At 43.6% G+C, this 70434-nt stretch overlaps 5 protein-coding genes across 20 annotated transcripts; 4 read left to right on the top strand and 1 right to left on the bottom strand.

The window, feature by feature from the left end:
- Positions 1 to 14675: 14675 nt before the first annotated feature.
- On the top strand, positions 14676 to 19095 carry LOC109774249 (probable sulfate transporter 3.5). Of its 3 annotated transcripts, none has more exons than XM_045234910.2 (12): positions 14676 to 15341; positions 15463 to 15670; positions 15766 to 15937; positions 16640 to 16693; positions 16809 to 16922; positions 17042 to 17158; positions 17256 to 17382; positions 17523 to 17809; positions 17935 to 18125; positions 18203 to 18285; positions 18374 to 18450; positions 18549 to 19095. In XM_045234910.2, exons 1-12 carry the CDS (start codon positions 15005 to 15007, stop codon positions 18717 to 18719), a joined length of 1938 nt encoding a protein of 645 aa, XP_045090845.1. In that variant the 5' UTR covers positions 14676 to 15004; the 3' UTR covers positions 18720 to 19095. The 3 variants fall into 3 exon arrangements, with proteins under 3 accessions (XP_045090845.1, XP_020188549.1, XP_020188552.1); XM_020332960.4 differs by having other exon boundaries at positions 16628 to 16693; XM_020332963.4 differs by lacking the exon at positions 16640 to 16693.
- Positions 19096 to 22857: 3762 nt separating this feature from the next.
- LOC109774261 (uncharacterized) lies at positions 22858 to 26932 on the bottom strand. Of its 3 annotated transcripts, none has more exons than XM_073510694.1 (4): positions 26628 to 26932; positions 26291 to 26485; positions 24746 to 24886; positions 22858 to 24520 (listed from the first exon to the last, which is right to left on the bottom strand). In XM_073510694.1, exons 1-2 carry the CDS (start codon positions 26863 to 26865, stop codon positions 26343 to 26345), a joined length of 381 nt encoding a protein of 126 aa, XP_073366795.1. In that variant the 5' UTR covers positions 26866 to 26932; the 3' UTR covers positions 22858 to 24520; positions 24746 to 24886; positions 26291 to 26342. The 3 variants fall into 3 exon arrangements, with proteins under 3 accessions (XP_073366795.1, XP_040260144.1, XP_073366794.1); XM_073510693.1 differs by having other exon boundaries at positions 23111 to 24520; positions 25561 to 26485; XM_040404210.3 differs by lacking the exon at positions 24746 to 24886.
- A 2199-nt stretch (positions 26933 to 29131) lies between these two features.
- On the top strand, positions 29132 to 43160 carry LOC120975874 (uncharacterized). 2 transcript variants are annotated; one of them, XM_073510692.1, is made up of 13 exons: positions 29132 to 29320; positions 30064 to 30288; positions 30411 to 30846; positions 39696 to 39737; positions 39866 to 40159; positions 40303 to 41062; positions 41142 to 41391; positions 41506 to 41683; positions 41807 to 41905; positions 42016 to 42138; positions 42342 to 42448; positions 42558 to 42630; positions 42727 to 43160. In XM_073510692.1, exons 1-13 carry the CDS (start codon positions 29211 to 29213, stop codon positions 42829 to 42831), a joined length of 2802 nt encoding a protein of 933 aa, XP_073366793.1. In that variant the 5' UTR covers positions 29132 to 29210; the 3' UTR covers positions 42832 to 43160. The 2 variants fall into 2 exon arrangements, with proteins under 2 accessions (XP_073366793.1, XP_045090844.1); XM_045234909.2 differs by lacking the exon at positions 39696 to 39737.
- Positions 43161 to 56403: 13243 nt separating this feature from the next.
- On the top strand, positions 56404 to 63508 carry LOC109774247 (uncharacterized). Of its 11 annotated transcripts, none has more exons than XR_005773199.3 (13): positions 56405 to 57080; positions 57555 to 57657; positions 57737 to 57844; positions 57924 to 58031; positions 58109 to 58485; positions 58568 to 59229; positions 59884 to 60001; positions 60847 to 60942; positions 61839 to 61891; positions 62033 to 62069; positions 62156 to 62188; positions 62856 to 62929; positions 63187 to 63508. XR_005773199.3 is itself a non-coding variant. In XM_040404207.3 (13 exons), exons 1-11 carry the CDS (start codon positions 56566 to 56568, stop codon positions 62181 to 62183), a joined length of 2205 nt encoding a protein of 734 aa, XP_040260141.1. In that variant the 5' UTR covers positions 56405 to 56565; the 3' UTR covers positions 62184 to 62188; positions 62856 to 62869; positions 63187 to 63508. The 11 variants fall into 11 exon arrangements, 5 of the variants coding, with proteins under 5 accessions (XP_040260143.1, XP_040260141.1, XP_040260142.1 ...); XR_005773198.3 differs by having other exon boundaries at positions 62856 to 62934; XR_005773197.3 differs by having other exon boundaries at positions 62156 to 62378.
- A 227-nt stretch (positions 63509 to 63735) lies between these two features.
- Positions 63736 to 67715, top strand: LOC109774246 (protein SODIUM POTASSIUM ROOT DEFECTIVE 2). The gene is made up of 3 exons (XM_020332955.4): positions 63736 to 66055; positions 66165 to 66240; positions 67488 to 67715. Exons 1-3 carry the CDS (start codon positions 65849 to 65851, stop codon positions 67634 to 67636), a joined length of 432 nt encoding a protein of 143 aa, XP_020188544.1. The 5' UTR covers positions 63736 to 65848; the 3' UTR covers positions 67637 to 67715.
- The last annotated feature ends 2719 nt before the right edge of the window (positions 67716 to 70434 follow it).

Below are 70434 nucleotides of genomic sequence, written 5' to 3'. Positions count from 1 at the left end.
CTCCTAAGCCAACTCCGAAGAAAAGGGGTATTCTATTTCTCAGTCCCGAAGATATGCAAGAGGCAAAGAAATCTATGAAAGAAAAAGGTATTAAAGCTGAAGATGTTAAGAATTTACCACCTATTGAAGAAATGCATGGTCTTGATAACCCGACACGGGTAGTAAAGGTATAATTCTCTCTATAGATATGATAAAGCTGAAATCCCATCTACTAAGTTTGCTAGCCAATGCTTGGATGAGTTTGATGACTTTATGGTTAAACAAGAAAACTTCAATGCTTATGTTGGTAGACAATTGAAATGTAATGCTTATATGATTGAACACTTGAGTGATTATATGTCTAGAATTAAAGGTGAACTCAAACTTATTAGTAAACATGCTTCTATGGTTCCCACTCAAGTAGAACAAGTGCTTAAAGCTCAAAATGATTTTCTCAATGAATTAAATAATAAGAAAAATGATAATGTTGTTAGAGTTATGGCTAGAGGGGGTAAAATGACTCAGGAACCTTTGTATCCTGAGGGCCACCCTAAGAGAATTGAGCAAGATTCTCAGAGAACTAATGTTGATGCACCTAGTCCTTCTAAGAAGAAGAAGAAGAAAAATGATAGGACTTTGCATGCTTCTAGTGAACCTGTTGTGGACACACCTGAGAATCCCAATGATATTTCTATTTCTGATGCTGAAACACAATCTGGTGATGAACATGAACCTAGTGATAATGTTAATGATGATGTTCATGTTGATGCTCAACCTAGCAATAACAATGATGTAGAGATTGAACCTGCTGTTGATCTTGATAACCCACAATCAAAAAATCAATGTTATGATAAGAGAGACTTTGTTGCTAGGAAGCACGTTAAAGAAAGAGAACCATGGGTTCAGAAACCCATGCCTTTTCCTCCTAAACCATCCAAGAAAAAGGATAATGAGGATTTTGAGCGCTTTGCTGAAATGATTACACCTATCTTTTTGCGTATGCGTTTGACTGATATGCTTAAAATGAATCCTTATGCTAAGTATATGAAGGATATTGTTACAAATAAAAGAAAGATACCGGAAGCTGAAATTTCCACCATGCTTGCTAATTATACTTTTAAGGGTGGAATACCAAAGAAACTTAGAGATCCAGGCGTACCAACTATACCATGCTCCATTAAAAGAAACTATGTTAAAACTGCTTTATGTGATCTTGGAGCCGGTGTTAGTGTTATGTCTCTCTCTTTATATAGTAGACTTGATTTGAATAAGTTGACACCTACTGAAATATCTTTGCAAATGGCCGATAAATCAACTGCTATACCTGTCGATATTTGTGAGGATGTGCCTGTTGTGGTTGCAAATGTTACTATCTTAACAGACTTTGTTTATTCTTGATATTCCTGAGGGCGATGGTATGTCGATTATTCTTGGTAGGCCCTTTTTGAATACTGCAGGGGCTGTTATTGATTGCAACAAAGGCAATGTCACTTTTCATGTTAATGGTAATGAGCATACGGTACACTTTCCGATGAAACAACCTCAAGTCCACAGTATCAATTCTATTGTAAAAATTCCATCGATTATTATTGGAGGTTTTGAATTTCCTCTTCCTACTGTCAAGAAGAAACCTAGTGCTATTGGGGACGTGCATATCCCCGTTGAGGTAACCTAGTGCTATTCGAAAATTCTCCGATTTCATGCGATTCGGAATGAGTTTGTTAACAAGACTTGATCAACCTTGTTAGTGGATTCCTTTTGATGAGCATGAGATGGATGAAGTTAGAAAGCACAACTCTCTGTACCCTCCTTTTACTTTCTATTATTTAGATTAAATAAAGCAAAAATAGTATTTTCTGTCTGTTTTCTGAATTACCCGTGCAATAAAAAGTACCCCGAAAATAAAAAGTTCTCCAAATGCCCTGAAATTGAAATGTGATTTTTTTTGTAGAATATTTTAGAATATCTGGCACTGAGAACACACGAGAGGGAGCCACCACCTGGCCACGAGGGTCCAGGGCGCGCCCACCCCCTGGGCGCGCCCCCTGCCTCATGGGCCCCACGTGGCCCCCCTCCACCTATTCCAGCACCCACACACTTCGTCTTCCTCCAGAAAAAAAATCCACACACAACTCAAACTCGTGTTCTAGCTCATTTTGCTGCGATTTTCGATCTCCTTGCTCCAAGCTCCACTCACAAAACTGCTTTGGGGGATTGTTCTTCGGTATGTGAATCCTCCAATGGTCCAAGTAGTTTTTGTTCTAGTGTTTTATTAATTGCAAATTTTTGCTGCTTAGGTGACCCTGTTCTTGAGCTTGCATGTCAATTTTATTTGGTCCCAAGTAGTTCTAATGCATGATATAGTCTCTAGGCACTTGTGGGAGTAGTTGCTATCAATTTTATTGAGTTTGGTTCACTTTTATTTTGAGTCACTAAAAATTTCAGAAATTTTCAGAGAAAGAAAATGATGAAGAGATTGTTGAGAGGCTCTTCGAGTTGAAGCTCGAAGGATAAGCAAAGTGAAGAGAATAAGAAGCCCAAATATAATCTTCCTCGCACCACGGAAGTTCGTTCGTGTGAATGGCCTTGTGATGAGTTCTTGAGAGCAGCCGGGGTTCACTATGACTTTTATTATTTGGTTGAGAATGCAGGCCTCACCGACTTCCTCCGCGACCAACGCGAACAGTATCTCCTCCTCACTAATATTTTTGTGCAAAATTTTCATTTCCATGCTAGGAGTATTTATATGATGAGTTTAAGGAGATGTCACTTTATGATTTTTGTGCGGTTTGCAAGTTACCCTTTGAGGGCAGCAAAGAGGAACCGCATCGTAATGATGTGGAAGGATTTATTGATATGATTGCTGTAGGGGAAATGAGGAAAGTCTCCGATGCATGAATCACTAGCATACATTTTCCTGTTCTACGTTACTTTGCAATATTTGCTAGTAGATGCTTAATTGGTCGTGGGAACAGTGGAAATCATTGTGCTCCTTATATTGTTATGTTGCGCCATGCCTTGTTTCGTGATACTACTTTCAGTTTAGGCGCTATTGTTGCTAAACGGTTAAATCTGAACCGTACAAAGGGTCCCATCTTTGGAGGCATCTTTGCTTCGCGCCTCGCTGCACATTTTAACATACCTATTAGGCATTATGAGAAGGAGGAAAACTTGCTGCCCTCTATTTTCCTAGATTATAAGAGTATGGTAGCACATGATTTTATTGTTAAAGATAAGAAGAAGATGCTTAAGTATAAGTTGATATTTGATAAAAATTACTGTGAGATTATTACCTTGCCTGCACCCTCTCTTTTTAACATACTTTCAAGCACGTACCTCATCTTGCCGGAGGCCATTTATGCGTACTGGAACCTGACACAAGTTCCAGAGCCTGAGCCACCACTTGACCCTTATCGGCAGTCAGTTTATCAGTGGGGTCTGGAGGAGATCGCCAAACAGTGGCACCCAGAGGACACTCCTCCGCACACCGGAGAAAGCAGCTTTGATCCATGGGCATAGACCAACTTAGGCCAAAAGCCTAAGCTTGGGGGAGTATGTATTTCTCACCGACATTACTTTCATGTTCACACACTCATTCTAGTTGTCGGTGCTCATACTTTTCATTGTTCTATCCATGCTAGTTTATTTTCTTTTTCTTGCTTTCTTCTTGTGTGTTTGAAAAACCTTAAGAAAAACCCAAAAAATTAGTTGTAGCTTTTAGCTAGTTTACTTTCCATGCTTGTAGTAGTAATAATTAAAAGAAAACCCCAAAAGATTTCTCGTTCTTCTTTTTTGTTTGTTGGGAGATTCCCCGTGTAAATAGTTTTATTTCTTTTCTTTGGGAGTCGAGAGGAGAAGACCATAATGAAAATGTTGAAGTGGCTCTTATATGCATTATTGTTGATTTAACCAAGAGCCCATATTACCTTGTCTTCTCCTTTGTATTAAATGCTTGCAGATTCCAGCTTAGTCCAATTGCACGTGCACTATTATTATTATCCACACCGTTCGGTCGTGCAAGTGAAAGGCAATAATGATGATATATGATGGACTTATTGAGATGAGAGAAGCTGGTATGAACTCGACCTCTCTTGTTTTTGTAAATATGATTAGTTCATCGTTCTTGATTTAGCCTATTATGAATGAAACATGTTTGCAATGAAAATTAGAGATTATAGTTGCTTATGCCATGCTTAATTAGCTAGGAGTTTATAATAGTTTACCTTGCGTGCCAACATGCTATTAAAATGGTTGTGATGTAGTATGATAGGGTGGTATCCTCCTCTGAATGATTCAAGTGGCTTGACTTGGCACATGTTCACACATGTAGTTGAAACAAAATCAACATAGCCTCCACGATATTTATGTTCATGGTGGATTATATCCTACTCATGCTTGCACTCAATGTTTATTAATTTTTAATGCATGTTCATGACTGTTGTCGCTCTCTAGTTGGTCGCTTCCCAGTCTTTTTCTAGCCTTCACTTGTACTAAGCGGGAATACTGCTTGTGCATCCACTTCCATAAACCCCAAAGTTATTCCATATGAGTCCACCATACCTTCCTATATGCGGTATCTACCTGCTGTTCCAAGTAAATTTGTATGTGCCAAACTCTAAACCTTCAAATGAAATTTTGTTTTGTATGCTCGAATAGCTCATGTATCAACTAGGGCTGTCTGTATCTTCCATGCTAGGCGGGTTATTCTCAAGAGAAGTGGACTCCGCTCCTCACTCACGAGAAAATGGCTGGTCACCGGGATGCCCAGTCCCATGCTCAAACCAAATCAAAATAATTGCAAACAAAACTCCCCCAGGATTGTTGTTAGTTGGAGGCACCCGTTGTTTCGGGCAAGCCATGGATTGATGCTTGTTGGTGGTGGGGGAGAATAAACTTTACCATTCTACTTGGGAACCGCCTATAATGTGTGTAGCATGGAAGATATCGAGGTCTCTCGGTTGTTATGTTGACAATGAAAGTATGCCACTCAAAATATTATTTATCTCTATTTCAAAAATCGAGCTCTGGCACCTCTACAAATCCCTGCTTCCCTCTGCGAAGGGCCTATCTATTTACTTTTATGTTGAGTCGTCCTCCTCTTATTAAAAGGCACCACCTGGAGAGCACCGCTGTCATTTGCATCCATTACTATTAATTTATATTGAGTATGACTAGATCTATTTTACCATGAATTACAATGTTTAGTCAGTCCTTGATCTTCAGAGGTGCTCTGCATTTATGTTTTGCGGTCTCAGAAAGGGCTAGCGAGATACCATCTTGCTATATCATATTATGATTGTTTTGAGAAAGTGTTGTCATCCGAGATTTATTATTATTGCTCGCTAGTTGATTACGCCATTGATATGAGTAAACATGAGACCTAAATGTTATTGTGAATATGGTTAGTTCATAATCTTTGCTGAAAACTTGAATGCTGGCTTTACATATCTACAACAACAAGAGCAAACAGAGTTTGTAAAAGTTTTTCTTTATCACTTTCAGTTTATCAACTGAATTGCTTGAGGACAAGCAAAGATTTAAGCTTGGGGGAGTTGATACGTCTCCATCATATCTACTTTTCCAAACACTTTTGCCCTTGTTTTGGACTCTAACTTGTATCATTTGAATGGAACTAACCGGACTGGCGTTGTTTTCAGCAGAAATGCCATGGTGTTACTTTTGTGCAGAAATAAAAGTTCTCAGAATGACCTGAAACTTCACGGAGAATATTTTTGGAATTTATAAAAAATACTGGCGAATGAATCAAGACCAAAGGGGCCACACCCTGTCCACGAGGGTGGGGGTGCGCCTGCCCCCTGGGCGCGCCCCCTGCCTCGTGGGCCCCCTGGTGCTCCACCGACCCCAACTCCAACTCTATATATTCACGTTCGGGGAGAAAAAAATCAGAGATAAGGATTCATCGTGTTTTACGATACGGAGCCGCCGCCAAGCCCTAAACTCTCTCGGGAGGGCTGATCTGGAGTCTGTTCGGGGCTCTGGAGAGGGGAATCCATCGCCGTCGTCATCATCAACCTTCCTCCATCACCAATTTCATGATGCTCACTACCGTGCGTGAGTAATTCCATCGTAGGCTTGCTGGACGGTGATGGGTTGGATGAGATTTACCATGTAATCGAGTTTGTTTTGTTAGGGTTTGATCCCTAGTATCCACTATGTTCTGAGATTGATGTTGCTATGACTTTGCTATGCTTAATGCTTGTCACTAGGGCCCGAGTGCCATGATTTCAGATCTGAACCTATTATGTTTTCATGAATATATGTAAGTTCTTGATCCTATCTTGCAAGTCAATAGTCACCTACTATGTGTTATGATCCGGTAACCCCGAAGTGACAATAATCGGGACCACTCCCGGTGATGACCGTAGTTTGAGGAGTTCATGTATTCACTAAGTGTTAATGCTTTGGCCCGGTACTCTATTAATAGGAGGCCTTAATATCCCTTAGTTTCCAATAGGACCCCGCTGCCACGGGAGGGTAGGACAAAAGATGGCATGCAAGTTCTTTTTCCATAAGCACGTATGACTATATTCGGAATACATGCCTACATTATATTGATGAACTAGAGCTAGTTTTGTGTCACCCTATGTTATAACTGTTGCATGAAGAATCGCATCCGACATAATTATCCATCACTGATCCAATGCCTACGAGCTTTTCACATATTGATATTCGCTTAGTTACTTTTCTGTTGCCACTGTTACAATCACTACAAAACTGCTACTGTTACTTTTGCCACCGTTATCGTTACTTTCATACTACTTTGCTACTAAATATTTTGCTGCAGATATTAAGTTATCCATGTGTGGTTGAATTGACAACTCAACTGCTAATACTTGAGAATATTCTTTGGCTCCCCTTGTGTCGAATCAATAAATTTGGGTTGAATACTCTACCCTCGAAAACTGTTGCGATCCCCTATACTTGTGGGTTATCAGTTTAGTAAGTGTTCAATCATCGACATTTCTCAATATATTTTCCAATAATTCTTGAGCCTGTTCAATAGTTCGTTCCCTGAAAATACAGCCAACACAACTATCTAGGTAGTCCCTGGAAGCATTGATTAGTCCATTATAAAAGATATCAAGTATTTCATTTTTCTCAGGAGGATGATTAGTTAAAGCATTAAGTAATTGGAGAATCCTCCCCAAGCTTGAGGGAGATGCTCTTTCTCAAATTGCACAAAGTTGTATATTTCTTATAAGGCAGCTTGTTTTTTATGAGCTGGAAAATATTTTCTAGTAAAGTAATATATCATATCCTGGGGACTACGCACACAACCAGGAGCAAGAGTATTGAACCATTCTTTAGCATCACCCTTTAATGAGAAAGGAAACAACTTAAGAATATAGTAATACCGGATTCTTTCCTCTTGAGCAAATAGGGTGGCAATGTCGTTTAATTTAGTGAGATGTGCCACAATAGTTTCAGATTCATAACCATGAAAAGTATCAGATTCTACCAAAGTTATAAGTTCAGGGTCAATAGAGAATTCATAATCCTTATCAGTAACAAAGATAGGAGAAGTAGCAAACTTAGGATCACATTTCATTCTTTCTATCATAGCCTTTTATTTAAGATTATTCAATAATTTCTTAAGGTCTTCTGTATCATTACAAGCAAAAATTTCTCTAGCAATCTCCCCATCCATAACGGTACCTTAGGCATTTCAAATCTAGTAGGAGATCTAGGCATAATAGGTGAATCATAATTTTCATCACTTTCAGCATTCTCAAGTTCTTTAGCTTTAGCAACTTGTTCATCAATAAATTCTCCTAGTGGCACGGTTTCATCAAGCAAAGTACTAGCATCATCACGAGTATCATTTATAACATAAGCATTATCATCAATTACTTGCGACATATCAGATTGAATAGCAGGTGGTGGTGTCGCAAGTCGACTTAAAACTGAAGGTTAATCAAGTGAAGAGTGAGATGGTAGTTCCTTACCACTCCTCATCTTAGAGGGTACGATCTTGGTTTTAGAGTCCTTCAGATTCTTCATAGTGATCAACAGATATTTAACCCCCAAGTGAACTTACTAAATAGAGCTATTCTCCCCAGCAATGGCGCCAGCAAAGGGTCTTGACAACCCACAAGTATAGGGGATCGCGATAGTCTTTGAGGGTAGTATTTCATCGAAATTTATTGATTCGACACATGGGGAGCAAAATAATATTTATACGCCTTAGCAGATGAGTTGTCAATTCAACCACACCTGGAAAGTTGTTTCTCTGCAGCAAAGTGTTTAATAGCAGAGTAGTTTGATAGTAATAGTAACAGTAGCAGTTTTGTAGTGATTGCAACAGCAGCAACAACAACAATAGTAACTTAGCAAAGACAATATGAGAAAACCGTAGGCATTGGATCAGCGATGGATATTTGTGTTGGATGACATTCAGCATGTAATAGTCACGGCCTAGAGCGATACACAATAGCTCCAATTCATCAATTCAATGTAGGCATGTATTCCGTATATAGCCATACATACTTATAATAAGAACTTGCATGACATATTTTGTCCTACCCTCCTATGGCAGCGGGGTCCATAAGGAAATCTAAGGGATATTAAGGCCTCCTTTAATAGAGAACCGGAACAAAGCATTAACACATAGTGAATACATGTACTCCTCGAATTACAGTCATCCCTGGAGAGTATCCCAATTATTTTCACCTTGGGGTCTACAGATCAGAACAATAACAAGTGCATATATAGCAGATAAGATCAAGAACTCAAATATATTGATGAGAACATAGAGGGTTCACATATGAAATCATGGCACTTGGGCCCTAGTGACAAGCATTAAGCATAACAAAGTCATAGCAACATCAATCTCAGAACATAGTGGATACTAGGGATCAAGCCCTAATAAATTGACTCGATTACATGACAAACCTCATCCAACTCTATCACCGTCCAGCAAGCCTACAAAGGAATTACTCACTCCCGGTGGTGAGCATCATGGAATTGTTGATGAAGAAGAGTTGATGATTACAACGGTGATGATTCCCCCTCTCTGGAGCCCTAAACGGACTCCAGATCAGCCCTCTCGGTGAAGAACAGGAGGTGGTGGCGGCTCCGTATCATAAAACTTGATGAGAATTTCTCTTTGATTTTTTTCTTCGCGAGATGGTACTTATGGACTTGGAAGTAGGGCAAACGGAGCACCGAGGGCCCCACAAGCTCAGGTGCTTCTAGCTCTTTGGTGGCCCCTTCTAGTAGATTTTTTTGCCCGTATTTTTTATATATTTCAGAAAAATTCTCCTTAAATTTTCAGCCCAATCCAAGAACTTTTATTTCTGCACAAAAATAACACATGGTAGTTTTGCTTAAAACAGCGTTAGTCTGGGTTAGTTTCATTGAAAGCATGCAAATTAGAGTCCAAAACAAGAGCAAAAGTGTTTGGAAATGTAGATACGTTTGGGACGTATCACTTATCTTGTTAGACTATTGACTCCTACTGCTTCAATTAAACCTTGGTTCTTAACTGAGGGAAATACTTTCTATTGTTGCGACATCATCCTTCCTCTTTGGGGAAATCCAACAACTCCTACGGGAGTAGCAGAAGAATTTCTGGCACCATTGTCGAGGAGTCTGCATCTACCAAATAAGGTGACTTCACACAAACCCTTTATTTGCTTGTTTTATTTTCTTCTCTAGTTGCCTTTTGCTTTTTATTTGCTTTCTTCTTTGCTTCCCAAAGATTTCTAAAATACCAAAAAATCTTGTGTTTATATTTGTGCTTTTGTTTCCACTATGTCTACTCCTAAAAATACCAAGCTTTGAGATTTTTCTAGCACTAATAGCAATGATTTTATTAGTACCACTATTGCTCCTCCTGCCACTAGTGCAGAGTCTTATGAGATTAAAGTTGCCTTGTTAAATCTTGTGATGGAAGATCAATTTTCTAGAAATTATAATGAAGATGTTGCTTCCCATCTTAATACTTTTGTTGAATTATGTGATATGCGAAAAACTAAAGATGTGGACAATGATATTATAAAATCAAAGTTATTTCCATTTTCTTTGAGAGATAGAGCCAAAGAGTGGTTAGTTTCTTTGCTGAAAAATAGTACTAATTCTTGGTCTAAATGCAAAGATGTTTTTATTGGTAAATTTCCTGCCACAAAAATTAAGGAACCAAATTATGAATTTTAAACAACTTAATCAAGAACATGTTGCACAATCATGGAAAAGAATGAAACTTATTCTTAGAAATTGTCCCATGCACGGATTAAGTCTTTGGATGGTAGTGCAAAATTTCTTTGCAGGACTAAACTTTGTTTCCAGAAACCTTCTATATGTTGGAGGTGGTACATTCATGGGGATTACACTGGTGAAGTCACCAAGCTTCTCGGCAACATGACAACAAATTATTCCCAATGGCACACCGAGCGCGCTCCAAGTGGTAAGAAGGTAAATTCTGTCGAGGAAATTTCCTCTCTTAATGATAAAGTTGATGTTATTATGTCCATGCTTGCTACTAAGAGTGCTACTATTGATCCAAATTATGTGCCTTTATCTACTTTTATTGAGCAAAATAAGGATAATATTTATGAGAATTTTATTTCAAGGAGCAATTTTAATAATAATGCTTATAGAGATAACTTTAATAATAATCCTAGACCGTATCCCAATAATCCCTCAAATAATTATGACAATTCCAATGGTAATTCTAATAATAATAATAATAGTAATAATAATAATAATAATAATAATAATAATAGGATACCCACGGAGCTTGAGAAAACTATTAAAGATTTTATTAATTCTCAAAAGGCTTTCAATACCATGGTAGAAGAGAAATTGAGTAACTTTGATGCTATGTCTAGAAATATGGATAGACTTGTATGTGATGTGGTTATACTTAAAATTAAATTTTTTCCACCAAATAAGGATGAAATGCATGAATCATTGAAAGCTAGTAAAGTCTCCATTGATTATAATAGAAGAATGATTGATATGCTTAGAGCTAGACGAGAACGAGAGGAATAGAGGCTGAATTGCGTTATCTTGCTAATAATGATGAGTATATTAATACTATTGGTGTATCTACTATCGAATCATTATTTAGAAACATTAAAGTTGATAATGATGGGGCTAGAGAAGAGTCAACTTTAGTTAGAAGGTGTCCATATTGTTAGGAGGGTGATAATCTTGATGCTAAAGATGATTAATTCACCCAACGCTTATGATCAGAACAAGGCTTTTATTAAACATACCATAGAAGCCCTTATTAAAGCTAATGAGGCAAAACTTGAGCTTGAGGTTTCTATCCCTAGAAACTTGCATGATGAGTGGGAACCCACTATTAAAGTTAAAATTAATAATTTTGAATGCAATGCTTTATGTGACTTAGGAGCTAGCGTATCAACTATGCCCAAAGCATTATATGATGTTCTAGGTTTTGATAATATGAATGAATGTTCTTTAAATTTGCACCTTGCGGATTTCACGGTTAAAAATTCTATGGGTAGAATAAATGATGTTCTTATAATTTCTATTAGAAATAATGTGCTCGTAGATTTTATTATTCTGGATATTGAATGTAATCCCACATTTCCTATTATACTTGGGAGACCCTTTAATTTCTAAAGAAAGGTATGAAACATTTTCCTAGAAAGAAAATCAAACCTACTTATGAATCTATCATGAGAGCCACATATGATCCATCTCTAAAAGAAGATAAAACTTGATAGATTGCATTATGCCTAGCTAGAGGGCATTAAACAATAGCGTTTGTTGGGAGGCAATCTAATATTTATCTTATTTAAAAAAAGTGTGTGTCAACATGATTATTGCTACCATAGTAATTGTTTTGTATCTTTTCTTTTATTTTTGTGTCAAGTTAGACATTTCGGATGTTGCAAATGCTTGTTTATTAGGTTCTGTGCAAAAACAGGAACTTTTGCTTCCAGTGTTTGAATTTTCATTCTATACTGAAGTGTGATCAATTGCTGAATTTTTTTCGCATTACTGATTTGTTAATTGTCTGCATTTTCCTACTTTTCAGATTTTTTTCGGAGTTACGAAAGTATGCTAATTAATTAGATCTTTACGTATTGTTCTGTTTTTTGACGGATTCTGTTTTCTTTTTCCTTGTTTGCTTGTTTTAAAGTTTCCATGGCTTATATTGGGGGATATAAATTTTAGAAATGGTAGGATACATTAGACATCATTTGGGAATAATTACGAATCTTGCCTTGACAATACATGAGTAGATGATTTATTTTTATTATACTAACTTATCTCACGAGTTCTGTTAAGTTTTATGTGAATGAAGTTTTCAAGTTTTGGATGATTGTTTAAAGGTTGTATCTCCTTCAAATCCTGCAGTTCCTTAGTAAATTCAGCCTTGTTCTTCAAAACATGTCCTCGAAAATCCCCACCCCCACCCCATCCTATGAGATATCTGCTTAGTTTTAAGCTTAAACTGGAACACCGAAGCAATCCCTTGCCTTCACAGGTTTAGAGTAGATTTTTAAATACTTTGCCAAGGAAATCATCTCCCTTCAGCCAGTTGAGTTCAAATCCAAAGGACTTTGGCTTAGGTTCCATATGTTTCATAACATCTAGAGTTAATGGGTTATGGTAAATAAAAATCTGGTTAAGTTATGAACAGTGCATAAGGGTAGGCATTACTTGATTATCACATCATTCGCCACATTTGGTTAACCCACAAACAAAAAAAGGTTTGTGCATCCATCGTAAACCTAGTACATGCGCGCGCGCATGCGGTAACCCTCGGTCGCTTTTGTTCAACAAGTAGCTATATTGAACAGAAAATGTGAAACTGTATCACCTTGCCTCACACCCTTTAAACTCCAGAAATTCCTTCCGAGTGTATCGTTGATCTTAACATTCAATTTCAGGGTCCTACCCATCACGACTGCTTAAAACCATTTCATCGAGGCTTCATTAAATTCTCCGTACTCCAAGCTATGAAATAGGAACCGCGGGTTCACTTTATCATATGCCTTCTCAAAATTCAATTTTAATACAACCTCCTGTTGTTTCTTCCTCCTAGACTCATGCAAAATTTTATGCAAATACATCACACCATCGATGGTGTTTACCCCTTTTATGAAGGCATTTTGACAAGGAGATGTCAGCTTATTCATATAAGGAGAGACCCTCATAATCATAGCTTTGGGAAAGATTAAAAAGAAACAAGCAGTAGAAATATGGGTCTAAATTGGTGGATAGTATCAGCATCGTCCCCCTAAGACATCAGCGTTATCACACCAAAAAAAATTCTACTGAAGTCCAGCTTCCCTTCGTCGAATTCAAAAAAGCAAGCTATAACATCCTTCTTGATAAAAGGCAAACATGATCGATAGAACTATAGTAAATCCATCAAGACCAACTGCCTTTTTTTCTACATGCTATCAATGCCATATTATATTTCCTCCTCCTTAAAAGGTATACAGAGGTCTCTCATATCATTCTCAGAAAGTTTTTCCACGTCGCACCACACATCACTCCCCGGCTTGCATTAAAAACCTTTTGCAGGACTAAATAGTGTTTTATAATAAGTTGTGGCGTGTTGCAATAGATCAGTAGTCCCCTGGATGACACCATCACCCTCCTTCAAAGAGAACATGTAGTTTTCCTTTTTTTTCCCACCATTAACAATCTAGTGAGAGGAACTATATAATTATCACCTTTCAACATCTACTTCTCACTGAATCTCTTGTGCCAATATCCATCCTCTTCTTCTTCCAAAGCTTGACACAAAGCACTCTGGATAAAGCTAATTCTGGCCATTTGTTCATTGTTTAAAGGTTGTATCTCCTACAAATCCTTCATCAGTGAAGCCGCCTTGTTCTTCTTCAAAACATGTCTGCTTATCTCCGCCTCCCCCCCCCCCCCCCCACACCCCATCCTATTATATATCTGCTTATCTTTTTAGCTTGATCTGGACAACAGCTAGGCAATCCCTGGCTTTCCCAGACCAGACCATAAACCCTTTGGCAAAGAAATCATCTCTCTTAAGCCAGATGAGCTCAAATCAAAATGATCTAGGCCCTTTTCAATACAGTATAATTGAACATGCTCTCATACACGCTTAGGTTTTTAATACAGTATATCTTACTCCCTCCGTTCCGAATTACTTGTCGCAGGTATGGATGTATCTAGATGTATTTTAGTTCTAGATACATCCATTTCTGCGACGAGTAATTTGAAATGGATGAAGTATTTGTTTTGGGTTAACTAAAATGTGCATCCATTTTGGTTAACCCAAAACGAATAAGATCCGTGCATCCATGGTAAACCTGGTACGTGCGCACATGCGGAAACATCCGGGTCGCTTTTGCACAGTTACTTGTACAATTTGATCCTAATTGCATGCGAGAGAGTAAACTCTTTTCCGGCCACAACTTTCCAGTGCCGTCGCTAACGCATCAGGATTTCGCCTAATCCTCGTCCAAGTCGCAAAGTTAACTCGCGCACGTACGCTCAGATCCTGTGGTGCATGCAGGCGGGCGCCACAGTAACCTCCCGTCAGCAAGCGGGCAGTTGAGCATCAGCAGTCGCGTCACACATGCATATCGATCCACGGCACCACCTCCAAAACCGCCGCGCGCGCCCCACGTCGTTGATCGGTTCCCTCCTCCCCCTCCCCGTCGTCGAGCGCCTCGAACCGTCTATATAAACCGCCATGCGCGCGCCCGATCGGAGCACAACTGACCCGGCGCACGTACAAACAGGGCAGGGGCGCGCGCACACGCACCCGCCCCCTCCGCATAACCCACACACACTCGCTCCGTCTTCGTCTTGGCCTGCTCTGCCCCGCCGCTAACACAACCCATAATTAGGCGAGAGAGGAGATCAGCCACACACCGAGCAGGAACAGTTCCGACTGGACCGCGCCCACCCTCTGGTTTACCTCTCTCTCTCCACCGCCGTCCCATTGGCGACTCACTCTGCTTCGCTCCCAAGGCCGTCCGGATCCGCCGTCCGACGCGATCTGGGTCTGGGCGCGTAGTGACAACACAGTCGTGACATGGGGACGGCGTCCGGCGACGACGACCGGCACGTGATGCACCAGGGCGGCGGCGTGAACCTGTCGGCGCGGCGCCCCTTCTCGGAGGCGCTGCGGTCGGGCCTCGCCGAGACCTTCTTCCCGGACGACCCGTTCCGCGGGTTCGGCGCGCTGCCGCCCAAGGAGCGGGCGTGGGGCGCGCTCAAGTACTTCGTGCCGGCGCTGGAGTGGGTGCCCCAGTACGGCATCGACAAGTTCAAGTTCGACCTCCTCGCCGGCATCACCATCGCCAGCCTCGCCATCCCGCAGGGCATCAGCTACGCGCGCCTCGCCAACCTCCCGCCCATCATCGGCCTCTGTACGTTCTTCTCCGATCGCTTCGCTCGTCACGCACGGTTGAGATTTGGACGTACGTATACGGTTGCGTTGCATGCGCGCCGACTAATATAATTTGTACTCGACGGATGGGTGTGTTCCAGATTCGAGCTTCGTGCCGCCGCTGCTGTACGCGGTGTTCGGGAGCTCCAACAACCTGGCGGTGGGCACGGTGGCGGCGGCGTCCCTGCTGCTGGCGTCCATCATCGAGGACGAGGTGTCGCCCGAGGACAACCCGGAGCTCTACCTGCACCTCTTCTACACCGCCGCCTTCTTCACCGGCATCTTCCAGACGGCCCTAGGCGTCTTCAGGTATACCCCTATATGCGCTACCAAATCATCAGTCATTCCGTCCGTTATGACGATCGTCTTTAACTAACTGACTGTGGAGAGTTTGGGTGGTGAAGATTAGGGCTGATAGTGGATTTCCTGTCGCGGTCGACGATCACGGGGTTCATGGGCGGCACGGCGATGATCATCATAATGCAGCAGCTCAAGGGGCTTCTGGGGATGAAGCACTTCACCTCCAAGACCGACCTCATCTCCGTCGTAGGCTCCATCTTCAAATACAGACACGAGGTGATCTCCCTTTCAATTCGCTCATCATCCCACGTAGACGTAGCACCACTGCGCACTTCTCCCTCTGCCGCCGGCCGGCACTGCACAACGAGGACTGGTTCTTCGCCACTCCTCTATTTTCCAGGTTTTTTCTGGTCCGGTAGTTTCTGTTCCATTTTTAGCGCCCCCGTCTCGTGAATGTGCCAACTACCACAAGTAGCATGCAGCCGCGCCCTAGGAACTAGAAAGGCGTGACTGCGCTAGCATATCGCAAGGAAGTTGCTGTAACCGCCCCTGGAACTTCTCCGAGGAATAACCCTGTATAGCAAGAAAAAGGAACTTCTCCCATGTAGGAATAATAACCGTGAACGTATGAATTTCTTTTTTAGAAAAGAAGGATCACCGTCGGCCCCTGCACACACACCCATATACTGTATTTATTCAAGTGTAAGTAACGTACGAACAGGCAAACAAATTTGATTTTTTTTAGGGAAACAAACAAGCATATTAGCTTCTGCCTAGGAAGCGGCGTCTCGTTTTGGACAGACCTATGACCATGTTCTACGCCCATTTGTGCACATGAGAAGTCGACGTGTAGCAGTGCCACGTTGTTGCTTTTGAAACAAACGATCTCTGATGGCAACTGCACCAGCCATGGGATTCTCAACTGGACCATCTGTCTCCTCTTTTTTTTTTTTTTTTTTTTGCTAGTGGAGATGGCAGAGTGCAATTCTCGGCGTATGCTTCATCTTGTTCTTGTTCTCCAGTAAGCATCTGGTAAGTGGGGATTTTACTTGGACGATACTCGAATCTAGTCAAAAGCAGTATATGCTACCCTAATCCACTGCTGATTTCCTCCTTTTTTTTTTCCTTCTGACTTGCAAAAATTCAGAAAAAGAAAATGCCACATTTATTCTGGGTGTCGGCCATTGCGCCGTTCATGGTTGTCGTCATCGGAGGCGTCTTTGATTTCCTTGTCCACGGTGATGAGCACGGCATCCCAATCGTAAGTCGTCGCCCTCCATTTACCTACTTTCATATGTGCTGTTAAGACCTGAAAGCCAAGATCTATTTCAGTTTCTGCCTGCCTAACTACACCATGTCTTTGTTCGCTGTGTGCAACAGGTTGGTGACCTCAAGAAAGGGATTAATCCCATCTCCATTTCACAGTTGAGGTTCAACGGCAAGCACGTAGGGGTAGTTGTGAAAGCAGGGCTCTTGTCTGGGATCCTAGCTCTCGCAGTACGTCTAGCCATGACGAATTCTCCAATCTTTCCGCCGAGCCAAGCGTTTATCATCGACTTATATATATATGTATATACACGTTGATCATTTTCAGGAAGGAATAGCCGTGGGACGAAGTTTGGCCATGATCAAGAACGAACAGATCGACGGTAACAAGGAGATGATCGCGTTCGGCATGATGAACATCGTCGGTTCTTTCACCTCCTGTTACCTCACCACAGGTACGTACTACTGCTTAGGATTAAACCTGCCAGCAGCCTCTGCACTGCAGATTCTCTTCAGAGACAAGAGAGCGACATGTCTTGCCTGATGAATCTGTGACTCTTGGCAATGACAAGGCTGCGTTTGTTGTGCGTTCCAGGGCCCTTCTCCAAGTCGGCGGTCAACTTCGACGCCGGGGGCAAGACGCCCATGTCCAACGTGGTGATGTCGGTGTGCATATTGCTGGTGCTGCTGTTCCTGGCCCCTCTGTTCAAGTACACCCCGCTGGTGGCCCTCTCCTCCATCATCGTGGTCGCCATGATCGGGCTGATCAAGGTCAAGGAGTTCATCCGCCTCTACAGGGTCGACAAGTTCGACTTCTGCATCTGCATGGTCGCTTTCGTGGGCGTCGTCTTCTTCACCATGGTCATAGGCCTTAGCGCATCAGTAAGAACCTCATGCTGCTTTCTACCCTGATCATCATCGCCATTTTTTTCAGCCAGTGCCGTGGTGACCGTGTTTCCCAGCATAACGTCGATCGATTGATTGATGTGCAAACGTCGCATTTGCAGGTCGGCTTGTCTGTGCTCAGGGCACTGCTGTACGTGGCTAGGCCGGCAACAGTCAAGCTCGGAAACATAACGGGGACCGAGGTCTTCCGGGACGTAAAGCAGTACCCGCATGCCAAGAGCGTCCCCAACATCCTCGTCTTGCAGCTGGGCTCTCCCATATATTTCGTCAACGCGGGCTACTTGCGAGAGAGGTGAGCAGAGCACGACGACGCCTTCTCTTAGGTTTATGATCATATCGCGTAATTGAGATGTTATACTTGCAATGTAGGATTTTGAGATGGGTTGAAGATGAGGAGCACATTTGCAAGGGGCACGGGCAAGACTTGCAATGCCTGGTTCTTGATCTTGGTGGTAATTAACATTTAACCCTGCCATTTCATCTAGTAGTATTTTCTTGGGGCGTCGATCATTAACTTTTTGACTTAACTGAACATGGCAGGCGTGACTTCAATCGACAACACGGGGATCGGGATGCTAGGAGAAGTTCACAAGGGCCTGGACCGGAAGGGGATCATGGTAACTAAACAAAAAACCCAACACTACAAGTTACTGCTAAGTAGCAACTCTGAATAGTTTCAGAATTTTGCTGATGTCGTGCTCTTGGCGGTCTTCAGATAGCTCTGGCGAATCCCAGACTGCAGGTGACGGAGAAGCTGGTGGTGTCAGGGTACATCAAGGACACCATAGGGGAGGAGAGCGTGTTCCTGACCATCACGGACGCCATCGCGTCGTGCCGGTACGGGCTGCGGAGGTTCAGAGGCAAGGAGGGATGCAGCGAAGTATAGCGGCGTTTAGACAGTGTGGATGTAGATATTGTGGCGTGGCACAAGCGCAAGAAGAAGAAGAAGATGCATAAGTAGATTGGGCGCCTGGATGGACTCTGGATGTGCTGAAAGCTGTATCTCGAAAGGATTCAGGGGAGGTTCATGGTCATTGTAAGGGCTTGGGCCTCGGGGGAGAAGATAGCGAGGCGGGCGAAAGAAGTGCTCTCTTCTTGTGTATAGACCAATTTAGATTTCTCGGAGGTTACCGCGAACCTCGCATATTTGCTCGTATCGGGTTTACGTTGTAGAATTTGTAAGGAAAGACTGTTCCATTGCTAGATGATGAATAAATCATACTTCCTCTGCTACAAAGTGATGGGGGAAGTCATGCATCTAAGTAGTATCGTGGTGTCAAAAATGTCTTATATTTCGATACGAAGGGAGTACCATGTAATAGACGGGTTCATGTTTTACTGCAAGACCGTAACAACGTCAACAAGTGAACTAGTGCCCAGTGCCGGCGAGCCATCGATGGTGTTATGCTGCTGCTGTTATTTTCTCGTCAGCTTATTTGGATCTCTTGTGTGTCCAGACGTATCTCCATCCCCGTTTCGAAAAAGAAAGGAAAAAGGTATCTCCAGCAATCGTATGGACGTGCGCGCGGGATAAAATAGGGCCTGAGTAAAGCAAATTACGTGAACTGACACAAGAGATGAACAGACTAAGAAGCCAAGTCTTTCCCGTTGACTGATCTATCATCGTCATATATAAAACGACAGGCACATGCTCAACTTCAAGTTGAGATATATATATAACCAGGACCGCAAACGTTCTCAGTGGCAGGGCATTCAGGACCGCAAGTTGATCAGTATGAACTATGAAGGAAGGATGAAGTAGACGCGTAACTGAAGAACAGCACAGGAACGATCAGTTTTAGATCAGTGCACATTTTAGCAGTATTCCACAGACAGACGTATCCTAAGAGCAGCTTCACGGACAAAATGTCTTGGACGCATCGATGGGTACGTACGTGATAATGTTCTGCTTCATACTACTTATAATCTAGCCTGCGCGTTGCATGGGATTTCCGGTTTCAGTATGGCATTATCACTGATGCCTTGCGTGTGGTTCATTGAAATGAGCTGAGCGACGGCGTTAAACCCCTGCGGACAAGGTCGCTATCGGCCAATTTTGTACTGCTCCAACATTACACCGTACTGGTAGGTGCAAGCTCGTTCTTGTCTTTGCTGAGGTCTTCTTTGAAATCCAGTTGATAATTGAGACCATCTCTTGTGCAAGGTCTTCTCATTTTTTTACTGGATGGAAAAGGAGAATGCGCCAAGTTATTGCAGCCGGAATTGAGTTGATCTTCTTCTTTTTTGCGGGAAGAATCGAGTTTGATTGACGTTTGGTGTTTTCTGAATTTGCTCAACCAAAAAATTGCATGACCAAAGTCTTTAAAAATACGAGTAACACTGGAATGTCATAGGTGTAAAGAACTTATGCCTTGGTGTAACAACGGTGCAACATGCTGGCCACATGCATGATCACATGCACGCGCGCTTATTTTCTCTCTCTTTTGATATGTTTGAAATGTCCGTCCTCCTCATTTTCTGCCATTTCTTAAAAGCCACTCTAAATAAATTGGGCAAAATAATTTTATTTTATTGATTTTATAAAAATATTTATTGTTATTTCAAAAAATATTTTAAAAATCCTATGTTAAAAATATTTATTGTTTATTTAAAAAATATTCAGATTGTGTTTAAAAATGTTTATCATGTATAAAAAAATTATTGTGTATTTCAAAAAAATTGTGACAGTAAACAAACATATGCATCATGTGCTTAAAATGTGTTCATCGTATGTTCCAAAAACTAGATAACGCCCCACGCGTTGTTACTAAAGTTTATAGCAATTAAATGACTAAAAATAGTATAAGAATATAACAGAATAATACCGCACCACATTCTCATCATGTGATGGTAGAAAACCTAGAGGTAAATGGAGGGTGGATGCATGATATATTGCCTTGTGACATTCAAATACAATTATTTATAGCTGAAACAATAAAACAAAAAATACGTAATGTAGATGACTTGCATGTAGTGTAAAGTGGAACGTGAAATGGTTGCATGCTCGCTTGGTGATGTGGAGGTTTGCATGCGGTGAATTGTTGCATGTGCATTTAAATGAGATCACTTACTTAGATATAGGATGTTCATTGCGGATTTCTAAAAAATGTTCATTTTGTGTAGTATAATGTTCATCATGCATGTTAAAAGTGTAAATCATGTTTTTCAAAATGTCATCGTGTGTTTTAAGTGTTCATACTGTTTGAAAAAATGTTTATCATGCATTTGGAAAATTTTGTCACCGTAAACAAAAAAGTCCATCGTGTATTTAAAAAATGGCCATGGTATGTTTCAAAAATGTTTTTAGGTATTTTAAAAAGGTTTACCATGTAGTTAATAAATAAAGATGTGTATTTCAAAATTTTAGTCGTATATTACAAAAAATATTCAACATGCATTTCTGGTTTTCAAAAAAATGCTCACATGTATCAAAAAAATGTTCAACAAGTATTTTTGTATTTATATTTTAATGTACACTATAAAATATTTTATAAAATAAACCAAAAAGAAAAAAATGTGAAATGAAGCATAAAAGAATGGAAGGAAAATAAAATAATATATTATGTGTTAAAAAATGTTCATGGTTTTTTAAATCAAGTATTAAAAAGATGTTCAGATAAAAAACGAACTAAAAATAGTAATATAAATAGAAAATAGAAAAATAAATAGAAAAAGTGTAAAGAGAAACGAAAATGGAAATTGGGGAAAGAAAAAAAGAATCAGTCAACATAAAGAAAACATGTTAATCATTCTTTAAACAAGGCAAACATTTTTGCAAACACTATGAAGAAAAAGGAACCAGAAGATTGTAAAAAAAGAAGAAGCAAAAATGGAAAAGGGGGGTTGACATTGTAGAACTCTTACGAGCGGAGAGGGTTAGATTGCTAGATGAATAATTTGTACTTCCTCTGCAAGTGATGGAAGAAGCCATATAGATGGGTTAATCATTTACTGCAACAACGTTCTTCAAAATATCTTTTAAACTTCGAAAGTAGTAGTTAGAGAACTAATCCAACAGATTGCCTCGAAAAAGAAAAAGAACAATCTAAAAGCAAAGACCATAACTCATCATAGAAACAAACGTCTCCCCTTGTGATCTTCCACCAAAAATTTCTTTTGGACAAGACTGCAAACGAAGCTGTAGTATTAACGGAACTAGTGCGCATTGATAATTTTTTGGTTTTGCTTATACCTTACCCAACACCCCTACCGAAATGTGGGAACGAACGACGTGCAGCTTGACCAGATATCAGCACATATATTACAAGGAAAACACGAGCAAACCAATTCATAGTAGTATAAAACCTCTTGAGTGAGTTTTGTCCAAGCAGCATATGCAACATCAGTTCAGCATGTTTTGAACATCCCGGCGTACAGCAAAATGACAAGCATATACTAGTACGTAATTATGTTTATTTATTGCCAGAGCCAGAGATCTTGTACAGTGCATGACAGACAGACTTTCACTACGAGAAGGCTTTTATTCTAACTAGCTGCAACGCACGTCTCAACCAAAGAACACATTATTCATGTGTATTGAATTCTGTAGTGCTAATAATCCCTGCCTCTCTAAAGGTGAAATTCAATACAAACCCCACATTTATCTTCTGAGGATGTATGCGAAGTTGGAGCAGACAAAAAAGAAGTCATAATCCAAGATGAAACCGCAATCGTAAAGTAAAGATTTCAGAAGTATGTCTAATTTATTCTATGAACTTGGAAGGACTTGTAATACATATATGCATTGTCCAAGTGAACATGGCAGAGATGCAAACTGTCAACAAGATATACAAAAAAGAACGCGTCTTGGAACAACTGGATTTGTTCCCTCTTGGATTCAGGCTACATGTTATCTTCAGAATTTGAATTGATGGGCTCGACTACAGCGCCACAGTGGGAGTTACAGCACGCACCACGAGCTTGAAGAGTTCTCCGGTAGCCAGGACCATTATGCACCCATTCCGAGTCTCACCTCCAGGAGTGCAACATTCATGAACAAAAAATGAAGAACGAAAATTTAATAATTTGTGTATGACATGGCATGCAAGCCACACTTTCTCCAGGCTAATCTTAGTCCTGGTAAGATAAGCAATGAAAACTTGTCCTATCAACATCTCAACAATGGAGAAAGGTCTACTATTTCAAAATGGAAAACTGTACAATAAGGAAATTTCCATGATTAGATCTTGTGCTAGGATAGTCATTGTTTCACAAACCTAAAAAGAAAAGAAAAAATCACAGAAAATTTTAGGAAGACCAAAGCCACACAACAAGGCCTTCCTAATGAGATGAATATACCATCAGGAAAATAAATCATACCAACAAGGCCTCCTATACAAATCACAAACTTCTATATGCTCCTCTTATCTTCCTCTCGCCTTTCCAATGATTGTTTACACAGTGTACATGCCGAAGACTTCATTTCTCTTATACAGAAGACATCAAGCTCAAAAAGGCCATAAACTCATGGTCATATCATCTCTTTGGGAAACAACCAGTCCTAGCACTGCAGCTAGATAACACAAAAGTTGAGCTTGAAACCACAGTAACCCATGCAGCTAACTGCTATTTACTCACATATCACATAAAAGAAAAATAAGCTAACTGCATATTCATATTCAGTTATAAAGTAACAGAAAGCAAACAAAAAAATACCGAAGAAACTATCAGTTCTAGAAAACAATTTTGCTGTCCTCGAAAAATAGAGATTGTGCTTTCAGCTTTGTTATTAATCGGAAACCGCTGTAATATGACTTCCTATTGTGTCCTAAACTTTCAAAGAGCTTAGAAGCCATATACAGTATGCTATAATACCTGGCATGCAGATCAAGGAGGCATTTCATCAAACAAATAAGGGCATCTGAAATTCATGTTCTGCTATGCACCCAATGCACATTAAGCGCAGAGCACAATACAGACTATAGATGACAATAGAGTAAGTAGATGTCAGGGTCGAGAGCATGCACCTCACTAACTCAGGAACCAAAGATCCTAAAGTATGAACATCTCCACCAACAGTCATACACGCATAGGGGACATACCATTTCTAGATATGCACATTGCCCATCTTGGGAAGAAAGAGTTTCTAGATCTGCACATATGCAGTCCTCGAATCATTGGAACCCCTTGGTAAAAATATAGACATATTCTGCATGAACTAATGTGAGAACTTTCACACAGAGACAAATAGTAACCTGAACTCTTGCCAAATGAGGGTGCACAAAATACAACACTATATTCCCGTATAAGATTGCTCTCTCAGGAATAAAATATAGTTATATATTTCTAATGGAACAAAATACACTTGTCGGCATGAAATAAGAGGCCGTCAAAGCTGCACTGTCTGTTTGAAATAGAAATCAGAAGTGAAGATGTTTAAGATCCATTGACAACATAAGAAATTGGATTATCCACACAAAAAAGGGAAGAAGAAATAAAAAAGAGCAAATGACAACTAAAGGACATACATATGTGTGAACATTTGATGATTCCCGTGTAAGAGGGATGCAATGTGATGAACAAGAGTAAGCTCATCAAGCAATAACTGTCAGTTTGTCACCTTAGCAATTCAATAATAGTAACTATCACTACAATTAACAACAAAGAGTGTATACTCAGCCTTAGAGAAGTAGCATAGTCCAATCTTCTCAACTGATTCTTCTTGCAAGACGGTCCAAATTCCTGTAGCTAAAAAATTACAGGCGGCGTTAGATGGCAGGACTGTATTTGGGCTCAAGATGCTACTATGGTCACCCTCGAGGACATGTAAAAAGGATAGATAAAAAAATTACTAACCATTAATACATTCATTTGTCTCAAGTATACACATGTGATTCATTCAGCACGTTAATCTGATGCATCCAATAATTAGATAATTGCATGTGGACCCCTTTGTGTGTTCATTGTATATACCTTGAGCGTCTCCGAGGATTTGGATGGCACTGCCGGTAGTGTAGTTCCGGCGATTAGCACTGCCGAGCCTTCCGGTGGCGGCACCGATTACCCTTCCGGTTCATGCTATCTTCTGCAAATCGATTGGTTCTACCATACACACTGCATGCACATATAGTATACACAACAATTTCAGATTTAAGCCTGGAAACACACTCTCATACAATTCACTCCCCTATACAGAACAACTTCAGATTTATGCTTGGGAGGCTGGGACCAAGTACGAACCACAAGCTAATGAATGTTCAACTATAGTATTGAGAATAATAATGTAAAAAATATAATTTTATCTTTTACGCGTATGTCAGAGAGCTCTACATCCAGAGAAGTATCTCACTGATTGTTTTCACCCTTTTATAGGTCACTGTACACCGAAGCAATAAGCATAAGATGGAGATATTCCTGAGCAATTTTCCATATGCTCCAATTTCCTTTGTACTCTTTCTCAGATTGTTTTGAAGAAAAGAGCTGGGAAGCAACCACAAGTCCATCCTCTATTGTAGTAGCTCCTCCATTATTTGTGTTGTAGATTCCTGTGTGGATCCTAACCAGATATGATTGTTCTCCACAAAATTGTTTTGGCTGGGTAACAGAAGAAGAAAAAGAAAGGAGAAGTGCTTGGCTCGGCGGTGGATCTCGGGCTGGTCACGTACTACTGGCTGGGGAGGATCTCCACGCTGTCGAGCTCTTCCTGGGCTGGTGCTTCTGGTTCGCCACGATCGGAGACCCTATATGAAAGCCTGCAGAGCGCGTAAGTGGGGCAAGTGGAGGCGTACCTAGGTCGCCGCCGCGGCGGGCGGAGGAGCAGCCGGAGTGCTGTGCGGCGAGGTCGGGAAAGAGGCGCAACCGGCGAGGATCTGGTCGCGGAGCTCGCCAAGGCGCGCGGCGACATCGGTGCGCGTGGTGGCGGAGAAGACCCAGCCCTCGGGCTCCTTCCAGGACGCCTCGTGCCGCTCCTCCTCGTGCTTGATCCGGATGTAGGACGCCCGCCCCATCTTTTTCCCCGCCATCGCAGACGCCATCTCTCCATTCCTCCGCCGCTTTGCCGCTCCGGTTGCTTCGGGAGGTTGGTTCCTCGCGCCTGGGGTAGCAGAGGAGAGGAGAAGCGGCGGGCGGCGGCGATGGGAACAGGGAGGAGTTCTGTGGCGGCTGGGGGAGAGGGGAGAGCTATGGTTGGGGTTGGAGACGTGATATTTTTTTCGCAACTGAGACGTGATGTTGGTTCGGGGTTATGAGGTCTTGAGCGAATTAGTGGGCATGCGTGGAGACCGTACGTTGGTGGCAGACCGGCAAAACATTTAATCTCGTCCATTCGTTTTGATGGCAGACCACCGAAGTAATACAGACTCTTAGATACAATTAAGTGGGTTAGATCCAAGGGTACTGGTTAATTTGTGTACACTAAGTTTGGTGGGTGTAGGGTATTTCATGTTTGCTCTTTTAATAGTAGTATAGATTCATGTTTGCTCTTTTAATAGTAGTATAGAAGAGTTTCTCGGCCTATACCGCGGCCAAACTGTGTCTGTCCTCCAAGTCTCCAGCCAGCCTCTCCCAGCCCTCACGGAGCTGCATCCTCTTCTGCAGTGTTGAAGTCGCCGTGATCGGCACCCCCGGCAGGAGCAGCCATGCTGCCCTCAGTGATGTTGAACTCGCCATGATCGGCACCCCCGGCAGGAACGGCCATGCTGCCCTCGTCTGTAACTGTAAGCATTCAGCAGCAAACCATGGTAAACGTGACAGGTCAGACAAACAAACTTGCGGAGAACACACGAACTACACATACACTAACATACATGATCAGGCAGCTGACACTGAGCTCTAACGCGGGAACGATATAACTCACCGGGGTTGACAGCATCGGCCAGTGGCATCACGGAAGGAGGCTTCTTGGAGCACGTCCAGCCGGTACAGTCTTCGAGGCTTTTCTTCATGCAGTACACCGGCTTGCGTGGCCATTGTTTCGTGCACACTTTGTTGTGGTGGCAGTAGCACGCGGCGAAATCGGACCCCAGCGTTCCCTGGACCGCGAGGAAGGAGATCAGCATGGCCAGCACCAGGGCCTTCCCGCCGCGAGCCGCCATTGCGCGATCGGTCGAGCTCGCGAGTCACACTGGAACTGGGAAAGTGCTACTGGTAGGCAGTGGGGGTGTGGATGTGTAGGGGTGTGCAGCGGGCGCCTGAATTTATAGCCGAGCGGCGCCGCACTGTTCATCCACTTAGTTTCGCGGACTGATCGATCGGTGCGCGTCGGATTCCCGATCAACGGCAGATGGCAGCGATGAACCGCACTAGCTTTGTTACCGCTTGCTATGATATATGCAGGATTAGTGTTCAAGTTGGATTCGATGCCCTTTTACTTGTTAGCACGACAGAGTAGGCGAGACGTCCATTCATCCTGCTCTTCTTGGCAAGGGCTGGGCGTCCCAGATTACTAGATTTGGCACCGCCAGACAGGCATGCAACCTCTGAACATCACAAGCGAACGCATGAAGTGGACGCGTAACTGAAGAACAGCTCAGGAACGGCCACTTTCAGATCAGTGCACTAGCAGTGTCCCACGGACAGACGTATCCTAGGAGCAGGTGAACCGTGAACGGACAAAATGTCTTGGACGCATCGATGGGTACGAACGTGATAATGTTCTGCCTAATCTAATCTAATCTAATCCAACTTATGCGTCAGTACAAGAGATTTCCGGTTTCAGTATGGCAGTGAGCTGGTGATCACTGATGCCTTGCGTGTGGTTCATTGAAACGCCTGCAGACAAGGTCGCGGTCGGACAATTTTGTACTACTCCAACATTACACCGCACTGGTTGGTGCAAGGCTTTTGAGGAAACGCTGGTTCTCTTTGTCTTGGCCGAGTGGTGTCTTCTTTGAAATCCAGTTGGTAACTAAGACCATCTCCTGTGCAAGGTCTTCTTTTTCGTTTACTGGACAGGGAGAATGCGTCAAGTTACTGCAGCCGGAACCGATTTGATATTCTTCTTTTTCGCGCGATGAATCGGTTTTGATTGACTTTTGGTGTTTCCTGAATTTCTTCAACCAGAAAATCGCATGGCGAAATACTTATCATCCAAGCGTGTGATCGCTGTTGTACTAAATCAAAGACGCTTAATGACTATTTTTTTTAAGAAAAGGCATAGCGTCCGACTTTATAAATAAAGTCAAACCAACGAGTCATCCAACAAACGACATAGAGTATCAGTTAAGTCACCGGCATACAAGCCAAGAACAAACCACAAGGGTCGGGTAAACAGGCACATAGGCCACGCAAAGTCTCAACAAAAAAAAGAATGGAAAGTTACATCTCGGAGGAGCAGACGAAGCAGGTGCTAGACGGACAACACTACACCTGCGTAAAATATTTCCTTACGAAGGATCTTAGCTGGAAAGATTTTATTGGTTAAGAAAAGTGAGGCGGGCCCACCCCCCGAAAATGGAGCGGGGGTGTATTAGTTAGGGATGGAAGGTTTAGTAGCTTTTAGTAAAAATTATGTGGGCATAGCATTTTTGGGTGCTAGACATAGGTCAACGGCAGAGTCACGGGACTTGGCGATGTATGCCTATGCCATGGCTATCTTGTTAAAAAAGAAAGCTCCGCCGAAAAAATGCTCCTTTCCCGCGTCGTTCCCCATGGGCGACACGGGCGGTGACCTAAACCTACCTTCACTGCCAACTCTCCCTCCTCCTCACATCTTGTCGTCGCCAAAGAGAGCATGTTCGGTATCTTACTGAAAGAACCAAATCAAAGAAGGTTTTACTAAGAGATCTACGCAGGCTTTAAAAATGGTAATGCAAGAAGCAAGCGAGAAAGCACAAAATGGATGAGAGAATTCTAGATTTGATACAATGCCTTTTGATTCTGAGAATGTCCGCTTGTTTTTTTCTCGAGAATTTCTGTTTGTTGCCTTACTTTCAATCATACTTGTGTTGTGTGCACGTTTTTAATTTCTTTAAATGCACTCCATTTGTAAGTAGTACTCCAAAATTTCTTTCTATAATTTATTCATTTTCAACATTGTATGTCCAACACTCTTGCCCCATATAGATCGCTAAATTAATACAGTATGATTCAAGAACATACTAAAAAACATAAGATCTTCCTTATGTCGTTTTTGCTTTTTCTATGTCAAGAATGGGGCAATTTAACACGCACAGGGAGCAGTATTCACTTGGAAAACACTCATTCTCATCCGGATGCACGCAGCCGTCCAAGCGACCGTCTCGCGCGCCGTCGGATCGCGGCGCATCGTACGGTCAGGATGCTTTCTGACGGGGGTGTGGACGCGCGTGCCCTAGGTGTTTTTTTTGCTCCCACCCTCGTGAGCTCGGTCGTCCCATCTGCTTTCATCCCCATCCCTCTCTAGCTTTGGCAACAACGCAGGCGACTGCGAGATCCAGAATCATGGCGGGGGGTGGGAGAGATGGATGTTGCCGGGACGACAAGGGAACCGGAGGTTCGGGCGGTAGTGAGCACCGTCGGCCACGGCGCCGAGCTACACGACCCCCCTGTAGTTGCAGCGGCGGACGAGAGGTATGGTGCCCTGCAGTTCGCAGCATTTTTCTCCTCCGCCTGCATGATTTCCTTTTAGCGGTTCATTTCGCAGTTAATCCCAGCAGTTTCCGGCGTTGGATGAGTACATCCGGGTCGAATGCATAGTATAGATCTGTTGTTTGTTCAGGGGTTTCAGTTGAGCCGCTACTCCCTTCATGCCGCCAAATTCATCCCCCATTTAATCTAGGGTTTGTTGTGTAGATCGGATTAATTTGGTTCCATGTTGTAGCTAGGTTTTATAGTTGAGATTTTAGAGGTAGGGGACGAGATTTTTATAGGTAGGGGATGAGATTTCAGAGTTGGAGGACTAGATTCTCAATGGTCTTTTTTGTGATGCTGCTATTTGGTTAGTCAAGTTATGGTTTTCTTCCTGTATTTGTTGTTTAGATTAGGTTTTTTAGATGAAAGTCAGTGTAGTCAGAGCCTTATTGTTTGTTTTATTTCTATATTCAGACAAGATTTTTCCATCTTATAGTGTTTTGCTGCATGTAATTGTTTTAGACTTTTTTCTTTGACTTGATTGTGTCGCACGGCTAATTGTTTAGTTTTTCTGGATTTACCCACTCTTAAGTAATTGCAAGAAAGGAATGCTCATTTTTTTGCTTCATTGTTATGCTTGGTAGATGTTGAGTATGCTGGAATCGAATGCCCATCACTTTCTGTAGTAATTGTACAATGGTGTTTGTACCCAATACATTTTTTATTCATTTTGATTTTTGCAGCTACATGTCAGACGAAGAAGTAATGGAGTCTGATACTGCATTCAGCCAACGTTTCACAGCAAAACACTTGCGCGAAGTTGCGAAGATAAAACTTAATCCTAGCAAGAGGCGCTACATAAATGAAACTGCCTTCGGTGATCTCACGAGCATCTCGCCTTTCACAGTGCCACATGATCTGATGGAATGGTTAACAATGAACATTGACACTGACAGCCGTGAGCTCAGGTATTGCACCCACCTCCTTTCTTATTCCTTTTTTCTCATGCATCATGTCTGCAACATATACTTTCTTTCTTTTTTAGGTCATGTTGATAGCAACCAATGAATACATTTTTTGGGGTTTTCAGGCTGAGTCGGACTAAGGTCATTGTGTTTACTCGAGACATGGTGAAGAAGGTTTTCAATATCCCATCAGGCAACAGACCAGTTGAGCTTTTCAAGAGACATGAGCATTGTGAGCTCCACAACATTTATCACAAGAATGGCAGGGCTTCAATTGCGCATACAGTGGATGTGCTTCATCGAGCTAGGAATGATGATGGCGATACTACGAAGAGGTCATGGGTGCTCTTAGCGCTTGCAACAGTTTTAAATCCAAGCACTGGCAACATGGTGCCACTAGAGTACTTGGAAAGCCTTGAAGAAATGGACAAGGTTACTGAATTTGCTTGGGATGAACATGTTTTAAGTGTTGCAATGAGAGAGGTCAAGAAGTGCCAGGACAAGATAAAATCACAGGCTACTTCTTCATTCTGGGTTGGGGGCTGCTTCCCTATGCTCGCGGTATACTTCTTTCTTTTTGGAATTTTTCTATCTATCGCAACATGTTTTTGTTTTCTGTAAGCACATCTTTTTCTTATTGTGTGTGATATATTATATTTTGTCTTTGTTGGGAATCGTAGCATAATTTAAAAATTTCCTACGCTCACCAAGATGCATTATGGAGTCTACTAGCAACGAAGGGAAGGAGTGCATCTACATACCCTTGTAGATCGCGAGCGGAAGCGTTCCAATGAACGTGGATGACGGAGTCGTACTCGCCGTGATCCAAATCACCGATGATCGAGTGCCGAACGTACGGCACCTCCGCGTTCAACACACGTACGGCGCAGCAACGTCTCCTCCTTCTTGATCCAGCAAGGGGGGAGGAGAGGTTGATGGAGATCCAACAGCACGACGGCGTGGTGGTGGATGTAGCGGGTCTCCGGCAGGGCTTCGCAAGCTTCTGCGAGAGAGAGAGAGAGAGAGAGAGAGAGAGAGAGAGAGAGAGAGAGAGAGAGAGAGGTGTTGCAGGGGAGGAGGGAGGCGCCCAAGGCTTAGATGTTGCTGCCCTCCCTTCCCCCCACTATATATAGGGCCAAGGGAGAGGGGGGGCGCAGCCTTGCCCCTTCCTCCAAGGAAGGGTGCGGCCAAGGGGGAGTCCTTCCCCCCCAAGGCACCTCGGAGGTGCCTTCCCCCTTTAGGACTCTCCCTTTTTTTCTTATCTCTTGCGCATGGGCCTCTTGGGGTTGGTGCCCTTGGCCCATATAGGCCAAGGTGCACCCCTTACAGCCCATGTGGCCCCCCCGGGGCTGGTGGACCCCCGGACCCCTTTCGGCACTCCCGGTACAATACCGATAAAGCGCGAAACTTTTCCGGCGACCAAAATAAGACTTCCCATATATAAATCTTTACCTCCGGACCATTCCGGAACCTCTCGTGATGTCCGGGATCTCATCCGAGACTCCGAACAACTTTCGGGTTTCCGCATACATATATCTCTACAACCCTAGCGTCACCGGACCTTAAGTGTGTAGACCCTACGGGTTCGGGAGACATGCAGACATGACCGAGACGCCTCTCCGGTCAATAACCAACAGCGGGATCTGGATACCCATGTTGGCTCCCACATGTTCCACGATGATATCATCGGATGAACCATGGTGTCGAGGATTCAATCAATCCGTATGCAATTCCCTTTGTCAATCGGTATGTTACTTGCCCGAGATTCGATCGTCGGTATCCCAATACCTTGTTCAATCTCGTTACCGGCAAGTCTCTTTACTCGTACCGCAATGCATGATCCCGTGACTAACGCCTTAGTCACATTGAGCTCATTATGATGATGCATTACCGAGTGGGCCCAGAGATACCTCTCCGTCACACGGAGTGACAAATCCCAGTCTCGATCCGTGCCAACCCAACAGACACTTTCGGAGATACCCGTAATGCACCTTTATAGTCACCCAGTTACGTTGTGACGTTTGGCACACCCAAAGCACTCCTACGGTATCCGGGAGTTGCACGATCTCATGGTCTAAGGAAAAGATACTTGACATTGGAAAAGCTCTAGCAAACGAAACTACACGACCTTTTATGCTATGCTTAAGATTGGGTCTTGTCCATCACATCATTCTCCTAATGATGTGATCCCGTTATCAATGACATCCAATGTCCATAGTCAGGAAACCATGACTATCTGTTGATCAACGAGCTAGTCAACTAGAGGCTTACTAGGGACAGGTTGTGGTCTATGTATTCACACATGTATTACGATTTCCGGACAATACAATTATAGCATGAATAATAGACAATTACCATGAACAAAGAAATATAATAATAACCATTTATTATTGCCTCTAGGGCATATTTCCAACAGTCTCCCACTTGCACTAGAGTCAATAATCTAGTTCGCATCACCATGTGATTAACACTCACTGGTCACATCACCATGTGACCAACATCTAAAGAGTTTACTAGAGTCAACGATCTAGTTCACATCACTATGTGATTATCACTCAATGTGTTCTGGTTTGGTCATGTTATGCTTGTGAGAGAGGTTATTAGTCAACGGGTCTGAACCTTTCAGAACCGTGTGCTTTACGAATATCTATGTCATCTTGTGGATGCTACCACGCGCTATTTGGAGCCATTTCAAATAATTGCTCTACTATACGAATCCGGTTTACTACTCAGAGTCATCCGGATTAGTGTCAAAGTTCGCATCGACGTAACCCTTTACGACGAACTCCTTTCCACCTCCATAATCGAGAAAATTCCTTAATCCACTAGGTGCTAAGGATAAGTTCGACCGCTGTCATGTGATCCTTTCCCGGATCGCTATTGTACCCCTTGACCAACTCATGGCAAGGCACACTTCATGTGCGGTACACAGCATAGCATACTGTAGAGCCTACGTCTGAAGCATAGGGGACGACCTTCGTCCTTTCTCTCTCTTCTTCTGTGGTCAGGTCTTGAGTCTTACTCAATACTCACACCTTGTAACACAGCCAAGAACTCCTTCTTTGCTGATCTATTTTGAACTCTTTCAAAATCATGTCAAGGTGTGCGTTCTTTGAAAGTATCATCAGGCGTCTTGATCTACCTCTATAGATCTTGATGCCCAATATGTAAGCAGCTTTATCCATGTCTTCCTTTGAAAAACTCCTTTCAAACAACCCTTTATGCTTTCCAGAAATTTTACATCATTTCGGATCATCAATATGTCATTCACATATACTTATCAGAAATGTTGTAGCGCTCCCACTCACTTTATTGTAAATACAAGTTTCTAACAAACTTTGTATAAACCCAAAAACTTTGATCGCTCCATCAAAGCGTATATTCTGACTCCGAGATGCTTGCTCTAATCCATAGAAGGATCGCTGGAGCTAGCATACCTTTTAGCATCCTTAGGATTGACAAAACCTTTCTGATTGTATCACATACAACCTTTCCTTACGAAAACTAGTAAGGAAACTTGTTTTGACATCCATCTGCCAGATTTCATAAATGCAGCTAATGCTAACATGATTCCGACGGACCTAAGCATCGCTACGGATGAGAAAAACTCATCGTAGTCAACTCCTTGAACTTGTGAAAATACTCTTTGCCACAAGTCGAGCTTCATAGAAGGTAACATTACCGTCCATGTCTGTCTTCTTCTTAAAGATCCATTTATCTCAATGGCTTGCCGATCATCGGGCAAGTTCACCAAAGTCCATGCTTTGTTCTGATACATGGATTCTATCTCGGATTTCATGGCCTCGAGCCATTCGTCGGAATATGGGTCTACCATCGCTTCTCCATAGCTCGTAGGTTCATTGTTGTCTAGCAACATGACTTCCAAGACAGGATCACGCATTACTCTGAAGTAGTGCGCATCCTCGTCATCCTACGAGGTTTGGTAGTGACTTGATCCGAAGTTTCATGATCACTATCATAAGCTTCCACTTCAATTGGTGTAGGTGCCACAGGAACAACTTCCTGTGCCCTGCTACACACTAGTTGAAGCGACGGTTCAATAACCTTATCAAGTCTCCACCATCCTCCCACTCAATTCTTTCGAGAGAAACTTTTCCTCGAGAAAGGACTCGTTTCTAGAAGCAATTACTTTTGCTTCCAGATAGGAGGTATACCCAACTGTTTTTGGGTATTCTATGAAGATGCATTTATCCGCTTTGGGTTCGAGCTTATCAGCCTGAAACTTTTTCACATAAGCATCGCAGCCCCAAACTTTTAAGAAACGACAACTTAGGTTTCTATAAACAGTGTCGTCTCAACGGAATTGCGTGGTGCCCCTTTTAAAGTGAATGCGGTTGTCTCTAATGCCTAACCCATAAATGATAGTGGTAATTTGATAAGAAACAACATGGTATGCACCATATCCAATAGGGTGCAGTTATGATGTTCGGACACACCATCACACTATGGTGTTCCAGGCGGTATTAATTGTGAAACACTTTCCACAATGTCTCAATTGTGTGCCAAACTCGTATCTCAGATACTCATCTCTATGATCATATCACAGACATTTTATCCTCTTGTCACGACGATCTTTAACTTCACTCTGAAATTGCTTGAACCTTTCAATAATTCAGACTAGTGTTTAATCAAGTAAATACACTCAGCATCTACTCAAATCATCTGTGAAGTAAGAACATAACGATATCCACTGCATGCCTCAGCATCCATTGGACTGCATACATCAAAATGTATTACTTCCAATAAATTGCTCTCTTGTTCCATCTCACTGAAAACGAGGCCTTTCAGTCATCTTGCCCATGTGGTATGATTTGCATGTCTCAAGTGATTCATAATCAAGTGAGTCCAAACGATCCATCTGTATGGAGTTTCTTCATGCATATATACCAATAGACATGGTTCGCATGTCTCAATCTTTTCAAAAATGAGTGAGTCCAAAGATCCACCTACATGGAGCTTCTTCATGCGTTCTACACCAATATGACTCAAGTGGCAGTGCCACAAGTATGTGGTACTATCATTACTATCTTATATCTTTTGGCATGAACATGTGTATCACTACGATCGAGATTCATTTTAGGTGCAAGACCATTGAAGGTATTATTCAAGTAAACAGAGTAACCATTATTCTCCTTAAATGAATAACCGTTTTGCGGTAAACATAATCCAATCATGTTCAGCGCAACCACCAAATCTCGATGGTAGAGGGAGCATGCGATGCTTGATCACATCAACCTTGGAAACACTTCCAACACATATCGTCATCTCACCTTTAGCTAGTCTCCATTTATTCCGCAGCTTTTATTTCGAGTTACTAACACTTAGCAACCGAACCAGTATCTAATACCCTGGTGCTGCTAGGAGTACTAGTAAAGTACACATTCATATAACGTATATCCAATATACTTTGTCGACTTTGCCTGCCTTCTCATCTACCAAGTATCTAGGGTAGTACTGCTTCAGTGACCGTTCCTCTCATTACAGAAGCACTTAGTCTCGGGTTTGGGTTCAACCTTGGGATTATTCACTAGAGCAGCAAACGACTTGCTGTTTCATGAAGTATCCCTTTTGCCCTTGCCCTTCTTAAACTAGTGGTTTTACTAACCATCAACAATTGATGCTCCTTCTTGATTTCTACTCTCGCGGTGTCAAACATCGCGAATAGCTCAAGGATCATCATAACTATCCTTGATATGTTATAGTTCATCACGAAGCTCTACTAGCTTGGTGGCAGTGACTATGGAGAACTATCACTATCTCATCTGGGAGATTAACTCCCACTCGATTCAAGCGATTGTGGCACTCAGACAATCTGAGCACACGCTCAACGATTGAGCTTTTCTCCCTTAGTTTGCAGGCTTTAAGAAACTTGTCAGAGGTCTCATACCTCTTGACGTGGGCACTAGTCTGAAATCTCAATTTCAGTCTTCGGAACATCTCACATGTTCTGCGACGTTTCAGAAACGTCTTTGGTGCCACAATTCTAAACCGCACCGAACTATCACGTAGTTATCAAAACGTGTATGTCATATGTTTTTGTAACATCTACAGACGACGCTGAGGTTCAGCACACCGAGCGGTGCATTAAGGACATAAGCCTTCTGTGCAGCAATGAGGACAATCCTCAGTTTACGGACCCAGTCCGCATAATTGCTACTACCAACTTTCAACTAAATTTTCTCTAGGAACATATCTTAACCAGTAGAACTAAAGCGCAAGCCATGACATAATTTGCAAATACTTTTTGACTATGTTCATGATAATGAAGTTCATCTGATTATGAACTCCCACTCAGATAGACATCCCTCTAGTCATCTAAGTGAAACATGATCCGAGTTCAACTAGGCCGTGTCCGATCAGCACGTGAGACGGACTAGTCAAGATCGGTGAACATCTCCATGTTGATCGTATCTTCTATACAACTCATGCTCGACCTTTCGGTCCTCCGTGTTCCGAGGCCATGTCTGTACATGCTAGGCTCGTCAAGTCAACCTAAGTGTATTGCGTGTGTTCCGAGGCCATGTCTGTACATGCTAGGCTCGTCAACACCCGTTGTATTCGAACGTAAGAATCTATCACACCCGATCATCACGTGGTGCTTCGAAACGACGAACCTTCGCAACGGTGCACAGTTAGGGTGAACACTTTCTTGAAATTATTATAAGGGATCATCCTACTTGCTACCGTCGTTCTAAGCAAATAAGATGCAAAAACATGATAAACATCACATGCAATCAAATAGTGACATGATATGGCCAATATCATCATGCTCCTTTGATCTCCATCTTCGGGGCACCATGATCATCTTTGTCACCGGCATGACACCATGATCTCCATCATCATGATCTCCATCATTGTGTCTTCATGAAGTTGTCACGCCAACGATTACTTCTACTTCTATGGCCAACTCGTTTAGCAACAAAGTAAAGTAATTTACATGGCGTTATTCAATGACTCGCAGGTCATGCAAAATAATAAAGACAACTCCTATGGCTCCTGCCGGTTGTCATACTCATCGACATGCAAGTCGTGATTCCTATTACAAGAATATGATCAATCTCATACATCACATATATCATTCATCACATCTTCTGGCCATATCACATCACATAGCACTTGCTGCAAAAACAAGTTAGACGTCCTCTAATTGTTGTTGCAAGTTTTTACGTGGTTTGTAGGTTTCTAGCAAGAACGTTTCTTACCTACGTATGACCACAACGTGATTTGCCAATTTCTATTTACCCTTCATAAGGACCCTTTTCATCGAATCTGTTCCGACTAAAGTAGGAGAGACAGACACCCGCTAGCCACCTTATGCATCTAGTGCATGTCAGTCGGTGGAACCTGTCTCACGTAAGAGTACGTGTAAGGTCGGTCCGGGCCGCTTCATCCTACAATGCCGCCGAAACAAGAAAAGACTAGTAGCGGCAAGAAGAATTGGCAAACTCAACGCCCACAACTACTTTGTGTTCTACTCGTGCATAGTAACTACGCATAGACCTGGCTCATGATGCCACTGTCGGGAATCGTAGCATAATTTAAAAATTTCCTACGCTCATCAAGATGCATCTATGGAGTCTACTAGCAACGAAGGGAAGGAGTGCATCTACATACCCTTGTAGATCGCGAGCGGAAGCGTTCCAATGAACGTGGATGACGGAGTCGTACTCGCCGTGATCCAAATCACCGATGATCGAGTGCCGAACGTACGGCACCTCCGCGTTCAACACACGTACGGCGCAGCAACGTCTCCTCCTTCTTGATCCAGCAAGGGGGGAGGAGAGGTTGATGGAGATCCAACAGCACGACGGCGTGGTGGTGGATGTAGCGGGTCTCCTGCAGGGCTTCGCAAGCTTCTGCGAGAGAGAGAGAGAGAGAGAGAGAGAGAGAGAGGTGTTGCAGGGGAGGAGGGAGGCGCCTAAGGCTTAGATGTTGCTGCCCTCCCTTCCCCCCACTATATATAGGGCCAAGGGAGAGGGGAGGGGCGCAGCCTTGCCCCTTCCTCCAAGGAAGGGTGCGGCCAGGGGGGAGTCCTTCCCCCCCAAGGCACCTCGGAGGTGCCTTCCCCCTTTAGGACTCTCCCTTTTTTTTTCTTATCTCTTGCGCATGGGCCTCTTGGGGCTGGTGCCCTTGGCCCATATAGGCCAAGGTGCACCCCTTACAGCCCATGTGGCCCCCCGGGGCTGGTGGACCCCCGGACCCCTTTCGGCACTCCCGGTACAATACCGATAAAGCGCGAAACTTTTCCGGCGACCAAAATAAGACTTCCCATATATAAATCTTTACCTCCGGACCATTCCGGAACCTCTCGTGACGTCCGGGATCTCATCCGGGACTCCGAACAACTTTCGGGTTTCCGCATACATATATCTCTACAACCCTAGCGTCACCGGACCTTAAGTGTGTAGACCCTACGGGTTCGGGAGACATGCAGACATGACCGAGACGCCTCTCCGGTCAATAACCAACAGCGGGATCTGGATACCCATGTTGGCTCCCACATGTTCCACGATGATATCATCGGATGAACCACGGTGTCGAGGATTCAATCAATCCGTATGCAATTCCCTTTGTCAATCGGTATGTTACTTGCCCGAGATTCGATCGTCGGTATCCCAATACCTTGTTCAATCTCGTTACCGGCAAGTCTCTTTACTCGTACCGCAATGCATGATCCCGTGACTAACGCCTTAGTCACATTGAGCTCATTATGATGATGCATTACCGAGTGGGCCCAGAGATACCTCTCCGTCACACGGAGTGACAAATCCCAGTCTCGATCCGTGCCAACCCAACAGACACTTTCGGAGATACCCGTAATGCACCTTTATAGTCACCCAGTTACGTTGTGACGTTTGGCACACCCAAAGCACTCCTACGGTATCCGGGAGTTGCACGATCTCATGGTCTAAGGAAAAGATACTTGACATTGGAAAAGCTCTAGCAAACGAAACTACACGATCTTTTATGCTATGCTTAAGATTGGGTCTTGTCCATCACATCATTCTCCTAATGATGTGATCCTGTTATCAATGACATCCAATGTCCATAGTCAGGAAACCATGACTATCTGTTGATCAACGAGCTAGTCAACTAGAGGCTTACTAGGGACAGGTTGTGGTCTATGTATTCACACATGTATTACGATTTCCGGACAATACAATTATAGCATGAATAATAGACAATTACCATGAACAAAGAAATATAATAATAACCATTTATTATTGCCTCTAGGGCATATTTCCAACAGTCTTCTTATTCACGTTATTTACATGGACCATTTGATATTTCCTCAAGCTGCCATCAACGAGCACCAATTGAATTATTCTCTTCCAAGGGCTTGCTTTGTGCATCAGATTGACTTTGATCTTGTGTTGGACTTTGACAAGAATAAGCTTTCTTTGGGCAAAGGCTCATTCGGGAAGTGTCGTGTAAGTTTTTTGTGTGGTTTACTTCCCTCATCCATTGCAGCATTGTTTCTTCCCAATTTTTACCTTCTTTATTTTTGCTTGTGTACTCATGGTTTAATTCTTGTTTCTTTTTGCTTTGTGTCCTGTAGTTTCGCCCTCTGTCAAAGATACCATACGCAGCATTGCCTGCCCAAGGCCCGGTAGGCAACAACAGTGAAGTTGCTCAAGATCAGCAGGTTTCGGACAGCCCGGATTGTGATGATACTCAAGATTGTGGAGCTGGAAATATAAACATTAATGATAACCAAGATGACGTGGCTGCGAAAGAGAACCCTACGGAAGGTAGCAACCCAACGGATAATGGCAAAAGCACCGACGAAGATGTGTGTGGTTCGCTGGATGATTGCCTTCAAAACCCGGCACCATTTGGGGCAGTGCTTGAGGTGAGATTTTTTTTGTTGTTTTTATTTTTGTTGTTTAATTTTGTCACATACCTTTCTACATTTTATATTTTTTTAGTTCCATCATATGGTAAGTTGCATCCCTACTGACGACTGTCACTTCATTTTGCCATACATTTTTTCAGCTCCCATCACATATGGCTGCAATCTACGACAAGCACACAAAACTATATGATGCAAAGTTAAAAGGGGCTCCAAGTTCTTACAGGCAAGTGTTGCAAGCAATACATTGCAAGCGAATGGAGCAGCTTCTCAAAGATGTTCATGTTGCTTCGTCAAGTTCTCAAGAAGCAGTGGATGTTACCTTTGATGTATCGCCTCCTCACAGCAATGTTGTAGACAAGTCAGATGGTCATGGTTGTAGCAAGGAAAGTTCTAGGGAGAAGGTCGTAGATGAGCCAACAACTGACAAGGTGTTTGAGCCAGCTGAAGGAGCTCGAAGCAACTGTGCAAGTAGCATTGTTCATGAGCCTAATGGAGGCGATGTGGTTGAGCTGGGCATAGGAACTAGTGCTGTTGTCAGTGAGAACCTTGCACGATGTTTTGAGACTGCAAAGGAGAAAGTGTCCAGTGGTGAAGATACTGAGCATGGTCACCAACTCAGCCAGCGCAATCACTCTGTGCCGACTAGTGTGGCTGGACATTGGAGTGATGTTCCATCAATGAGTGTGTTCCAAGAGGGCACTGAGGAATATGAGTGGTGGATCAGTGTCCCAAATGTAGATGCGAACTCGAATGCTCCAACCCATGGCAACACTGTTACAACACCAAAGTCTTGTGATGTTTTTTATGTCACTCCTCAGGCTCCAATCTCAACAGAAGCAGAAGTTCCAGTGTATGATGTCACACCAACCTCTGTGGCTCCATTATCAAGCGGGACTGCCGGTATGCCCTGCCATGTTTTATCTTTGAACAAATCTCTCCTCACAACATTTTCTGGAAAATCTTTTTTTACTTTTTTCAGATGGACCATCAAAACCACAAGAAGAGCCAGTTGTTCTAGTTAGCAGCAGGGAACCAAGTCCCGACCTCAACGAGGAGAAGTTGAAGAGCAAGGACGAGAAGAAGCTCAAGAGCAAGAAAAGAGTAGGGAGTCCAATGTCGGCTGGATCAAAGTACAAGAAAATCAAGACAGATTCGAAGACGGAAGCAATGTACCAGTACTATGTCATGAAGAGGTACAAGATGAAGAAGATGAAGAGAGGGGAAATTGAGTAAGTATCATCTTCTCTAAATTTTGCTTCCACCATTTTGTTATCTCCTATTTATTACATTTTCATCTTTTCAAACGCTCCTAACTACTGTGGTTTCCATCCTTCTTGTTGCAGGCCTCCTTTCATTAGGAATGGTGATTTCCACATTACCTACACGAACTTTCAGAAGTCGTTGAAGCCACGCGCTCAGATATGCAACGAAGTCATGTCTTTATTCGTCGAAACCTTCAACATTGAACAGTTGTCGTCTTCACATAAGCAGAAGAAATTTGCTTTCTCTGTTTTAATGATCGTTAGTTCATCTTTTGTTGCTCCCATTTAGTGCCATCATTTTTCTAGAGTTTTTTAGTATGCCCTATTGCAAAATTTCTCCATCACTTTTTCTTATGTTTTTCTATGCCCATGTGTGTTGCAGCTTCAACTCTCTGTCCACCCAGAAGTTTTTGATCCAAGTGTTTGTGCAAGAGAGCTGAGGAGGGCGTGCCAAAATTTTCAGATTTCAGTTTTTGACCTAGTAAGTTTGCTCCCAACAATTTTTTTACTCAATTTCTGTGTTTCCTTTAGTTTTTTGTGCTTTAAAGTTTATTCCATTTAACCTCTATCTTGTCTTCACTCTTTTTCTAGCTTTTCTTCACCATCCTTCGCGATGGCCATTGGATTGTTTGCGTCGTTAACCTCTTGCACAAGGAATTCAACATGTTTGACTCATTGGATAACGGAAAATTTGATGTTGCTGCAAGGAATCTGGTAAGTGACATTTTATCCTTTTATCTGTAGTTTTCATTGTTCATTATTTGAAAAAAACAGATCCCCAATGAACATGTGTTCAAAATCTTGATGGTGAATCCAAATGTGTCTGAAGTTTTAGTGGTTGTAGCTTTTTTTACCATCACTCTTTTATGTTTGACAAAGCCCCTACTTTTTTTGCCACTGTTTCCTATTTCTGTCAGTTTACCAATTTCAAGAGGATCGCTACGGAAGAGCCAGATTTCAAAGTGGATTTATCTTCTTTCAAACCAAACTGGCCCCTGCTTGACTACCCACAGCAGGCAACTCAGTGAGCTCTAATCACACACACACCTCCATAATAGTAGTGTTTACATGTCCTTTTATGTAGAAATCTTTAACTTTTTTCTACCCATTTTTTGAACGGCACCACGAAACAGCTTTGATTGTGGATTGTTTTCAACACTGTACTTGGAAAATTTCGACGGCAAGAGGATGAAAGATTTTAAGAAGGTAAAAATAGATAATCATGCTTTTTTGGGTACTTTTTCATGTGTTGCCTGTACGATATACGTTTGTTCTCTTTTCACCATTTTCTCTCTTATGCAGCAAAATATGCTTGATGTGCGGAAGACCATTGCTTCGAAGCTGTTTTTCCATCCGTTGAACAAGGTCTGCCCCGCTGATGTGCACAAGGCGATCATAGTGGCTTGAAGAAAGTGATCATCAAGCATTGAAGAAGGCGATTGCAGCGGTTTTGAAGATGCAACTTTGTAGTTTTTGGAAATACATTGTTGCCAGTAGTGTGCTATGTTCTTTTTTGTGTCAAATGAACTCCATGTAAAGCAAATCAGTTATGAGCCTCTGCTTGGCTGGAATGGTTCTCAGTAGTTTGTAGTAAGGAAACATAATTATATGTTTCGGTGATTTTTTTGGAAGCTATAACCGTGCGGTGGTTTGTTGGAAGCAAATTATAACAGTTTTGCTGCTTGGTACTCAACCTTTTCAAGTTTTATGGAATGCTTCTCAGTTTTTGTTACAAATATTTTCATGTCTGTTTTTCTAGTATGTGATGCCTTATCTTGTCACAAATTGTCCGACAACCACTTTTTGTCAGCAACAATGTTAAGGAATTGCTAGAGGAAGCATGCTCATGAAACATTTTTTGTACATTTTCTTTTTTGGAGCAACAGTTTGTGATAATTGTTGTTGGAAGAAGCATTTTGGTAGCTTTGACATAATACTAGAAGCATTTTAGCTTGCTAGAACAAGCATTCTCATTTTTTGTCCAATGCTTTTGAGCAATCAACACATTTTGAGAAACACATTTTTTTCTTAATAACTGAAATTGTGTAATATTTCTTTTCAAATACATGCTCTCTTAATTCCCCACAAAACACAATATCATGCTTCATTTTTTTTCACCCTCACTTCTGCAGCAATATCAACTTTTTTAGCATATGCGGTTTTAATGAGCAGTAACATGAACCAACATCTCAGATAAAGTTGACAGAAAATTCAGTAAAACTACATGGTACAAATATGTCTTTTTCGAAAGTATGCTTCAAGTTACTGATACATGAATTCAACTGCAGCAGTATAATCTAACTATTGAGCATGTCCCTCGACTTTCACCATTGCAGCTTTAAACTGGATGCATGATTGCATTGTGTGGCCTTCCTCGGAGCAAAACTGACATTTTGTTGTAAGATTAACAGCCATCATAGCCTTGTACTCAAGGAATGACTCACGAGTTTTGATAGTGTGTTCTTCTTCACTGCAACATGAACAAGTAACTTTCCTCTTGAGTTTAGGCTTGCTTGATGACTCCACATTGTCCGCTTTTTTGCTTTCTTTCTTGGCTTCTTTCTGAAGCTTCTTCTTATGCTCGTCTTCTCGCTGCTCTGATAATCCCCAATTGCAAGGAATCATCATAGCAATTTCCAAAGATGGAAGTGATAAGTATGGAGTGTCGAACCCACAAGGAGCTAAAGGTAAGATCAATATTCTCTCAAGTCCTATTTGTTGGGGAACGTAGCAGAAATTCAAAATTTTCTACGCATCACCAAGATCAATCTATGGAGTAATCTAGCAACGAGGGGAAGGGGAGTGCATCTACATACCATTGTAGATCGCGATGCGGAAGCGTTCAAGAGAACGGGGTTGATGGAGTCGTACTCGTCGTGATCCAAATCACCGATGATCCTAGCGCCGAACGGACGGCACCTCCGCGTTCAACACACGTACGGAGCAACGACGTCTCCTCCTTCTTGATCCAGCAAGGGGGGAGGAGAGGTTGATGGAGATCCAGCAGCACGACGGCGTGGTGGTGGAAGTAGCGGGACTCCAACAGGGCTTTGCCAAGCGCTGCGGGAGGAGGGAGATGTGTCACGGGAGGGAGAGGGAGGCGCCAGGGCTTGGATTGCTGCTGCCCTCCCTCCCCCCACTATATATAGGGCCAAGGGAGAGGGGGGGCGCAACCTTGGCCCTTCCTCCAAGGAAGGGTGCGGCCAGGGAGGAGTCCTTCCTCCCCAAGGCACCTCGGAGGTGCCTTCCCCCTTTAGGACTCTCCGTTTATCTTATCTGTTGGCGCATGGGCCTCTTGGGGCTGGTTCCCTTGGCTCATATAGGCCAAGGCGCACCCCCCACAGCCCATGTGGCCCCCCCGGGGCTGGTGGACCCCTTGGTGGACTCCCGGACCCCTTTCGGCACTCCCGGTACAATACCGATAAAGTGCGAAACTTTTCCGGCGACCAAAATAAGACTTCCCATATATAAATCCTTACCTCCGGGCCATTCTGGAACTCCTCGTGACGTCTGGGATCTCATCCGGGACTCCGAACAACTTTCGGGTTACCGCATACTAATATCTCTACAACCCTAGCGTCACCGAACCTTAAGTGTGTAGACCCTACGGGTTCGGGAGACACGCAGACATGACCGAGACGACTCTCCGGTCAATAACCAACAGCGGGATCTGGATACCCATGTTGGCTCCCACATGCTCCTCGATGATCTCATCGGATGAACCACGATATCGAGGATTCAATCAATCCCGTATACAATTCCCTTTGTCTATCGGTATGTTACTTGCCCGAGATTCGATCGTCGGTATCCCGATACCTTGTTCAATCTCGTTACCGGCAAGTCTCTTTACTCGTTCCGTAACACATCATCCCATGATCAACTCCTTGGTCACATTGTGCACATTATGATGATGTCCTACCGAGTGGGCCCAGAGATACCTCTCCGTTTACACGGAGTGACAAATCCCAGTCTCGATTCGTGCCAACCCAACAGACACTTTCGGAGATACCTGTAGTGCACCTTTATAGCCACCCAGTTACGTTGTGACGTTTGGTACACCCAAAGCATTCCTACGGTATCCGGGAGTTGCACAATCTCATGGTCTAAGGAACTGATACTTGACATTAGAAAAGCTCTGAGCAAACGAACTACACGATCTGTGCTAGGCTTAGGATTGGGTCTTGTCCATCACATCATTCTCCTAATGATGTGATCCCGTTATCAATGACATCTAATGTCCATGGTCAGGAAACCGTAACCATCTATTGATCAACGAGCTAGTCTCCTAGAGGCTTACTAGGGACATGGTGTTGTCTATGTATCCACACATGCATCTGAGTTTCCTATCAATACAATTCTAGCATGGATAATAAACGATTATCATGAACAAGGAAATATAATAATAACCTATTTATTATTGCCTCTAGGGCATATTTCCAACAGTCTCCCACTTGCACTAGAGTCAATAATCTAGTCCACATCACCATGTGATTAACACTCATAGGTCAGATCACCATGTGACCAACATCCAAAGAGTTTACTAGAGTCAACAATCTAGTTCACATCACTATGTGATTACCACTCAATGAGTTCTGGTTTGATCATGTTATGCTTGCGAGAGAGGTTATTAGTCAACGGGTCTGAACCTTTCAGATCCGTGTGTGCTTTACGAATATCTATGTCATCTTGTGGATGCTACCACGCGCTACTTGGAGCCATTTCAAGTATTTGCTCTACTATACGAATCCGGTTTACTACTCAGAGTCATCCGGATTAGTGTCAAAGTTCGCATCGACGTAACCCTTTACGACGAACTCCTTTTCACCTCCATAATCGAGAAAATTCCTTAGTCCACTAGATACTAAGGATAAGTTCGACCGCTGTCATGTGATCCATTCCCGGATCACTATTGTACCCCTTGACCAACTCATGGCAAGGCACACTTCATGTGCGGTACACAGCATAGCATACTGTAGAGCCTACGTCTAAAGCATAGGGGACGACCTTCGTCCTTTGTCTCTCTTCTGCTGTGGTCAGGTCTTGAGTCTTACTCAATACTCACACCTTGTAACACAGCCAAGAACTCCTTCTTTGCTGATCTATTTTGAACTCTTTCAAAATCATGTCAAGGTGTGCGTTCTTTGAAAGTATCATCAGGCGTCTTGATCTATCTCTATAGATCTTGATGCCCAATATGTAAGCAGCTTTTATCCAGGTCTTCCTTTGAAAAACTCCTTTCAAACAACCCTTTATGCTTTCCAGAAATTTTACATCATTTCAGATCAACAATATGTCATTCACATATACTTATCAGAAATGTTGTAGTGCTCCCACTCACTTTATTGTAAATACAAGTTTCTAACAAACTTTGTATAAACCCAAAAACTTTGATCACTCCATCAAAGTGTATATTCTGACTCCGAGATGCTTGCTCTAATCCATGGAAGGATCGCTGGATCTAGCATACCTTTTAGCATCCTTAGGATCGACAAAACCTTTCTGATTGTATCACATACAACCTTTCCTTATGAAAACTGGTAAGGAAACTTGTTTTGACATCCATCTGCCAGATTTCATAAATGCAGCTAATGCTAACATGATTCCGACGGACTTAAGCATCGCTACGGATGAGAAAATCTCATCATAGTCAACTCCTTGAACTTGTGGAAATACTCTTTGCCACAAGTCGAGCTTCATAGACGGTAACATTACCGTCCACGTCCGTCTTCTTCTTAAAGATCCACTTATCTCGGATTTCATGGCTTCTAACCATTTGTCGGAATATGGGCCCACCATCGCTTCCCCATAGCTCGTAGGTTCATTGTTGTCCAACAACATGACTTCCAAGATAGGATCACGTACTACTCTGAAGTATTACGCATCCTCGTCGTCCCACGAGGTTTGGTAGTGACTTGATCCTAAGTTTCATGATCAATATCATAAGCTTCCACTTCAATTGGTGTAGGTGCCACAGGAACAACTTCCTGTGCCCTGCTACACACTAGTTGAAGTGACGGTTCAATAACCTTATCAAGTCTCCACCATCCTCCCACTCAATTCTTTCGAGAGAAACTCTTCCTCGAAAAAGGACCTGTTTCTAGAAGCAATTACTTTTGCTTCCAGATCTGAAATAGGAGGTCTACCCAACTGTTTTGGGTATTCTATGAAGATGCATTTATCCGCTTTGGGTTCGAGCTTATCAGCCTGAAACTTTTTCACATAAGCATCGCAGCCCCAAACTTTTAAGAAACGACAACTTAGGTTTCTCTAAACGGTGTCGTCTCAACGGAATTGCGTGGTGCCCCTTTTAAAGTGAATGCGGTTATCTCTAATGCCTAACCCATAAACGATAGTGGTAATTCGATAAGAGACATCATGGTATGCACCATATCCAATAAGGTGCAGTTATGATGTTCGGACACACCATCACACTATGGTGTTCCAGGCGGTATTAATTGTGAAACACTTTCCACAATGTCTTAATTGTGTGCCAAACTCGTAACTCAGATACTCATCTCTATGATCATATCACAGACATTTTATCCTCTTGTCATGACGATCTTCAACTTCACTCTGAAATTACTTGAACCTTTCAATAATTCAGACTTGTGTTTCATCAAGTAAATACACTCAGCATCTACTCAAATCATCTGTGAAGTAAGAACATAACGATATCCACTGCATGCCTCAGCACTCATTGGACTGCATACATCAAAATGTATTACTTCCAATAAGTTGCTCTCTTGTTCCATCTTACTGAGAACGAGGACTTTCAGTCATCTTGCCCATGTGGTATGATTTGCATGTCTCAAGTGATTCAAAATCAAGTGAGTCCAAACGATCCATCTGCATGGAGTTTCTTCATGCATATATACCAATAGACATGGTTCGCATGTCTCAATCTTTTCAAAAACGACTGAGTCCAAAGATCCATCTACATGGAGCTTCTTCATGCGTTCTATACCAATATGACTCAAATTGCAGTGCCACAAGTATGTGGTACTATCATTACTATTTTATATCTTTTGGCACGAACATGTGTATCACTACGATCGAGATTCATTTTAGGTGCAAGACCATTGAAGGTATTATTCAAATAAACAGAGTAACCATTATTCTCCTTAAATGAATAACCGTATTGCGATAAACATAATCCAATCATGTTCAACGCAAACACCAAATCTCGATGGTAGAGGGAGCATGCGATGCTTGATCACATCAACCTTGGAAACACTTCCAACACATATCGTCATCTCACCTTTAGCTAGTCTCCGTTTATTCCACAGCTTTTATTTCGAGTTACTAACACTTAGCAACCGAACCGGTATCTAATACCCTGGTGCTGCTAGGAGTACTAGTAAAGTACACATGTATATCCAATATACTTCTGTCGACCTTGCCTGCCTTCTCATCTACCAAGTATCTAGGGTAGTACTGCTTCAGTGACCGTTCCCCTCATTACAGAAGCACTTAGTCTCCGGTTTGGGTTCAACCTTGGGATTCTTCACTAGAGCAGCAAACGATTTGCTGTTTCACGAAGTATCCCTTTTGCCCTTGCCCTTCTAGAAACTAGTGGTTTTACTAACCATCAACAATTGATGCTCCTTCTTGATTTCTACTTTCGCGGTGTCAAACATCGCGAATAGCTCAAGGATCATCATAACTATCCCTGATATGTTATAGTTCATCACGAAGCTCTCTAGCTTGGTGGCAGCGACTATGGAGAACCATCACTATCTCATCTGGGAGATTAACTCCCACTCGATTCAAGCGATTGTGCTACCCAGACAATCTGAGCACATGCTCAACGATTGAGCTTTTCTCCCTTAGTCTGCAGGTTTAAGAAACTTGTCAGAGGTCTCATACCTCTTAACGTGGGCACTAGTCTGAAATCCCAATTTCAGTCTTCGGAACATCTCATATGTTCTGCGACGTTTCAAAAACGTCTTTGGTGCCACAATTCTAAACCGTTAGCATTACGCACTGAACTATCACGTAGTCATCAAAACGTGTATGTCAGATGTTTCGTAACATCTACAGATGACGCTGAGGTTCAGCACACCGAGCGGTGCATTAAGGACATAAGCCTTCTGTGCAGCAATGAGGACACTCCTCAGTTTACGGACCCAGTCCGCATAATTGCTACTATTAACTTTCAACTAAATTTTTCTCTAGGAACATATCTTAACCAGTAGAACTAAAGCGTATGACATAATTTGCAAAGACCTTTTGACTATGTTCATGATAATGAAGTTCATCTGATTATTTAATGAACTCCCACTCAGATAGACATCCCTCTAGTCATCTAAGTGATACATGATCTGAGTCAAACTAGGCCGTGTCCGATCATCACGTGAGACGGACTAGTCATCATCGGTGAACATCTCCATGTTGATCGTATCTACTATACGACTCATGTTCGACCTTTCGGTCTCTTGTGTTCCGAGGCCATGTCTGTACATGCTAGGCTCGTCAAGTCAACCTAAGTGTTTCGCATGTGTTCCGAGGCCATGTCTGTACATGCTAGGCTCGTCAACACCCGTTGTATTCGAACGTTAGAATCTATCACACCCGATCATCACGTGGTGCTTCGAAACAACGAACCTTCGCAACGGTGCACAGTTAGGGGGAACACTTCTCTTGAAATTTTATAAGGGATCATCTTACTTACTACCGTCGTTCTAAGCAAATAAGATGCATAACATGATAAACATCACATGCAATCAAATAGTGACATGATATGGCCAATATCATTTTGCTCCTTTGATCTCCATCTTCGGGGCACCATGATCATCTTTGTCACCGGCATGACACCATGATCTCCATCATCATGATCTCCATCATTGTGTCTTCATGAAGTTGTCACGCCAACGATTACTTCTACTTCTATGGCCAACGCGCTTAGCAATAAAGTAAAGTAATTTACATGGCGTTATTCAATGACACGCAGGTCATACAAAAAATAAAGACAACTCCTATGGCTCCTGCCGGTTGTCATACTCATCGACATGCAAGTCGTGATTCCTATTACAAGAATATGATCAATCTCATACATCACATATATCATTCATCACATCTTCTGGCCATATCACATCACATAGCACATGCTGCAAAAACAAGTTAGACGTTCTCTAATTGTTGTTGCAAGTTTTTACGTGGCTTGAATAGGTTTCTAGCAAGAACGTTTCTTACCTACGTAAGACCACAACGTGATATGCCAATTTCTATTTACCCTTCATAAGGACCCTTTTCATCGAATCCGTTCCGACTAAAGTGGGAGAGACAGACACCCGCTAGCCACCTTATGCAACTAGTGCATGTCAGTCGGTGGAACCTGTCTCACGTAAGCGTACGTGTAAGATCGGTCCGGGCCACTTCATCCCACAATGCCGCCGAAACAAGATAAGACTAGTAGCGGCAAGAAGAATTGGCAACATCTACGCCCACAACTACTTTGTGTTCTACTCGTGCATAGAAACTACGCATAGACCTAGCTCATGATGCCACTGTTGGGGAACGTAGCAGAAATTCAAAATTTTCTACGCATCACCAAGATCAATCTATGGAGTAATCTAGCAACGAGGGGAAGGGGAGTGCATCTACATACCATTGTAGATCGCGATGCGGAAGCGTTCAAGAGAACGGGGTTGATGGAGTCGTACTCGTCGTGATCCAAATCAGCGATGATCCTAGCGCCGAACGGACGGCACCTCCGCGTTCAACACACGTACGGAGCAGCGACGTCTCCTCCTTCTTGATCCAGCAAGGGGGAGGAGAGGTTGATGGAGATCCAGCAGCACGACGGCGTGGTGGTGGAAGTAGCGGGACTCCAACAGGGCTTCGCCAAGCGCTGCGGGAGGAGGGAGATGTGTCACGGGAGGGAGAGGGAGGCGCCAGGGCTTGGATTGCTGCTGCCCTCCCTCCCCCCCACTATATATAGGGCCAAGGGAAAGGGGGGCGCAGCCTTGGCCCTTCCTCCAAGGAAGGGTGCGGCCAGGGAGGAGTCCTTCCTCCCCAAGGCACCTCGGAGGTGCCTTCCCCCTTTAGGACTCTCCGTTTATCTTATCTGTTGGCGCATGGGCCTCTTGGGGCTGGTTCCCTTGGCCCATATAGGCCAAGGCGCACCCCCCACAGCCCATGTGGCCCCCCCGGGGCTGGTGGACCCCTTGGTGGACCCCCGGACCCCTTTCGGCACTCCCGGTACAATACCGATAAAGTGCAAAACTTTTCCGGCGACCAAAATAAGACTTACCATATATAAATCTTTACCTCCGGGCCATTCCGGAACTCCTCGTGACGTACGGGATCTCATCCGGGACTCCGAACAACTTTCGGGTTACCGCATACTAATATCTCTACAACCCTAGCGTCACCGAACCTTAAGTGTGTAGACCCTACGGGTTCGGGAGACACGCAGACATGACCGAGACGACTCTCCGGTCAATAACCAACAGCGGGATCTGGATACCCATGTTGGCTCCCACATGCTCCTCGATGATCTCATCGGATGAACCACGATATCGAGGATTCAATCAATCCCGTATACAATTCCCTTTGTCTATCGGTATGTTACTTGCCCGAGATTCGATCGTCGGTATCCCGATACCTTGTTCAATCTCGTTACCGGCAAGTCTCTTTACTCGTTCCGTAACACATCATCCCGTGATCAACTCCTTGGTCACATTGTGCACATTATGATGATGTCCTACCAAGTGGGCCCAGAGATACCTCTCCGTTTACACGGAGTGACAAATCCCAGTCTCGATTCGTGCCAACCCAACAGACACTTTCGGAGATACCTGTAGTGCACCTTTATAGCCACCCAGTTACGTTGTGACGTTTGGTACACCCAAAGCATTCCTACGGTATCCGGGAGTTGCACAATCTCATGGTCTAAGGAACTGATACTTGACATTAGAAAAGCTCTGAGCAAACGAACTACACGATCTGTGCTAGGCTTAGGATTGGGTCTTGTCCATCACATCATTCTCCTAATGATGTGATCCCGTTATCAATGACATCCAATGTCCATGGTCAGGAAACCGTAACCATCTATTGATCAACGAGCTAGTCTCCTAGAGGCTTACTAGGGACATGGTGTTGTCTATGTATCCACACATGCATCTGAGTTTCCTATCAATACAATTCTAGCATGGATAATAAACGATTATTGCCTCTAGGGCATATTTCCAACACTATTTGCCATCGATACAGCTCTACGTATACCGAGTGTTTGCTTTCTTCTAGAAACGAGAAATAAAACTATGTTGTGGGTATAAAAATGATAGCTTTGCATGATATCGGAGAGATAAAATGTAGAAATAGGTGTTGTTAACATAAAGTTAGAATATATTACAGTATATTACAAATAGCGAGTGTGGAATAATGATGGATCGGTGCATGGAATTGTCCTAGGCAATTGTTAACAAGATCGGTAATTATTATTGCAATTTTATGTGAGGGAGAGGCATAAGTGCTACCTCTTGAGCACTGCGTTGGTTTTCCCTTGAAGAGGAAAGGGTGATGCAGTAATGCAGCATAAGTATTTCCCTCAGTTTTTGAGAACCAAGGTATCAATCCAGTAGGAGGCCACGCACGAGTCCCTCGCACCTACACAAACAAATAAATCCTCGCAACCAACGCGATAAGGGGTTGTCAATCCCTACACGGTCACTTACGAGAGTGAGATCTGATAGGTATGATAGGATAATATTTTTGGTATTTTTATGATAAAGATGCAAAGTAAAATAAAAGCAAAATAAAAGGCAATGGAAATAGCTTGTTGTTGGAAGATTAATATGATGGAAAATAGACCCGGGGGCATAGGTTTCACTAGTGGCTTCTCTCATGAGCATAAGTATTACGGTGGGTGAACAAATTACTGTTGAGCAATTGACAGAATTGAGCATAGTTATGAGAATATCTAGGTATGATCATGTATATAGACATCACGTCCGAGACAAGTAGACCGACTCCTGTCTGCATCTACTACTATTACTCCACACATCGACCGCTATCCAGCATGCATCTAGAGTATTAAGTTCATAAGAACAGAGTAACGCTTTAAGCAAGATGACATGATGTAGAGGGATAAACTCATGCAATATGATATAAACTCCATCTTGTTATCCTCGATGGCAACAATACTATACGTGCCTTGCTGCCCCTACTGTCACTGGGAAAGGACACCGCAAGAGTGAACCCAAAGCTAAGCACTTCTCCCATTGCAAGAAAGATCAATCTAGTAGGCCAAACCAAACTGATAATTCGAAGAGACTTGCAAAGATAACCAATCATACATAAAAGAATTCAGAGAAGAGTCAAATATTGTTCATAGATAAACTTGATCATAAACCCACAATTCATCGGTCTCAACAAACACACCGCAAAAGAAGATTACATCGAATAGATCTCCACAAGAGAGGGGGAGAACATTGTATTGAGATCCAAAAAGAGAGAAGAAGCCATCTAGCTAATAACTATGGACCCGAAGGTCTGAGGTAAACTACTCACACTTCATCGGAGAGGCTATGGTGTTGATGTAGAAGCCCTTCGTGATCGATGCCCCCTCCGGCGGAGCTCCGGAACAGGCCCCAAGATGGGATCTCACGGGTACAGAAGGTTGCGGCGGTGGAATTAGGTTTTTGGCTCCGTATCTGGTAGTTTGGGGTACGTAGGTATATATAGGAGGAAGAAATACATCGGTGGAGCAACATGGGGCCCACGAGGGTGGAGGGCGCGCCCCCCTACCTCGTGCCCTCCTGGTAGCTTTCTTGACGTAGGGTCCAAGTCCTCTGGATCACGTTCGTTCCGAAAATCACGTTCCCGAAGGTTTCATTCCGTTTGGACTCCGTTTGATATTCTTTTTCTACGAAACTCTGAAATAGGCAAAAAAAACAGCAATTCTGGGCTGGACCTCCGGTTAATAGGTTAGTCCCGAAAATAATATAGAAGTGTATAATAAAGCCCAATAATGTCCAAAACAGAATATAATATAGCATGGAACAATAAAAAATTATAGATACGTTGGAGACGTATCAATAAGCTAACATATTTTCTCTACTTGCATCATACGCACATGATTGGAACTCTAGCAAGCATCCGCAACTAATCATTAAGGTAAAACCCAACCATAGCATTAAAGTATCAAGTCCTCTTTACTCCCATACGCAAACAACCCCTTTACTCGGGTTTAAGCTTCTGTCACTCTAGCAACCCACCATAAGCGAACTATGAACATATTACAAACCCTACAACGGTGATCCCTCACGTGTGCGCGGCACGGAGGGCGCCATAGGACAACACCAATATAAAACATACAACTCAAACCAATCAAGATCATCAATCAACCCAAAGAACAAAAGAGATCTACTCAAGCATCATAGGATGGCAACACATCATTGGATAATAAATATGTGGCATAAAGCGTCATGTTCATGTAGGGGATTATAGCGGGGTGCGGGAGAGTGGACCACCGAAAAGAGATGAGGAATGTGATGAAGACGATGATGTTGATGAAGACGATCACCACGACGATCACCATATGGAACAAGCGGCTGCGAGGATATTGCATCACCATCTGCATCATCTTTATCGTGTTGCACATCAGCAACATTAATCACCCCTTCCATATTGACTCCAGTCACAACAGAAATTTGCCCATGATGTAGCTCTCATCACCATCAACTCCAGCACCAGCAGCCCTTTTTTGGTTGTTTTTATTGCTGTAGAAAAAAATAATCACAACGTCAGTAAAAAAGGTAGAATGTAGAGAGGAACTAGTGCTTCTAGCAATGTATAACTTCAGTTTTTTTTTCACCTCATCATACTAAATAAAATGCTTCTACTACATGCTACAACAATGATTCACAGTGCTAGGCTAATCAAGGTGACAATGTTTACTACAAATTAGCTTTTGCCTAGTAGATGCAACATTTCTTCATGTCTAACTTTACTAGTGAAGAAACTTCACCAACACAACTACTATGTTTTAATTGCAACATAGCAAACAAAGCCAGTGACCAAGACAACTACTATTTTCACCACAGATAGCATTACCAACATGCACATATCGGAACAATTCACCACACATGCATCTTAACTCCCCCCTCCCTGAACATTTTTTAATGCAATTCATACTTCATGCTTCATGAAATTCAGGAAATCACAAACACAGTACACCCATTTTTTTGCTTCATACTTCACGAGAAGGAGCTGGATAGCTAGGGTTGGAGCTGGACAGCTAGGGTTTTGAGCAACTTACCCAAGCATGTGAGGAGCTAGTCGGGAACCTTTAGCAGAGAATACAGGAGGATCGCGAAGCTCCCTTGCAGCTCCAGACTGCGGAATCGACTCGCCGGCGAGAATCGGGGCCGATTTGGCTTGCGTGCCGCTGGATGGAGCACCGGAGCTTCGAGCCATGGCGGCTGACAACATAGACCGCACTATGTGGGGAGTTGCCATGGTGTGGGAAGGTGTACGGGGGCGATGATGCGTCGTCGGCGGCGGTGGTAGAGGCAATGATGCGTCGACGTCGGCGATGGTAGAGGGTGCGTTGGCGACGATGATCTAGTACTCGCCCTGGCCTCGGGCGGGTATAGAGGAGCTGCAAAGGAGGCGGGGATTTTGCTTCCACATCCAATGATTGCAGCAACGCGGGAGAAGGCAACGAGAGTTGTTGTTTCTGCTGACACGGACGTGGCTTCAATCCGACGGTCGCATGTAATTAAATCGACGGCTGTTTTGCAGGCTGTTAACTAGGGTTTAGCAGGCGGATGACACCTAGCAGCCGTCCACGCACATACTAAAACAAGGACGAGTGATGACAGGTGGGGCCAACAGGGTCCACCTACAAATCTCATTACTGTGGCCCACTTGTCGGCGCCTCAACATCCCTAATTTGTTTTTTAGCTGGACCTCCCAGTGGTTTTGCATAGTGGCTCCAGCTAATGAATGCCCTTCTTCTCTTTCCCCTCACGACAGAGAAGCTGATCGATCAGAAAAGGTGATCAAATCAAACCAGTCCGCCAAAAAACAGAACAGCTTTCCACGCGAGGTCGAGAAGCCTCTCGAACCTTCCGGATTCCCTCAAACCCTAGCTTAAACCCTAGCATTCTCGCCCAAATTGGCGCGGCGGCCTCTATGGCTGAAGAGGAGAAGGCGTCGACGGCGGAGGGGGACGAGAAGGAGGACGTGAGCGACGTCGACGACTCGCCCCTCCCGGCGTTGAGGCGTCGCGCGGCGGCGAGCGACGACGAGGAGGAGGGCGATGGCGGCGGCGGTGGGGGGAGTGGTTCCTCGCCGCCGTCGAGGGTGGTCTGGTCCGATTCCGACTCCGACGAGCTGGGCGCGACCGAGGTGGACGGCGAAGACGAGGGTTCCGAGGAATGCGAGGAGGTTCGCAAGGAGTTCGACGCAGGATCTGGGGGCGGTGGAGAGGCCAAGGAAGTGACGCCGGATGAGGTGGCTGCGGCGCCGGAGGACGAGGGGAAGTACGAGGAGGAGGAGGATGCCCAGGCTGAGACGGGAGCCGAACTGAAAGAAGAGGACAAGGAGAACAAGGGGTTCGAGCCCGACGCCGTGCCGAGAACAGGTGCCTTCTACATGCACGATGATCGCTTCCAGAACAAGGAAAACCGCAGCCGCGGGCGCCAGAGGTTCGAGCCTTTCGTCTTTCCCTGGTTGCTTCCTCTTCGGATGTTCATCTGTTGCTCGGTAATATGCTCTCTGACCGTACAAGCTAGTCTGGAAGCATGTGCATCGCATTAGTTGCAGCAAGGATTGTCGATCAAATTTAACTCTCCCACATGAAAAATGGAGAGGTATCTTGGTGGGAGCACCTACATGCTTAGAGTGATCCAACTGTTCCCCGATTGGAGATTGTATGATAAGATCGTGCATTCAAAGGAAACATCGTGTGACACTGCAAGCACTGCTTGTTGTAAGAGCTTAAACAGATGAACTGCTACCTAATTGCATTTTGTTACTCACTGGCATTGACTGCTTGGCACAACTTCTAGAGATTGGTAGAGTTTGATGTTGGCTCCCTTTTCTATATATTTTTTCCATCCGTATTCACTATAAATATTAGCCCATAGTGTCTTCCTGATGTATCAATGTTATCAATTCAGGGACTTTTTCGGTGGCCAAAAGTTATGGAATTCTAAAGATGATAGCGTATGGCTGCATGATCGGTTTAATGAGATCAATACCCATGATGTTCAACATGACAGTGTCTGTATCACGCCTTTCCCCCTATCTGTTATGTGCTAGTATTCTTACTGACTTCGTTGATTTGCTTTGCTTTGTTTAGACAAGGAGGCCAAGAAGTCCATTTAGAGCTTGGGCTGGTGGTAGAACTCATGATGTTAACCATGATCGGTTTGATGAGATCAATACCCATTATGTTCAACATGACAGTGTATGTTTCATGCCTTTCCCCCTATCTATTGTGTACTAGTATTCTTACTGACTTTGTTGATTTGCTTTGCTTTGTTTAGACAAGGAGACCAAGAAGTCCTTTTGGAGCATGGACTGGTGGTAGAACTCATGACGTTAACCATGATCGGTTTCATGAGATCAATACCCGTTATGTTCAACATGGCAGTGTGTGTATCACACCTTTGCCCCCTATCTACTATGTAGTGTTCTTACTGACTTCATTGATTTTCTTTGCTTTGTTTAGACAAGGAGGCCAAGAAGTCCTTTTAGAGCATGGGCTGGTGGTAGAACTCATGACATTAACCATGGTTATCTAGAAGGAACCAAATCCGCATCCTATTATCATGATTACAGAGCAGACTACAAGTATGGGAGTACCAACAACTACAATAGATTTCCAAAAGAGGCCAAAACTTCCTATTACAGCGCCAAGAACTACAGAAGTGTTCCAAGAAAATCCCATTCGTACTATGACGAGCAGAACTGGACAGAATCTCGTATCTGTTATGTGAATGCTAAAGGTTACAACAATGCACCAAATGTTAACAGAGGGAAACCATCAAGGCCCTACCAACCTACCTGGAAGAATACTTTCCAAACCTCTTCAGTGCAAAACAATAGGTAAAGTGTGAATTCACTCCCCCCTTCTTAGAGATTGCTAGCTGAATTTAGCATTAACTATGTTGTTGCCTATGCTTCATAGGACATATTCCAGATCACGGAATGAGGAGGGCTGTTCTGATACAGGTGTGGGAAAGAACTCACATCGAACTTTAGGTTTGCAGAATGAACAAGAGTTTTCGTCGAAGCAAGAACCCTCCTTTGTAGAAAGAAGGAAAGCACGACCTGACATTTTAAGTAAGCTCTTCTCATCCTCCGTTCGAATGGCACATAGTTCTCTGAAACCTCAATCTCGTCCCAGTTTTGGAGTGAAGGCATTTGCTCCTTCTGGTGAGCATGGAAATACTGCTGGTTCTCTTAGTATGGTAAAAGGCATGCCTAACCTTGGTTCTCATTCAACTGTATCAACATCAAATAGCCAATATTCAGAATCCAGGGATCAAGGAAGTGGTTTGAACATTGGTGTCCCCACAGAGAACAAACTTTCTGCTCAGATATTTCATCAAAACATTGCCAGTGCCAGCAAAATTCAGTCTCATCCACAAAATACACTGATAAGTTCAACTGAAGATGCAGAGACCAGTCCCCCTCCTGGGTCAAACAATTCTTTAGCACCGTCTGTTATAATAGTGCAGAATGATAAGGTAGAAGCAGTGAGTGGCTCTTTCCCTTGTGGTGGAGGTCATGCTCTTGATGTTACAGTAGCAAAGGACCTTACTCTTGGCACTCCAGCAGTGTTGCCAGGTATGTATTGTTAGTTCCCCTAAAAAAAAAGGTATGTATTGTTAGTTGGATACATGACATATATGAATTTAATTATAAAATTGCAACCAGTAGAGCAGTCCAGCCACCCCGTAAAAAAAGTAGAGCAGCCCAACCATTTAAAGTTTGTTCTGACTTGGTACAGAAACTTTCATGCAGTCATGCACTTCACAAAGGGGGGAAATGGCAACGAGATTTGATTTCAACAGGTTTTAAATATTCTAGCATGAATTTGATAACTCAAATAGTTCCTTCTTTACGATTTGGAGCTCCAGAAGTGCGTATGGGCCAAGTTTCAACCGTAGCCTAGCTGCTAGAGAACTTTAGGAAATACTACTCTGTGATCATTCCAGAATAAGGATTAGGTCTAGGTATCATTTTATTTGCAGAGTTGTAGCCTTGCTTGTTCATACCAATTCTTGGTTGGTATTATGCTAATGTTATCCTATGTGTTATATTCTCAGTCTACATTGCCATACTGATACTATATATATATATATATATATAGTGATGCTATATATATATATAACTCCGTACTCTTGTACCTGTCCTTTTCTTCTGAAATGTGTGCATGCTTGAGGCTCTGGTCCTGCACATTCTCTGTTACCCTAACTTTGAACTCCATTTCCTCGGCAGTTATGAAGTTTGGTGAGCAGCATCCTAGGGGACCTGATATCCCATGCAGTGGTATGGCTTTCCCAGGACTTTTGGCTCATCAACCCAGTGACAATTCTGAGCTTAATCAAATTACTTGGTATGTGGGATTCAATTTTCGTATAGATCTTTCGGAAGAAGTATTGCTTCATTTTTCTGATTGGTATCTTGATATTGAAGCTGCAAACTCCATTTAGCTAACTTCTTCATGAGTACTACAGATATTTGTGATTAGTTGTGGTGCACTCTGCAGGGTTCAAAAACCTGTTATCTTGTTAGTACTATTATTTGGGCCAAGCTGTTTTTTTTAGAAAATTGAAGCTTCATTACCCCCAGCCTCTGCGCCAGCTAAGGATGAATACAACCGAATTATTACAAATACAATAAAATCGGCAAAAAGAAGAAGAAAAAAAGGACGCCAAGGCAGATTGCCAAACGCGATACAAGCCATAGACGAGTCAGCATTTGGGCCAACCTATGTCTCAACTCTCAACAGTCCTACACTTGTTCATGCCATGCCATAAATGGATATTTTTTTCCTGTAGAAAAATTATCGGACATACAGACATTACTTATCCATGGCGTGCTGAAGGCCTGTCTGTGTTGGGCATGGTATCCACGGATACTGTACGTTCCTGTCATATGCTATTACAGAATAGATGAATATGACAACCATGGGTTCCTAGGAAGAACATCATGGTACTGAACTGGTTGATTACATGGTAGTTACTGGCAAAATTAGTCTGATTCCATTTTGTAGGATCCTCGAATTTGCTGTTAAGATTGGTTGAACGTGCTTAATCAGAGCATGTAATATGCCTGAGCTCTTAATCAGTAGCCAGCAATTCTAGTTACATCCATTTTACTATGGTTGGATCGTGTTATCTTATTCTTTGATCTAAATCGGCATTTGATCCCTCTTTGACTTCATTTGCTGAAAATTAGGCTGCAAACATTGTCTGGTGCTACTGGGGTTCTTGGGGCAACACATGATCCTTCTTATATTGGCAGTCATTATCCCCAACTATCAGTATTCCCAAGGTAAAATCCTAACTTCGGTGTCCTTTATGTTACACGCTTTCAGATATCATGTTCTCACCTTATAGGTGTATGTATATACTTCGCAACAAAGCTAGCTGGTATTTGCCTAACTGCAGCTGTAGTTAAATCAGTTGCAGTCAGAGTTTAGCATCTGAACTCTGAAAAATAATCACCTATAACAGTTACAGTTGTATGTATACTCCTGGTCAGTATTTTTTATTGGCACACTTTCTGGTCTGGTCGGTGCTAAAGATTTTGGCTATCTTCAATGTAATCACAATTACAGCATGCAGATTATTAGGACACCGTAATCTCAGAGCTAGTTTTTCCTATGTCTTACAATCTGGAGCTCAAATTTTCTGGTTACACTGAATTGAATGGCTGGCCTCGACAATTACAAGGTTCTCAACTAGCCTTTCTCTGTATCGTGTTCCCACTGCGAGTCGGACTTTTGCTTTAGCTGCCTTCCTGGGAGTTCCAGTATAAGTCATAAAACAGTAGAAAAACGTTTCTGTGTAGGAAGTCGGTAAAAAAAAATTTCGAAAAGAGGAAGTCACCACCTGTATATGGCTTCATGGATATTGGAAATGGGATGTTGGAGGTTTTTGCGTTTCAGCACCTGTTCCATTGATTCTTTTATAGGCATCAATGTACAACACACGAATTTGTGTAACTTTATACCTTGTATCTTGGTGTGTGCATTTCTTTTCTTCATTCCAGTTCTTTACAGATTCGAGGTTTTGTATCCATGTAGAGTGCCTGCCAACGGCCTGACTATTTCAAGCCAGATTGCGTGTTTTGCTTGGGAAACTTGCATAGACAAACAAGAACTACAGTGCAGTACAAGAAAGATGAATACCCATTGCTTTATGTTAATTTCTTCTTTTTCCCTGCAGACACGATTGTGTGACTGAAGTTCCTGTTTTGTTGAACTCCCCTGAAATACCAGGTGAAAGAAACCACTCAGTCTCATTGCATATTCTGTATTCTTTTAGTCTTAACTGATGTTTAAATGGTATATTATTCTCTAGATCTTCCTTTATAAGTACAACTTATATTTTATCTCTTACCTTTTTGGTGGAGGTTGTAGGTCATGAGCTTGGCCAGCGCAAGAACAAACTTCTCAGGTAAGTTCAGATCATGGGAATTAATTAAGGTTTCTGTGTCGTGTTAACACCAAGTATATGTATTGACATCGCTTATAATTTATCAGATACTCAGAGATGAACTTCGCTTCATGAACATGGTGAGTTTAGTGACAACCAAAGCGAATCCACAGGACCAGCTCTCAGTCCGTATCAGAACTACTGCATTCTGCATTGTATTGCTACAGCTGTCAATTATAGCGCACAGCTCAGTACTTTCTAAGTCCAAGCCCTGAGCTCCTTTTTTTTTTTCCTCCTGAAGCACTTTGTCACTGTAACAAAATACACCAGGTATGCCCACTTTTGCAGCTTCCGAGTAGATCTTGGAAAAAGATGCTGCCCTCTTCGTTATTGACAGAACTTAATTGCATTGACTTGTGAATCTAGGTTTTGTTATAGTAACACATAGGCTTTGGATGATGTGTTCACTGTTTCTAGGCAATTGGCACTTTGACTGCCATGGGAGGAAGTTCTCCCCTTTGCTGTTTGTACAACTGTATATTCATATTCTATTTTGGTTTCATTGGAACCACCAACCTATTTGGTTGCAAAATTCTGCCATGAGTTGGCTAGCATCTCATTCTTCTTGAACTGCCTTGGGTTCAGCAATCACTAGGAAACAGAGAGCAACCTTTATATACTCTTAAGATGTATTGTGATTTTTCATTGTTTGTTCAATCATGCATGTGGCATGTACGAGTCTAAATTAGGTTATACGATTCGTGGGTGTAAAATGTGTAATCTTGCTGCTCGATGTAATCTTGGCAGGTTGGACTGTTTAAGTAAGCAAGTCCTTTTGCTATAGTCCTGTCTCCTGTGCACTGGCCTGCTCCTTCTGCTGGGTCTGGTATTCCATTCTAACTACTCCCTCCGTTCCTAAATATAAGTCTTTGTAGAGATTCCACTATGGACCACATACGGATGTATATAGATGCATTTTAGAGTATGATTCACTCATTTTGCTCCGTATGTAGTCCATAGTGAAATCTCTCCAAAGACTTATATTTAGGAACGGAGGGAGTACATGCCAGTATGTTTTTTCTTGTTTGTCATTTTTCCTCATGGACATGCCACTATTGATTGCTTATGACCTTGGCAGATCTCTCACCATGATGATCCCAAGGTGGCAGTTGCGATCCGTGAACTCTTGCTCCTGGTCAAGAGGAGTAACTTTGCCTCTGCTCCGCTCTTCTCTTCCGTAGTAATTTCCGGTTGATTTGATCGTTTTGTCAGCATGGCCTGGGTTTGATATTTTCTTCTAACCAACTGCAAACCATATCGCTTCTCGCTATTAGTAGTAGCATGTTGACTCCTAGATGGTGGTTAGCCATGTCTTCGTACTCTTTTGGACGAAACTCAGTGTAGATTATTTGTATGCTGCTTATAGTTCTGTTCTTATGTGCTGCTAGGACATAGTTAAACCCAGTCTTGTAGTCAGGGAAGAGAGCCATATGGTTCCTGTCCGTTGGATGATTTGGACCAGTTATTCGTATCTGGTGAACATCTGGTTGCAAGCACTGTCCACATGGATAGATTCCCTCTGCACAAAACGGGCAAGGCAGAAGGACATGTCCTCTTCATCCTAGTTCAGTAGTTCATCTCCTGCTCCACATTCGGCTCCAAACATGAAAACATGATCGTGGTTAGGACATGGGCCCCTGGCTGTGCGCACTTGAGCTTGTGAGTTGGTCACAAGCAGCTGTCTATCTGGCTATCTCTGCCGAGAGTGGTGTTCATTTACATGCCGGCAGGGAATCCGGAACACCACCAAGCCTAGATCGCAGCTCATCCCTGGTTGCCCGCCCGCCCGCCCGCATGACTATCTGAAGCGACAGAACAATGGCTTTCCCCGTGCATATGCTCCTCTGCTTTTTCTGCCCTCTAGTAAGTTTTTGGCACACGTGGTATGGGTCTCGGCCGTCCGCGAGACACACATCACGCTCACACTATCGGCTCATCATCGCACATCGTTTCGGTTGAACTAAAGCAAACATTTCTGGTGAAACGTCTCTACATTTCATTTCGCAGTAAGCAGATAGTACCGGGCACCTAGAGTGCTGGCTGGGTGGCCCAGGCAAACCTGGCGAGTGGCGGAAGATACACCGATGGTGTTGGCTTCATCATAATTCAGGCATGGATCCAGAACGAGGCAAAGGGGCAAATGGTACACCCCGTCCCTCTCGGGCAAGCGTACGGCCTCACCTGCGCCCCCAGCCCAGCGAGCCAATAATGCCGTGCTGGTCTGTCGGGCCCACCTGCCATGCTTGTCCTTCGGGCCATTTGCCTTGCACATAGATAGATGCACACACACACAGACATTCGCGCGCCGAGCAGGCAGGTAAATCGCGGAGGCCCACCACTAGATTCTCCGCTCACTAGATCAAAGCTGGAAGCGATTAAGATGTTGCGCATAGCCATCTGCAGATATGACGGCTTAATCAATCAATCCCATCTCTTGGAGCGCATTATGCTAGCTTTCGGCGAGTAGAAAGGTGACAGCGCCATACAACACGAGATGGTAGCGGCACCCAGAGATTCCTCTCCCGAGAGTTAGTACTGCCGCCAAAAGATGAACGCTTGAATGGCACTAGTACATCCGTTTTCTCATGAGCACGCACCAGAGGAGTGCGTTGATGCAGTCGCTTGGAATTAGTCCGCATTTTACCAAACGAGCTGACCAAAATCGCCATATAATTTGCCAAATTTCAATAGATATAGTGGCAATTGGCCAAACAATTAAAAGGCCGTCGTCATTTTGCAAAGTCGTGGTCTGCAACTGCAAGGAAGAGATGCACTGTGGCATGCGTCAATGAAGGTGACCAGAGCCTATTCTATGTCCTTGAGCGCCCTTGTTTAAAAATCTGTTGTCCCCTCGTGTCTCTTCGGCGCAAGGGCAAGGCGGATATGGTTTTATATGGTAATAATCGTCGCCGTCTTGCTTGTGTGTGTACGTATGCTCACGTTGCAGCGCATATATATATTCCCCACCGAAGGGAAAGCTACAAACACACACTATACACTGATGGCCGATGTGCGCAAGTGAAAGACACGTATGTGTCAGCCTGTGAACCTTGACGTGTCTAACCTAACTTTTCCTTGTTTTCAGTTACTTGTATAGTGTTTCTTTTCTTTCAAAAAAGCAGTGTTTTCAGTTATTTGTATGTAAAGGCCATCCAGCCTCTCATTTGCACGACGCATGATTGGGTCCCTTCTATTCTATGGTTATGCTTTCAGCTCAATTTGTAGTGTATGCATGTACGCATGGGCATCGCGATGTGCGTGTATTCTCAAACGCATGATTCCACGAGTGGTAGCGCCAATAAGCAAGCACATTGTCACATGGAGCGCTTGCCAGCTTGTCTGTCTGTCCAGCCCCCTTGTCAAACCGGCTCATGACTCTGTCTTGCACCAAAACAAAAGCTATGATTGTATTCAATTTCAACATCGGGAGTTGCTTCAGACTTTTGAGCTAACATATAGCCCACTTTTATACTGCCCGGCGCTGCTGCTTATATGCATATATATTCTCATCCCTTGCCTCATTCCAAGCGCTTTGCTTTGGTAGGTCTGCTCGCTCAGCGCGCGTACCAGCTTGTCTCTTCTTCCTCGTCGCCTTAAAAGGGCCTCTGCGCTTTGCAGTGCGCTTTTCACTTCAGACTGAGCTTCACCTCTCAGAGACTTCGGAGAGATAGAGAGAGAGAGAGAGAGAGAGAGAGAGAGAGAGAGAGAAGCCGTGGTGAGTGAGATAGAGAGAGGAGAGGATGGGGAGGAAGCTAGGGCTGGAGAGGGTGCTGGACTGCTTCTCGCTCTCGGTGTGCGCCAACGCTTGCGTCTGCGTGCACGCGGTGGAGGACGAGAACGAGGAGAGCGAGGGGAAGGCCCTGGTGAGCGCTCAGCTGGACGAGCTGCTCAAGCTCAAGGACTTCGGCGGTGGGGCTAAGACTCTCGCTTTCCATCTGGAGCCAAAGGTGAGGAATTAACTAACGCCTCCCTCTCTAAGATGCCTCTGCAGAACATGCTGTGGACACTGCTAGTATTCACCTGCACTGCATAATAACATGCCTCCTGCTGATGCAGACGGTGGAGCTGAGGGTGTCCATGCACTGCTACGGGTGCGCCAGGAAAGTTCAGAAGCACATCTCCAAGATGGAAGGTACCATACGAATGAGAATTGAACCTTTAAATCCCTTTTTCGGGGCAGTGTTGACATTCTTTTGATAGGGCATAGCTAGTGATAAAAGCATACAATCATGCTGGGGTACTTGTTATCGTAAAGTTCCTATCATTTGACTCCAAACAAAAAAGGAATTGCAAAGTTTGTACAGCTGATCTGGCCGTAATCTTTGCTAATTATTCGCCAGAGGGACAACTTGACAGCTTGTTTTTTCCTTGATTATCTCACTGCAATTGCTTTCGAACCTGCACAACACACAGCAGATCTCTGCCTCGTGTCTTACTCTAATTTTCTCTTCCCTTTCAACGCCACCTCGATGTGTTGATACTTCAGACATAGCCAAGTGTGCGTTTCTTACTGCTAGTGTTTAAAAACAAATATAGTGTCCATTTCTTATTGGTGGGGCGGAGCATTAGTATATCCAGGATCTCGAAGTAATCAACGACTGTGAAATGTGGCGCGGATCTGTAGACCGGATAATTTTTCAAAGTAGAGTAGCGCCGTAGCCCACATGGGCGGGCGTCACGGGAATAGGAGCGCAACGTCTCAGAAGTCCAGAAGCATTTGGAGCAGAGATAAGTCGCGATCTGTCAGACGCGGGAAGGAAAAACACCCTGCGGCAGGTTGACCTCTGTGCGCCTCCAGTCGTTTCAAATTTTCAATATACAACAAGCGAAGCAAAACCCCAAATTTCTGCTCTGCTCTGCTCCCCTCGCTGCTGGGCTAATGGCGAACAGTGAACAAAGCCTCGCTGCAGTGGCATGTTACGGAATGTAGTCATACACGTCACCGAAGCCGGTGGCGGGTGGGCGTCGATCCCTGTGCGCCTGAGTTGGCTCCGGTGTCGTTTTGGCCGCGCGGGCGGGCGACCACGCGCCGATGCATGCATGGATCGGGTTCCTTCCGTTCGCGCTGCCGCTGCGGTACTGCATGATACTGCATGCTTGGGCGCATCCGCACATGTTGCTACTCTGCGCATGTGCAGGGCTGCCTGCCTTTTCTGGAAAAACTTTTGGTGGCACCGCCAGTCGGTGGCCAAGATTTGGTACTACTGCTGCTGCGGCGCTCATAATTGAGCTCCCACCAACTTCACCGTATGGCTCGTTGTCGGAGCATCTGCGTCGATAGATATTATCAGTTCAGTTAAAATATGTTGATTTACGAGTCGAGTGAGTCCTGGACGAGCGATCATCTTTAACATTTTGTTTCTGTTCTTGTGTGTCCAGGTGTGTCGTCGTTTGAGGTGGATTTGGAGAACAAGAAGGTGGTCGTGACGGGGGACGTGACGCCCTACGAGGTGCTGCAGAGCGTCTCCAAGGTGATGAAGTTTGCGGAGCTGTTGGTGGCCCCCAAGTCCCCGGCTCCGAGTAGATAGTTGATGATGATAAGCTGATAGGGTGGGTGTGACACATTTCACTCATAAAATCAAATATATGTGCTGTGATTCTCACGCAAGGCACGCATACGTAGCAGCACACGCAACCATGGCAAGGAAGAAACTATGGGAAGATTGTAACTAGGAGACCAAGGAAGAAGAGGGTGGTTGGGTCTAATTGGTTGATCTATCTACTCAAAAGAAAAAAGAAAAATAGCCCGTCCATACGTGCAGCATGCTTTAGCGGTTCTGTTTAGGGCCACTACGTACGTACGTGTGGTGTTGGTATAAATTGATCAAGTATGAAGGTATCTCTTGACGCTTGTATGTAACATGTCCCCGTGGATTTGGATTGTATGCAAGGGCATCTAGATCCGGGGGAAAGAAAATGTAGTACGGCTCACACCCAAGGTTGGACTGTGTGCTGTGCTCGGAAAAAAGTTGGAGCGAAGTCATGTCGGAAGGGGCAAATTTTCGTGTTTTGACCCTTTTGTGATACCTATTCGAGATCCGACCCTAATTTGAATTTTTTTTCGAGATCTGACCCTTTTGCTACCGCCAGGGTCCATGACGGTAGGGTGTAACAACCTACCGTCAGGGACCTTGGCTGTAGGAAACATCCTTACCGCCAAACAGACTGGCGGTAGCATGTACAACCCTACCGCCAAGGTGCTCGGCGGTAGGCATGAGCACGCACTGTGTTCAATACTTAGCAGGATTTAACGGTAGGGCATGCAACCCTACCGCCATGGACCTTGGCGGTAGGCTGTTATACCCTACCGCCATGGACCCTGGCGGTAGCAAAAGGGTCAGATCTCAAAAAAAATCAAACTAGGGTCAAATCTCGAATAGATATAAGAAAAGGGTAACACAAAATTTAGCCAGGATGTTTTAACGTTGCACGACACAAAAAGAGAGGGCCGCTACTACAAATAAGCCGGATGATTTTTTTAGAAAAATCATCCGCCTGCCTAGCCATCCGATCTGGCACTGTTAGCCGCTCGATCTCAGCAAGGCAGCTCACGCTTCTCTCCTTTGATCTTGTTCAGTTCGACAACCCCACGTCTCCTCTAAAGACGGCGCTGATGTCCTCGCTGCGGCAAGGAGGCTGTGCTGCTGCTGCTGCATGCGCGCTCGCTGAGACACGAGCCGGAGCATCTCACTCAACTCCGGCGGTCGCCACCAACATGCTGCATCGCAACACCACTAGTGGTACGGGTGGACGGAGCCGCCGGCGACTGATGCATCGCAGCACCGGGAGCCACCGGAGGCTGCTCCATGGCAACACCGAGCGCGGCGCCTCCGACGAAGCTTCGTTGCAGCCCGCTCCGGTGAAGCTCCGATGCAAATCCGGCAAAGCTCCAATGCAACACAGACGGCTCAGATGAAGCTCCAATGCAACGTAGCACGCGGCGGTGACGGTGGTGACCGTTGATGCTACAGTAGCAACGCCGCGCGAGGCTGCAACACAACACAGGTGGTCGACGGCATGTGCTGCATCGCAGGGCGCAACGACGAGAGATGCTACACAGCACACAGTAGCAACGCCCGGCGAGGCTGCATCACAGCACAACGGTCGACGACAAGGTCTTGCATCACAGTGCGCGGAGACGACGGTTCGCGCGCAGCACACAGTAGCAACGCCGGCAAAGCTGCATCGCAGCACAGGCGGCGATAGCAAATGTTGTGACGCGGATGATGTGCAGCACGGCACGACAATGACTTTGCAGCGCCGGTGGCCAGGATGGGAAGCAGCCGTGCTTTCTCCCCTTGCATCCCTAGTGGCCAGTGGTGCCTGATGTTGTGTCGTCGCTGGAGGAAGTGGGGGATACGAGAGAGAGAGAGAGAGAGAGAGAGCAGTTGTTGGGGAGATAAGGTGGAGAAAGCTCCGGTGGTCGCCAACCTCCGGTGCTTGCTGAGCTGAGAGGAAGAGGGTTTGGTGGAGAAAAGGGACGAAGAGGATGAGGAAGGGGATGAGTGGAGGGGAGCACGTCCGAAGGGGTAAGGTGGGGGAGGGAAGCGGTGGGCTGAGAGGGCACGTGGCATGCATAGGAGACGGCTTACGGAGATAGAAAATCATCCGGTTTAAACTAAACGTTCTCCAAAAAAGAGTGGCTTGCTAGTTCGGTTGGGAGAGTCCCTATAGGACGTGAGCTCCTAAGCATCGCCTTTAGCGCCGCTGACGCGTCCTGGCGCCCACGCGCTACCCACCTGGGCCTGGCCCAATAAGGTTTGGGACGCTCTGTAGCGGGAAAACAGAAAAAAAAAATTGTAGCCCTCTCAGTATTCGAACTCGCGCCACTGCCTTCCTGTACAAGCGCGCCTAACCATTAAACCAACTCAACTAGAGTGAATGATAAAAGCGCCAACCTTATAAGAGCATGCGGCCGCCCTATTTATTGCATGTGTACTGTATCACTTAAATTTTCTGAATAATACAAAAAGATTGTGAAGTTGAATAAGTTCACCATTTTTTAAGAAAAGTATGCAAATTTGAAAAAAAATCATTCATTAAAAAAAGGTCCATCAAATTTGGAAAAACTTCATCAAACTTGATAAAAGTTCATTGGATTTGAAAAAAAATCATCAACTTGAAAATTTCATCGATTTTTCTAAAAAAGTTCATTGATTTGGAAAAAGGTTCATAGATTTTGAAAAAAAACATCGATTTTGAAAAAAAAATCATCAACTTGAAAATTTCATCGATTTTTCTAAAAAAGTTCATTGATTTGGAAAAAGGTTCATAGATTTTGAAAAACATCGATCTTGAAAAAAAACACATCGATTTTTCTAAAAAA

Source organism: Aegilops tauschii, chromosome 3, assembly GCF_002575655.3.
Source record: "Aegilops tauschii subsp. strangulata cultivar AL8/78 chromosome 3, Aet v6.0, whole genome shotgun sequence".
Taxonomy (NCBI): domain Eukaryota; kingdom Viridiplantae; phylum Streptophyta; class Magnoliopsida; order Poales; family Poaceae; genus Aegilops; species Aegilops tauschii.
This window is presented reverse-complemented; position numbering and strand designations above follow the sequence as displayed.

Excerpts from the sequence above, each read along its gene's own strand:
- LOC109774249 (XM_020332960.4), top strand. The coding sequence starts at position 15,005 with ATGGGGACGGCGTCCGGCGACGACGACCGGCACGTGATGCACCAGGGC. Across the intron at positions 15,671-15,765 it reads ACGGCCCTAGGCGTCTTCAG|ATTAGGGCTGATAGTGGATT; the intron begins GTATACCCCTAT and ends TGGGTGGTGAAG. Across the intron at positions 16,923-17,041 it reads ATGAGCACGGCATCCCAATC|GTTGGTGACCTCAAGAAAGG; the intron begins GTAAGTCGTCGC and ends TGTGTGCAACAG.
- LOC109774261 (XM_073510694.1), bottom strand. The coding sequence starts at position 26,865 with ATGGCGGCTCGCGGCGGGAAGGCCCTGGTGCTGGCCATGCTGATCTCC. Across the intron at positions 26,486-26,627 it reads GGCCGATGCTGTCAACCCCG|TTACAGACGAGGGCAGCATG; the intron begins GTGAGTTATATC and ends GAATGCTTACAG.
- LOC120975874 (XM_073510692.1), top strand. The coding sequence starts at position 29,211 with ATGGATGTTGCCGGGACGACAAGGGAACCGGAGGTTCGGGCGGTAGTG. Across the intron at positions 39,738-39,865 it reads GCTCATTCGGGAAGTGTCGT|TTTCGCCCTCTGTCAAAGAT; the intron begins GTAAGTTTTTTG and ends TGTGTCCTGTAG. Across the intron at positions 41,063-41,141 it reads ATTATCAAGCGGGACTGCCG|ATGGACCATCAAAACCACAA; the intron begins GTATGCCCTGCC and ends TACTTTTTTCAG.
- LOC109774247 (XM_040404208.3), top strand. The coding sequence starts at position 56,566 with ATGGCTGAAGAGGAGAAGGCGTCGACGGCGGAGGGGGACGAGAAGGAG. Across the intron at positions 58,486-58,567 it reads TCTTCAGTGCAAAACAATAG|GACATATTCCAGATCACGGA; the intron begins GTAAAGTGTGAA and ends TATGCTTCATAG. Across the intron at positions 61,892-62,032 it reads GAACTCCCCTGAAATACCAG|GTCATGAGCTTGGCCAGCGC; the intron begins GTGAAAGAAACC and ends TGGAGGTTGTAG.
- LOC109774246 (XM_020332955.4), top strand. The coding sequence starts at position 65,849 with ATGGGGAGGAAGCTAGGGCTGGAGAGGGTGCTGGACTGCTTCTCGCTC. Across the intron at positions 66,056-66,164 it reads CTTTCCATCTGGAGCCAAAG|ACGGTGGAGCTGAGGGTGTC; the intron begins GTGAGGAATTAA and ends CTGCTGATGCAG. Across the intron at positions 66,241-67,487 it reads GCACATCTCCAAGATGGAAG|GTGTGTCGTCGTTTGAGGTG; the intron begins GTACCATACGAA and ends TTGTGTGTCCAG.